At 45.9% G+C, this 60948-nt stretch overlaps 2 protein-coding genes across 2 annotated transcripts; both read left to right on the top strand.

Moving 5' to 3' along the window:
- The first annotated feature begins 1174 nt into the window (after nt 1–1174).
- On the top strand, nt 1175–8695 carry LOC131290682 (sushi, von Willebrand factor type A, EGF and pentraxin domain-containing protein 1-like). Its single transcript, XM_058319845.1, has 7 exons — nt 1175–2582; nt 2711–2974; nt 3104–4386; nt 4496–4640; nt 4722–6764; nt 6997–8457; nt 8538–8695. Exons 1-7 carry the CDS (start codon nt 1175–1177, stop codon nt 8693–8695), a joined length of 6762 nt encoding a protein of 2253 aa, XP_058175828.1.
- Nucleotides 8696–9818: 1123 nt separating this feature from the next.
- On the top strand, nt 9819–16080 carry LOC131290871 (intraflagellar transport protein 140 homolog). Its single transcript, XM_058320056.1, has 7 exons — nt 9819–9965; nt 10032–10405; nt 10471–10692; nt 10760–11757; nt 12699–12991; nt 13070–14455; nt 15019–16080. Exons 1-7 carry the CDS (start codon nt 9819–9821, stop codon nt 16078–16080), a joined length of 4482 nt encoding a protein of 1493 aa, XP_058176039.1.
- Nucleotides 16081–60948: the final 44868 nt, after the last annotated feature.

Below are 60948 nucleotides of genomic sequence, written 5' to 3'. Positions count from 1 at the left end.
ATCAGGTTTAAACAGAATCTGCTACCTTTCGTTAAATGCAGTGAACAGTAACAAAAAATAATTACAAACGTGATTTAAATGTGTATATATAAAAAAACGAAACACTCACACTAAGCTTAAAATGAAATGAACGGACGGTCATGAGAGAAATATAGAATACAACAAATTATAGACTTGTAATTATTACCCTGCACGTTTCGGTTGTTTCATTTCCCTTTTCATTAAAAGGAAGTGTCGAAAGAAAGATTTTATCAACTGTCAAGAAAAGCGACGCTGTTTCTATTATTTTGAGGATACTCTCCTCCTTCGAGAAAACACCTTTGAAAACGCACTGAATCATCTTTGTTATATGAAGAATAATAAAATAGAAGACTTTGGCCGATGTAAGCAGTGTTTTGAAGGTACCAATCCTTTGGGGAGTACGGAGTAGGGGAATGGTTTTATCACTGAACGTTGGTAGAATCGTCGTCCGGAGTGGGTTACGATGAGGTCGAAGATTGTGCGGTTTAGATTTATTTTGAAGCTGAACTAGGGCATGCAGTTGCGTCAGTGTAGACGCTTCCACAGTAGAGCGAGGACCGCCGAAGAAGTTACCTCGCTTCACCAAGTGTCTGAGCGTAAGTCTAAGGTTATGACATAAACTTTTTCACAGTTTCGGCTTATGATGAAAGATCGTCAGATTATGGTCGGAAACGAAAGATAGCACTTTGCTATGAAAGCGTTAAGGAAGATTTTTCTGGATTTCATATTCCAGAAAGGCTCTAAGTATGGCGGTATCTCATAGCAACTTTGATTGACCGTAGGTAACCTGACCACATATATCATGAGCTTGCTGCGGAAGTGGAGTTTGCAGTGCTACGAAGATTTGGGCATCGTGCACGGGTTTAAACGTCTCAATTTCTTTTGTTTTGTCTGTGTAGTGTTCGGGAACATATCTTTCATATTGTGATAAGAGCCGGCTTAGTTAGCTACGGCGTTGCTACGGGTTTAAGCGGGAATCTTCGACGCAGAGTGGCAAGGCGGTCGCGATTAGAATACAGGAAGTGCGAGTAGGGCGGGTTCTCTGGGCTGTGCGTCTGCCTTTGTGCCTCTGTACGAGAATTGAGTGCAGGAGAAAGACCTTCTACAATAAACTTCCACATTCAGTCGTTCCTCAAGCAGTAAGCAGATCGTAATGGTGGTGTTCCTTGCTAGATGGTGCTCGCTGTACGCGTTTCAGGTGTTGGCGTTGCATTTGCTAACGGTGTCGAACGTAGGAAGCTTGCGGCAGGAGGACACGTCAGCTACGCCGCCAACTTCCGATGCTAGTAGTTTGAGTTGGCCTGACGATGAGCTGGAGCTCAGCACGACGACGGTTGGTGGTGATAGCGTCGAACCGGACGAGTGGGTCACGGGCTCGACGGTCGATTTCTGGAGTCCCAAGAGCGTTGAGCTGAATGAGTCCTCGTCACCGCGGGTGGAGTTCGTGAATGGACGCTTCCGGAAGCACATTAACGAGCTGAAGATGGCTGGCGATCGGCTGGATATTGTGTTCCTGATCGACGCCAGCTCCAGTGTCGGTCCGAGCAACTTCCTCAGCGAGCTGCGGTTTGTTAAGAAGCTGCTGGCCGACCTGGACGTCAGTATGAACCGGACGCGCGTCGCTGTGGTGACGTTCAGCTCGCGAACGAAGGTGATGCGCCACGTGGACCAGATTTCGAACCCTCAGCCAGCGAACGACAAGTGTCTATTGCTCAACTATCAGCTGCCGGTGATTGAATACAGTGGAGGAGGAACCTACACCTACGGAGCCCTACGTGAGGCGGAGGCGATCTTCGAAAAGTCAACCGTATCAGGCGGTCCTGCCAACCCCCGTACTATCTTTCTCATCACCGATGGATACTCGAATGGGCCGAGTCCGATTCCGGTGGCGCAACGCCTGCAGTCGACCGGTGTGACGATGTTCGCCATCGGTATCGAGTCGGGTAACGACGCGGAGCTGGCCAGTCTGGTGACGTCTCCCGAGCATCGCTACCTGCTCACCAGCTTCGAGCAGTTTGAGACGCTCGTCCGACAGGCACTACACCACGACTACCGACCAGGTCCGTCGCTGCCAGTGGCTAACGCCACGCTCTGTGATACATTGTGTGAATCGGGGAGCTGTTGTGACGTCCGGGCAGTGTGCAGCTGTAGTTCCACTTCGGGACACTACCGGTGCGCCTGCGAACCTGGATATGGTGGGTCGGGGCTGCGAGGTCAATGCCAACCATGCCCAGTTGGGACGTTCTGGGTGGCGGGAGGACAGTGTGAACCGTGCCGCAGCTCACGCCATATAACTCTGCGACCAGGGGCTACCTCGGAGCGGGATTGCGTGTGTCCGCATGGCTACCAGGAGAACGAGGACGGACGGTGCGTTGCCATCACCTGCCCGAAGCTGCGTGCACCAGAACACGGCTACTTCGTGATGGACCCGAAGCCTTGTGGACAGGTGTTAAATGCGGCTTGCGGCACTCGATGCCGACCGGGCTATGAGCTGACCGGTAGCAGTATCAGACTGTGCCAGGAGAACGGCGAATGGTCCGGCACCGAGGTGAAGTGCACGAGTATGTATCTCTGAACTCAGTCATCATATAACCAACGACGATGGTTTTCCACTCAACCATATCTCCAAAGTGTCCTAAGTTTCGGTGCTCCATTGACCCTTTTTCTGTACATAATCTCCTTCTGATAGTGAAGAAATGTCCTCCGCTCAGCATTCCCTACTATGGCATGGCGGTATGCAGCAATCCCGATCTGGACCTCTTCTATGACTACACGCCACGCAACAAGTCCTTCCTGCAGAACTACAGTGTCACGGCCGAGCGGCTCACGGTGGCGATGCCTATCGACACGGAGTGTGCGTTCAAGTGCGGCCAGGGCTTCTACCTGAAGGGTTCCCACAATCGCTACTGTCTTCCGCTATCCAAGTGGGACGGTCTGCAGACGACTTGCACGCGTAAGTATGCGCGGATCAAAACAGACCACGCTGGAGAGCTTGTATGAAGTCTGAGGAAGATGTTTCCATTGCTAGGTTCATGTACCTAAGCTTATCGATTCTTCAATAATTCGTTTGTTTCACTATCAGAGATTCTGTGTCCTGCCCTGCCGAAGGTGGCATTCGGCACGTACGATCCAACCGACTGTGCTGAGGCAAAGTCGGCGTTCGGTGCCAACTGCACACTCGTGTGCGATTTTGGATTCGAGATGAAAGGTGGACCATCGACAAAGCAGTGCGGGGGTCGTCGAACCGGCGTGTGGAGCAAAACAAAGACACCACGCTGCATCGACATCGTACCGCCGTACATCGAGTGTCCGGGCAACTATACGGTGCTGCTGGACGACGACTACCCGTATGCGGTGGTCCGTCGACTCCAGCAGCCGTACGTGTTTGACAACAGTGGCGACAACTACACCTACTGGTCGAAGCCGGCACTCAAGGATGGTGGCAGTAGGCTGCCGCTGGGCGACCACCAGTTCACCTACGTCGCGGTGGACGCATTCAAGAACAAGGCCCGCTGTAGCTTCACCGTCTCGGTGATCGACCAGACACCGCCGGTGCTGGAGCAGTGTGTGGATCCCCCGGTGCAGTACATTAGCGACGCCAGTAACCCCCAGGAGCTGCTGGTACAGTGGGACGAACCGGTGGTGTACGACAACGCCGGCTCGGACAACGTGACGCTGACGGTGAGCCACAGTCCCGGGTATCTAGCGGTAGGTGTGCATCACGTCCTCTACCGGGCGGTGGACACCTCCGGCAATGAAGCCGAGTGCACGGTGAAGGTGGAGGTGCGTCAGTATAACTGCGAGGGACCGATCCCGGCGCCAGCTCATGGCGTGTCGGTGTGCGCGCAGAACACCACGCACGTGTGGTGCGAACTCAGCTGCATCGGTGAGTACGCGTTCCACGATCGCCAGGACGGTGGCGCGGTACGTATGGTGTGCGAGCGGGCCCGGCCGACCTGGGGCCAGCCACTGGCTATTCCGGAGTGCAGCGAAACGGTGCACCCAGTCGGTGTGGAGAAGGTACTGACGATCCGCCTGGACGGTGCCCCCGATCCGAGCCTCTGCGGCGACAAAGATGCCCAAGGTGAGGTTTCGGAAGCGTTCACCGAGGGGCTACGAGATGCGATGTGTGAGGGGCAGGAGGAATGCACCCTGCTAGCGACGGTACCATTCTGCTCCGGAACCATCGACACACCCACCACCGATGACTCGATGCGGTACCGGATCGTACGGCGAAGCGTTGTACCCACCGAGGATGACGCAGATACATCGAGCGGGGCCACGGTGAAAGTGGTTGTGTACAAGCGCATCTCCCAACAGCTCGGCATGTGGCGCCCCGATGGGAAGCAGTCGGAGAACATACGGGTAACTACGCTAGTTCACGAGTTTCTAATTTACATAGCTTCTCGCGGGTACGCGCTACTAGAGGACTGAAACGCGTTTGATCTTTCTTCCTCCACATCGGGTATTGCAGCGAATAAAAGAGGAGCTAGACAAAATCAACGCCAACAAAAAGTTGCGTCGTCGGCTGGGCACGCTCAACCTGGACCTCAGCGTGCTTAAGCTGGACGAGAAGATACGGTGCGCCAATGGGAGCATCGCCAGGAAGCTCGTTTGTGGTAGGTTCCATTGATACCGCGTCGATTGTCCCTTCATCGGCCGGGGGTGTACTAACTGTTTTTGTCCTCCTGCACCAACAGTTCACTGTCCACGGGGTACGTATCACAACCACACGACCAACAGTTGCAGCAGTTGCCCGCTGGGAACGTACAACGAGCAGACGGGTCAGTCGAGCTGTCTACCCTGCCCGAAGAATCACTCGACCCGGCGGCTCGGCTCGAAGCACTCGGTGGAGTGCAAACCGCAGTGTCCGCCCGGTACGGTCGCCAAGCTGAAGCCGGCGAAATCGGTCAAAGCGGGCAACCGGACGGGTGGAGCGGGCACGACGAGATACCACAAGACGCTGATGCCGTTCTGTCGCCAGTGTGAGCCGGGCTACTTCCAGGGTCAGTACAATCGGGCTCAGTGCCAGCCGTGCCCGGTGGGCCATAGCTCGGCCCGAGGATCGACGCGCGTTGCCGACTGCTTCCAGCTGCCGGAGCCGGGCAGTGGAAGGCCGTGCGAGAACGGGACGTCGCTGTGCGGACCAAACGGGCGGTGCGTTGTGGATCCGGCGGTTGCCGGCGGGTATGAGTGCGCCTGTGAGGGGCACGCCGTTGGAGCGCACTGCGAGAGGACGCTGGATGCGTGTGCGTCGGCACCGTGCTTCAATGGGGGACAGTGTCGGGTGCGCGGCACTGGCGGGTTCGAGTGTGTGTGCGTGCCTCCGCACACCGGTGGACCACTGTGCGAGCAGTATGTCGATCCGTGCAGGGTGGGATGGTGCGAGAACGGAGGAAGCTGCGTGGAGACGGAGGGTCGGGCCGTGTGCGAGTGTGCGGTGGGGTTCGAGGGAGCGCGCTGTGAACACCGCAAGGACTTCTGCGAGACGCGTCCGTGTGAGTCGGAGGGGATGTGCGTTAACGTCGGCGAGGGGTACAAGTGCGTGTGCCCACGGGGTAAGACGGGCCGCAGGTGTCAGCTGGAGCCGTGTGACTATATGCCTTGTCCGAGTGGCGCCCTCTGTCGGCATGGGGACGACGATGATCAGTTGCTAATCGTGCTGCAGGGTACGAGCGGTGTCAACCACTCGTCGCCCGTCTTCTCGGCCAGCTACCGGTGCGTCTGTCCCGCTGGTCTGCGGGATGTCAACTGTACTGTCGTGGACAACCCGTGCGAGACGACGCGGCGTGACTACTGCCGCAATGGCGGAACCTGTCAGCCGGTCAAGCTGCGCAAGGTTCGTGCGCCCTCGGGAGAAGACTACGACAGTGCGGAGGAGGACGATGAGGAGGCGTACCGGGCGGTACGATGTCACTGTCCACCCGGTTACTACGGGGATCGCTGTGAGCGTCACCCGTCGGTTGACTTGGTGCTCCACTTCCCGCCGGGGATGGGCGTGCACACGTACGCCAAGGTAGTGCCGACAGCTCAGGATGTTACCGCCTACCGTGCGATGGCGGTCTGCGGTTGGTATCAGACGGACGACGACTTCAACTACGGTGCCCTTGTCTCGTACGCTACGGCTCGCGAGGATAACGCACTGACACTCACCGACTACAGCGGGCTGGTGGTGTACGTGAACGGGGCACACGTCGTCACGAACGTATCGCTCAACGATGGCGAGTGGCACTTCTTGTGCCTATGCTGGACCAGCGACGCCGGTGGCCGGTACGAGCTGTTCCTCGACGGGGAGCTGCGTGCAGCTGGGACGAACCTGAGCGCCGGAGTTCCCGTACCAGCTGGAGGACTACTGGTGCTGGGCCAGGAACAGGATAGGCTGGGTGGCGGCTTCAGCGAGACGGAGTCGTACCGCGGCCGGATGGCGTATGTGGACGTTTGGACGCGTGCGCTTCCGGCATCGGAGGTACGTCACCTGTACCACACCTGCGAGCCGTACCATGGCGATCTGGTTCGCTGGACGGATGCGAAACTGCACACCGTAGGCGCGGTGCGCATGGAACCTTCCGGCTTTTGCAGATCCTGCCCGCGTAACCACTCGCTGCCGAACGGGTCGGTTCGGTACGATATGGCCCGACAGCAGGCACACTTCCAGTGCGACGAGGGATACGAGTTGATCGGACCGCCAAGCGCTAACTGCTTGCGCACGTCACGCTGGACTGTCGGTTCGCGTTTCTGCAAACGTAAGTACAAACTCTGTTGGCGATCCATCCGAGGTACTAATTAAGGTACTACATTTTGTGGAGTTATTTAGGAGATTTCATGTGGTCCCTCAGTGGGATTTGGAATTCTGACATTCCAGAATTAGATTTGATTGATGTGCGTTAGCCGTAACAAGTCATACACAAAATTTGTCGATTTCTTACACATAAAAGGATCATTTGTCATGTCTATTTGAATTATTCTTGGACCTAGTTATACGATGTGGAACCGTCGGGGCTCCTACAAACGGCCAGGTGGTGCTCTCCAAGACCAGCTACGGTGGTGAGGCGCGGTTCAGCTGTGACGAAGGGTTTGTACTAGCCGGTCTGAAGATACTCCACTGCACAACCAACGCTACCTGGTCTGGTCCAGTGCCGGAGTGCATCAGCATTCTCAAGTGTATCCCGCTAGCGCTGGATGAGTGTTCCGGGGTCGGTGCGATAATCTACGCCACAGAACGTGGCCCCATCGGTCGCACCCAGCCGGCGTACGATGTTGGCGTGCTAGCGGAGGTTCGGTGCGCCCCCGGATTCACGCTGGAGGGGGACAATCTGTTGACCTGCGACGAGGGTGGCCAGTGGGATCTACCACTCCCGGCTTGCTTGCCGCCCACGGTCCCGACGCAGACAACGCCAGCGAGCCTGATCATCCGCGTCAGCCGTCGACCGGACGTGCACTTCTGGAAGGGTCTGAAGGACTATCTGCTGCACGGTTGCTTCGCCGTGCGGCCTGTGTCGCCATTTTGCCACTTACCTGAGGCCGGCGGCAACTGGAGCGATTTGCAGGGGTTTTCCGTGCAGCGAGAGTCCGACCAGGGTTCGAGCATCGACGTGAAGCTGCTCTCGTTCCTGATGCGCTCCGTCCGGACGCACGGCAATACCTCTTCGGAGCGGTTGACACCGAACAGCTTGCTCCCGTACATTCTGTACGGTTCGCTCGACACGATCGCGTACGAGTCGCGCTTTCCGCCGCCGGTGGAGGATGTGTACCGGTTCGTAATCTGTCAGTTCATCGACGTCATCTTGATGGACCGGGAGCTCAACTACGACGGCGAGCTTGAGGTGGACATTGCGCTGGAGGAGAATACGAACGTGAAGATCAAGTACCTTCTGAAGCACGTCGTTCAGCCCCTCCACCGGCAGTACCAGCAGTGGGAGGAAGAGCGGAGCGCGAGGGAGGCGGCCGCCCTTCGGAAGATCATCGGACTTGCGCCGGAACTGCCCACACCGGCACCTCCGAAGCGCTGTCCCGTGCGCCTACTGCCGACTCCACCGATCGATGGTCGGGTGGTTGCGGTGGACCTGCAGAAGGTGCGCGTACCTCCAACGACCGGGACCGGACTCGAAGGGCTTCACCACAGCGAACTCCTGGCGGATGTTGGCGATCGCGTGCGCTACGGCTGCGTTGAGGGGTTCAGCATGCGTGGTTCCGGTGTCAGCGAGTGCGGCACAGATGGCCGCTGGACCTTGCCCGACGGCTTCTGCGAAGGGGCGTTGTGCGAGGACCCTCCGGTCCGGGCGAACATGCACATCGCACCCGAGTCGCTCGATACACACTACTACGTGGACGACGAGATCGAGTTCCGGTGTGCGGCCGGCTACGCCATCAAAGGACATCCGATCATCAAATGTCAGCACGACGGCCGTTGGACCCCTATCCTTTCTCGCTGTACACGTAAGTTCAGCCTTCAACCCCCTTTCAACCTACGATGCTTTTCTACCATAATATGTATACTTCCCACCCCGTTTTTTAAGGCATTTCCTGTGGACGCCCGAAGATTCCTCAAGGTGCTAAAATTCTCTCTGGGAACTCCTTCTTTTTCGGCGACGCACTAACGGTACGCTGCCATCAGCGTACGGTGGACATTGTATGTCAGGCCACTGGCCAGTGGACTCCTTTGGATGAGTGCTGAAGTGCTGATAAACAGGCCAACATGAAATAAATCTTTCATTAACCTCATTTTTGGAAATAATCTAAACCTTATATCGTTCGGAATCATGTTTTGTTAAACCGTTTAATAAAATTTACCGTAAATCTACTGTCAAAACGTTTCTTTAACAACCGTCACCAAAGCGTCTTAAATATTTAAATGTCTAAATTTGTTGCCTTTGAATCCATTCATAAATTCAATTGTGTTTCCACGACGTATCCCGTTATATGCCAGGGTACAAACCGACAGATGGTTGGCATACAATGGATTGTTTACGTTTGCGGTGCATGCTTCAAGGGCAAGGCATGTGACCGCTACGTACGGGAACACAAAAGATTCGTCAAACTTGACCGTGAAATGTACGCACCAACACAAGCGAAGAATAACATCGTGCAGCCTTGAGGAGTTGGTAGAGATGGGGTTCGGACATTTTTTTTGGAACCAGTCGGAACGGAAATACCGAACATACCACAGTGTGCCAATGTTGTGCATGAGACGTGTGTTTAGTCTTTCTTTCGATCAAAGGCTTACTAAACTTACCCCTTTGTGTACATAGAAACTTAGTCCACCCGTACAAGGTAGGGTCAGGTCTCAGTTAGGGTTCGAACCCACACCGCCGTAAAAAGCTTTATTTTAATGCTCGAATAACTAAACAAGCAATGTATTTAACGCATGGAAAACAAACGATAGAAATAGTTTCTAATTAATCACTACAAAGAAAAAATTAATAAAGAATTACAGAGCAATGACCAAAGCTGGTACGTCGGGGTGTCCAGAAAAGTAACCATTACGACCAATACAGCGGCAAAATGGACTACATAGAATGTTCATGTTATAATCATAGCTTCAAAGGAATGTTTGCAAAGCAATACGCCTACGCAGAGCGAATTTAAGAAATACTTCTGGTAGGAATAAACTAGGTTCATCTGCAATCGCAACTGGAACGGAGCGGGAAACCTAGGTTCGGCAGGGTGCTCGCATCGCTAGTTGCCATGGTAACGGTTGTTATGGTTTTGTCGTAAACAAACGCAACCTGATGGAGGATCAGCGTTTGCGTAGCTTTTAAAATAAAAAGTGATTTAGATGATATAGTTCCGAGTGCAGTATGACGCTTTATTTCGACACCAAAGTACAGTTTTTGGACAGCGAGGCAATCAGCACGGTCAGCTCATGGCACGCCGTGGAACCGATCTTTGCGGTGGCATCGTACAGCAATGAGCGTGGCGGTTCGGTGACTATCTTCGACGACACGGTACGGTGCAGCTGTGGCCGTTGAGGGTGCAGGTATTAATCGACCGGTTTTCCATGCACATCGTAGGGCATTCCGCTGCGCGATGTAACGTTTCCGGTGCACCCGACCTCGCAAGCCACCGTGCTCACCTGGCACCCGGAGCGAAAGATTCTGCTGACCGGCTGGGAGAACGGGGAAATCCACGCGTGGTTCGAGGGCAAGCGGGACTTTGCGACGGTGAACGGGCCGCACAAGTCGCCGATCATGCTGCTGGAGTTCAGCGAGAAGGGCGGCCGTGTCATAACGGCGGACGCGATGGGTGTGCTGACCGGTTGGCGGTTCGACGGACAGTCGCAGTTCCTCACCATGTTCAACCACGATCTGCGCGATCCCCTGCTGCACATTACCTTCCGCCGGTCGATCCAGAGCGCCAGCAGCAAGGAGCTTACCAACTTGGCGAGGTAGGTGGCGTTCCGTTCTGGGCGGCCTTCCATTTGACACGCTCGTGTCTGTTGTCTGTTTGCAGGGCCGCCGTTGCAGGCGATGAAGCTGCGCTCGATCAGCTGACAAGTTGGCGACCGCGGACGGCCGTACGCAACCTGGCGCATGCCAGCCTGCAGGACAACTATTGCTTCTACGCGTGCACGCAGGCGGGCATACTGTACTACATCAGCCAAACCGGCACCTGCACGGAGATTGTGCGAGGCGATAGCATTCCCATCACGCAGATACTGTGGCATCCGAAGCAGTAAGCTGTGGAGTAGCTGTTTGTTTGTTCTGTAGTGCTATTTTTAATTATTATCTACCTTTGCTAGAGACTCGATAGTGATTCTGATGGAGGACATCACGATCGGACACTACGAGGTGGACGCGAGTGGCCAGATTACCGAGCTCGACCGGGTGAAGCTGGCGGGCAAGGTGTCGGGCTCGAAGAGCGCCATCACGTGGGTGGCAGGCTGCGCGCTGGCCATTCTCACCGGCGACCTCTCCGTGCGCATCTGGGACATCGAGACGAACGACAACTACGTGCTGGCGATGGAGCTGCCTACGGCGAGCGGCGAGGACGGCAGCGGCCGACTGCCCGCGTCCGCCATGGAGGTGTTCACCTGCGTGGCCTACTGCCGGGATACGCACACGCTCAGTGCCGGCACCAGCCAGGGCAATCTGTACACCTGGCGGAGGATGAGCGGCGCTTACGGGCGCGTGTTCGCCAGCGCTCACGAGGCCGGTTGGCAGCTGACGAACGTGACGCCCGTCCGCGGCACAATCAAGAGTCTCACCTGGGGTACGACCGACACGAACCGACCGTGCATGATGGTCAACTGCCTGTCCAACGTGTTCATCCTCAAGGAGCAGGCGCTGCTGGCACGCCACACCCGCACCGTCTGGGCGACGCAGCGCAAATCCAACGAGCTGCTGCTCCGGCACGCCAGCGGCCGCGAGACGGTACTGCGCACGGACAGTTCCATCATCCACCTGGCGCTCAACGAGCTGCACATCGTGGTCACGAACGGTCGCTCGGTCGGCGTGTACCGTATCCAGCAGCCGTTACTGCACGGAAACACGGTCGGTGACACGCTCAGCAGCAGTGTCTCAACTGCACGCTCCGTGGCGATGTCCGAAGCAGGCGATGGAGGTGCCGACGAGCACGACCCGAACGCACTGCTAGCCACATTCGTGTGCAGCTTCGCGGTCGACTGCGTGTCCATCTACCTGTACGAGCAGAACATTGTCGCACTGGGAGTGGAGCAGGTCAAGATCTTCTCACTCAGCGGCGTGATCCTGCACGAAATCATTTTCAACGACAACGAAGGTAAGCTTTGGCACACGGTTCTGTTGTTTCATCTGCACTTTAACACTCTTTTAGGGCTGCTGGACGCAACTAGGCTTTCTTAATTGGTTTCGAACTGTGCGGATACTATCTGCTGGAGAGGTTTCTCTTGAAAGCGATAAGTAAACGCATCATTAACCTAAAAAGGTTTACAAGGAAAGCAGTTCCTACTTGCGCCTTATAGGTTGACGAATGGGAACCATTAGGTTCAATGCCCCCAAAAACAGTGTATGCCCTGCTTATCCCTTGATATTAATCCTTTGCAAGAATTCCAAGTCTTTCTAACTGGATTTCTTGAACTGAGACTTTTGCATTTGGCTTCAACAATGAAAATTGGGCAACATGTTTCGTTTCCTTCTCCTATTGTTCCTGCACTTTGCTCGAAACCTCTTTGATTGCTCCCATTTTATATAGATTTTCTTCTTTTGTTGCTTTCTATGAGTTCTTTTTGATTACCACTAGATTACCTTTTAGTTTTGTTTTTAAAACTGCTGTGTTTGCTACATTTATTGACTTGAAATGTTACCGCATTGATTGTTTCATAGTCGAACGCGGTCATGATTCATTTGTTCAGTTTTTAGGGCATACTAACAGTTTGAAGCTATTGTTTTATACGATGTGAGTTTCGTTGATTGTAGCTTCTAATATAATAGGGAATTAGGAAACAAAAAGCTAAGTTTTTCCACTTTCGCTTTCAAATTCCTCTTGCACATGTTCATGTTTGATTGAAGCAAACAGTTTTGGAATATTTGTTCTTGAGACCTTTCAAGATGTTGAGCTCTTCTGTCAAGTGTTATAAGTTTCACTAGACAAACGGCTTTCGTACAAACAGATTTTTTTTAATTGTTCATTTCAATTCGTTTTTTCAAAAACCATTATGCTTTCGTTCGTTTACTTAATTTAATTGAAATTTATACCTTCAGGCAAACCGATCGGCGTTGATCTGCTCGGGCCGTTTCTGACGATCTTCACGCTGAACGGCTTCATCAAGCTGTACGACGTGTCGCGGCACGAGATCAAGCTGCTGCTGCCGCCCAAGTGCGCGTACGACATGTTCGAGAGCTTCGGCGAGATCATCCACGCCAAGACGAACGCGACCGGCACGCACGTGGCGCTGACGATCGCCAACGAGCAGCTGGTGCCGGACGGGCGGCTTCACCTGTGGAACCTCGAGACGCACGTGCTCAGCCCGTGCGAGTTTCGCTCGCCCTCACCCGTTGCTGAGCGGCAGCAGCTGAATGGACGTGTGCGATGGGCCGCCAAGGAGGATGTTGCCACGACGACGACGAGTGAGGAGACGGGTGCGGGGCAGTGTCTGCCGGTTGGCTTCTACTGGGACACGGACGATGCGCGGCTGCTGGCGTGCGAAACGAAACCCTTGCCTAAGCAGCAGCAGCAGCAACAGCAGACGCTTTCAGGTGTACGTGCTTCACAGCCCGTGTCGCAGATACATGTGATGTTCGTGGACGCGCAGCGTTCGGAGTTGAAACAGCTGGAGGTGGTAGAGGCGAGTGGCGGAGGGATCGGTGGAGAAAGCCCTTCGGGAGAGCAGCAGCTGATTGGTCTGTGCGTACCGCACCTGGTGGTGCTGAAGAGGAACGAGATCGTGCGCCTGCCGTTGCGCGACTTCAAAGGGCTGGAAGCGTGCGACCTGGCCACCCGGGGTATGGTGCTGAACTTTAGCCTGAACGTGGCGCAGGAGAACATGGACCAGGCGTTCAGCTGCATACGCTCGCTGCGCTCGGACACGGTGTGGATGAACCTGGCCCGGCTGTGCGTGCAAACGGGGCGGCTGGATGTGGCGCGGGTTTGTTTGGGGCATCTGCGGCGGGCGCGGTCGGTGCGTGCGCTGCGCCGGGCGATGGAGGACGACACGCTCGAGCAGGAGGCCCGGGTGGCCGTGCTGGCGATCGAGCTGGACATGGTGAGCGAGGCGGAGGCGCTGTACAAGCGGTGCGGCCGGTACGATCTGCTGAACAAGCTGTACCAGGCGTCGGGCCGCTTCGACGAGGCGCTCGAGGTGGCGGAACACTTCGACCGGGTGCACCTGCGCAACACCTACCACCGGTACGCCGAATGGCTGAAGGAGAACGGCAAGACGCAGAAGGCGATCCAGTACTACGAGCGCACGAGCAGCCTGATGCACAACATCAGCCAGCTGCTGATCGACGATCCGGTCGCGCTGAAGAAGTACATGCAGCAGACGACCGACCCGGAGCTGCTGCGCTGGTGGGCGCAGTACGTCGAGAGCAGCGGCGACATGGAGGGCGCGTTCAAGATCTACCAGCGCTCGGAGGACTGGTTCGCGCAGGTGCGCATCCTCTGCTTCATCGGGCAGGTGGGGCGGGCGGACGAGATCGCGCGCACCAGCGGCGACCGGGCGGCCTGCTACCATCTCGGCCGCTACTACGAGAACAGCGGCAAGTTCGCGGAGGCGATCGGCTTCTACACGCGCGCCCAAACCTACGGCAACGCGGTACGCATCTGCAAGGAGAACGACCTGCAGGACGACCTCTGGACGGTGGCGTGTACGGCGCGCGCCCGCGACAAGGCGTCGGCGGCGGCGTACTTCGAGGAGGCCGGCGACTATCGGCGCGCCGTGGAGCTGTACCACCGCGCCGGCATGCTGCATAAGGCGGTCGAGATGGCGTTCAAGTCGCAGCAGCCCGAATCGCTGCAGGTTAGTGACCGTTTCGTGAGCTGGAAAACATATTCCAAATCATTCCAAGTGCTTCTCACTAGTGTTGAGTCAAGTAGCTCTCTTTAATGAACAGAGCGAACCACTCTCGCTCACCTTGTTGAACGGAGCGTAAGGGGTGACTCTTTCCCGAGGGAAACACCATTCTGAGCGCTATCGTAATCGCTCCAAAGAGCTCTACAGATCGTTAGCGATATTCGCTCCGGAAGAGTACTGTCGATCGTTATGGAGCGCTGTAGATCGTTTGGGTTTGTAAAGGTGTAAACGGTGACCAGTACTGTAGAAATTATTGAGAATAATATCTCTTAAATATCTTCTATATCGAAACGAAATCTTCTATATCAATCTCTTTCTCCAACTTAGAGCGTAAGAGCGCGCTCAGTTAAGTGAGCACTGGAGGTACCTCTTTCGCTCCCTACACAGCACTACTTTTAACATTGAGCCAAATCATTCCAAGTGAATTGTACTCTATTCCAACTCACTCACTCTGGATTATAACTCACGTTACTGCATATCAACTGACGTTGTTCTCATCATTACTGCAGGTGATCGCGTCCGAGCTGGATGCCGCCTCCGATCCGGAGCTGGTGGCACGCTGTGCCGACTTCTTCGTCGGCATCGAGCAGCCGTACAAGGCGGTGCAGCTGCTCGCCAACACCCGTCAGCTGCAGGCGGCCCTGGCGGTGTGTGCCGAGCACCGCGTCCCGCTCACGGAGTCGCTGGCCGAGGCACTAACGCCGGCCAAGGAGGCGGACGGGCTGGCGGAGGGTGAGCGGGTCGCAATCCTGCTCCGGCTCGGCGAGATCCTGCAGGAGCAGGGCGACTACCACTCGGCGACGAAGAAGTTCACCCAGGCCGGCGACAAGGTGCGCGCGATGAAGAGCCTGCTGAAGTCGGGCGACACCGACAAGATCATCTTTTTCGCCGGCATGTCGCGCCACAAGGAGGTGTACGTGATGGCGGCCAACTACCTGCAGGCGCTCAACTGGCAGAACGACGCCAAGATCCTCAAGCACATCGTCACGTTCTACACCAAGGGGCAGGCGTACAGCCAGCTGGCGAACTTCTACGCCAACTGCGCCCAGGCCGAGATCGACGAGTTCCGCGACTACGACAAGGCGCTGAACGCGCTGCAGGAGGCGGCCAAGTGTCTCGCCCGCTCGGTCCCTCCCTCCGCGCCGGCCGTCCTCGACACGCTGCACCAGGCGATGGCGGAGGTGCGCCGCGTCATCGAGCTGCAGGACGCCACCGAGCGGCGCGAGTACGCCAACGTCATCAAGCTGATCAAGGTGCGGCTGGAGGATCCGCAGCAGCCCGCCGAACCGCAGCCGCCGGTGCGCATCTGGGACCTGCTGACGCTGCTCGTCGAGTGTCTGGTCGCGACCGGGCAGCACCCGGAGGCGCTCCACTACGTGCGGGAGCTCGCCCAGCGCAAACCGGACTGGTACCATCAGGAGCTGCTCGACAAGGCGGTGCTCGATCGGCTCGTCGCCGAAACCGGCGTCAACCTCGAGCCGTACGTCAACGTGGCGAAGGCGAAGCGACCGGCAACGGCCACCATCTCCAGCATGAGCGATGACGAGGAAATTCAGGAGGAGTTCGAGTAGCTCACTCCAAACTGCGCCTTCGTGATATTTATTGATCATCAGTATTTATTTGTTAATTGCCGCTCGTTCTGTTCCCCCGGAGTACGTCTCAGTAGAAAGTAGCGTTTGTTTACGATCTAGATCTGATATTTTTATCTCACTTTATTTATTTCAAACAAACATCTTGTAATGCATTCCATTTTCATTCCTTCGCCGTGCGTGCAATTCTTGAAAAACAACTTGACAGGCAGGTTTCACAAGAACTCCAGCTTAATGTGGACAAGTATTCCTACAAACGAGCTTACTTAAGCTTAGTTCAACATGAACTGTTACTCAGGAGGTTGATGAAGAACATTTTTTAGAACATTTTCAAACCTTGTTTTGTAACTCGCCGAGCAGGAAAACATTGTTTGACGTCATTTGATCGACTATGGTTGCGACGAATGTCTTAAACATTTGTCTCGGTTTAGCACATTACAGAGCATGTTTTATTTAACTTCTCAATCCCGAGTGCATCTGTAACTTTGAGGACGACTGTATTAGAATACAAAGAACGTAGAAATAGAGGAACGAAACCAGTTCGAAACGTGTTAGGAGAATATTGTAATGTTAAAAGTGACCCGTCCATCGTGCTAATATGATTATTGCACAGACTCCTAAATAAAAAAGTAGTTTTTCAGTAAGTAGTGGGTTTAATATTAAAGTAATTTGAGTAATTCCAACAGGTTTTCGATGGACCTTATTATAGTTCGGACTGTTTGCAGAAAGTAAACAGGATAGATCTGGAATGACAGAATGATAAAAGGATTAACCGCATGCAGTCTGCTAATGAAATCAAGACGGTCCAAGCGAACCGTTCGTACTGACGTGATTTTAATAATATGAACAGTGTTAAAGGAAGCATCAATGTAACATCCCAGACTAAGCGCACATTGTGAGGTTATTTAAAGCGCAAGCCCTGCATTCGCAAAACTCGCACGACTATACTGGCGATGTGTCGGTGCTCCATTCGCTCCCGCCTTAAAATCTCGGACGTTCTACGGGTTCTTCCTAAAAGCATCCCCTTCCCTTTGTTCTCCCTCTCCACTTCCAAACTCAAACAGACATCAGGATCCCCTGTGCAGTTGAGGTGTATCTCGTAGTGTACGGTGTACGGTTTCTGGACAGATGAGAGGCCTGTCACTGGCGTCGGCATCACGGGCGGGCCGTGCCGTTTGATGTTGGTTAATTAAATTTAAACAGTTGTTACTTGTGGCGAGTTAACATTATAACACCCAGAGCGCCACTCCACTGCTCCGGACAGCGTGTCGGATTTTCAGTTCGAGAGCTTTTGTTGACGTTCGAACGGCGGGGCCCTGGGAGGCTGCAAGACGTTCCCTCCGTGCCAAGGGTGGCGAGGGACACTTGTCGCACCTCGGATGGGTGGTTGGGGATTGTTTTTCGGTTGTTTACCGAAGGGAGGGGAGCAACAAATCCTGCCCTCCCTCGTGGGCTGGAGGAAAGATTGTCGAATATAACCTTCTCAGCCTCCGGCGTGCAGGTTGAGTTTCCGGGGCATGTCCACTCTTGAGGACGGGGGTTCTTCCTGTCAGATCCAGTGCCAAACGAATACCCAGACCAGGTGAACAGTACCAGGAATCTTCATCTCGCACACACACACACCCGACTCTGCACCGCCGAGGGGTTCTGTACGTGCGTGCGAATGAAAGGAGAACCTGTTTTTATTTGACTAACAGCTTGAAGTTTGACTGTTGTTCCTCTTGCTGCTGTTTGTTGTTGCGAATGCTCACATACCCGTGTGTTCGGGTCGGTGTCAGTTGTGCGTCTTCCCAGTATGTTGTAGTTCCGGCCGTACGAGAGCGTGCGGGATCGCCCCCCGGGGATCTTCAAGACCGAGCGAGGAGTTCGCTTTGTGGGAATTGGGAGCCTGCACCCTTTGCGGGTTTTGTGTGCTGCGTTGGTGTTTGCGGTTTGTAGGCAACTTTTTGAGCACTTTCATCGACCTGAATCGGGTGGAGCGGATGTCCTTTTTCGGTTTCGATCGGCGTCAGTCGAAAAGGGGTTTCCCTCGTCGATGTGTGTGAATATGACAAAAACAAAATAAACACACAAGGGCTAGTAACGATGAGGAGCTCGAAATAATAGCAGCAGTACGGGGGAGGGAAAACCAAATGATCTAGCAGCCCGAGCCGTTTTACTCACATCGGAACGCTCGGTGCAATTACGCCGAAGGTAGTGATTAGTGTGCTAGCGCTCCCGCCTCTCGTCTCTCCCGGCTCTGCTCCAGTTTACAACACAGGCTCATCTCAAACCACCTTCCTACCTCATAATCGCTACCAAGTCCCGGCAGAAAGCAAATAATGGCTCGCCGCTCGGTTTTCGCCCAACGGTCGAGAAATAAGACGCGCTGGCACAAAAAAAAAAGTGTAATCACTGAGGATGTCTTATGCTTGGCCGGGTGCTCGAAATAGGTCTCCGGGTGCAGATCGAACGCAAGTACCCTTGGCGCTATGGAGGAAGAGGAGGAGGAGGAGGAGGGGGAGGGAGGCTTGGGGAAAAGGCTCCTCGGTACATTGCAACGGCAAAAGGTGATGGAGACTGAGAGTGTGCACTTTAACCAGCGCACAGTGTACCGTTGCACGGAGTCTTTTGAGGACGTTCAATATTATTTTTTCAAATGTGAATAAAAAAACGACAAAAGTTATAATGTTTTTGTTTGTTTAAAAGTCAAAAGTTTTTATTTTTATAATTCAAAGAATCCTCCTAGAATGTATTATTATTATGTTTCAAACGAAAGCCATTAGTAACACTTTTCTGCATATCGTTGGTATTTATTTACCTTTAAACCAACTTGTTTTAAACGACTGACTACGTGTTCTATGTCGCGTTTCTGAACAAGTTTGCTCTTTTTAAATAAGAGGACAGCATACATTTCCTAAAAAACGCCAGAAAGGAAACCGAAACGCGATTTGATGTTTTCAATATAGAACCCTTTTGAATGGATTATCAACTCTTTAAATAGTAAAATTACATGAAATAGTCACCACTAAAATATTTGTGATTTTATCGTAAAATTTTTTTCACTGTTTTCATACTTATTTTAGTTGAATTTTGATTTGTTTTCAGCAACACTTCGTTCACCAATTTAAATCTTCATTTTTAGAAACAAAACAAACCAGTTATCGTGAACAAAATCAATAAAAATAGAGAAGGGTTTTCTTTGTATGAAGCACTAAAGTTTTCTTATCGTCCGGACTTTGCCGACCCCTGTTTTAGATTATTTGTTCCGCATGTCTCATCACTTTATTTTTATATAAGCACGGTGCTGTATAAAAATGAGCGTTTTGATTGGTTTTTTTTTCTCCTTCAACAGCCTACAGTAGCAGACCATCGGACAACTGAATATCGGACAGTTTTTATGTTTTGTTATCTTCTTTTCTAAAGCAGATAACGACATGACGTACTTTACAGGGAGCTTTTCCTAGCTTTCCTCTCCTGCTAGAACGATGGTAAAGTGGAAGTTTTATCTGTGGAAAAAATGAGGAAAAAGTGGAGGACGGCAACATATTTTTTTGTTTTGTTTCAAAATTTAAAACTAGAAACATACTATAGTATTACGAATAATAAAACAATAATTTATTTGTGATTTGCAAGGTGTCTGACTTTTAAAATAAAGAGTTATTTCACGCAATTCTAAATTGATTGTCAAATGAAGCATTTTTACTGCATCTTTTATACATATTCGTAACGCGTCGGACAACATACAAATATCTTTAATTGTTATCTTTAATTATTACCACTGTGCAGCGGGTTTCAGAGCGCTATGAAGTGTTTACAGGAGAACGCAGTAATAGCCCATCCCTCGAACCAATGTTTAGCTTACTCACCTTGCCCGCCCGTCCTATCACTCAAACCACAGTGCACCCCACTCCTCCTCCTCGCCACACCTTTAGCTACACCGATGTTATGCTTCCAATGTACCTCCCAACCAACCAACCGAACCATCCCGCACCGCTCTTGTGGCGTGTGTTTTCTTTCGCAACTTAATGAACTAATCCGAATTTGCTCCATCTTGTTTCCTCGAGGCTTAGGGCTTTCTTCCCTCGGCATCTCCGTACCGTGCTGCGGAGGAAGCATTTTGATTTAATCTTTCCAGGCAAATCCGGCCGGGCGAGTGCGGCGAGATATGATGAGCAATTTAACAATCACCAATCGCATGGTGGGCTTTTTGTGCGGCTTTATTGAATAGTTTAGCGTGCATTAACGGCTTCGGGCGGAAGGCTCGTTTATTATTTAATGGAATGCAAGAGTTTTGTAGATAATTTAGTCGTAACGGTGGAGGTTCTGCAAAGGGGGAAAAGGTAATTTTCAACCCGCACTCTTAATGCCTTTAGGACTCTTAATGCCTCTCGGTGATGTTAATTAGTTTTAACTCCGCAGTTTTGTTAGCTAATGTTTTTCCTTACAAACGGGATTGTTCGAAATTACCTATGATTGTTTTGCTTACAACTGAACAACATAACTCTTTTACAAATGGTTTTCAATAGTTGTTGAACTGATAAAGCCAAACTTGTTGAAAATTCATTATTTTTATCTCCGCAGTTTTGTTTGCTAAGGTTTTTCCTATCAAACGAGATTGTTCGAAATCACCTATGATTGTTTTCTTTACGACTTACCAACTTAATTCTTTTACAAATGATTATCAATAGTTGTTGAACTGGTTGTGCCAAAGTTATCGAAAATTGATTATTTTGAACTCAGCAGTTTTGTTAGCTAAGGTTTTTCCTAACAAACGAGATTGTAAGAAATTACCTATGATTGTTTTGTTTACCACTCAACAACTTAACTCTTTTACAAAGGATTATCAATAGTTGTTGAGCTGATGGTGCCAAAGCTGTCGAAAATTAATTATTTTTAACTCCGCAGTTTGGTTAGCTAAGGTTTTGCTAACAAATGAGATTGTTCGAAATTGCCTTTGTTTGTTTTGTTTCCGACTTACAAACTTAACTCTTCTATAAATGATTATCAATAGTTGTTGAACTGATTGTGCCAAAGTTGTGGAATATTAATTATTTTTAACTCCGCAATTTTATTAGCTAAGGTTTTTCCTAACAAACGAAATTGTTCGAAATCACCTATGATTGTTTTGTTTACGACTTAACAACTTAACTCTTTTACAAATGATTATCGTTAGTTGTTGAACTGATTGTGTCAAAGTTGTTTGGTTTGCTAAGGTTTTGCTAACAAACGAGATTGTTGAGAATCAGCTATGATTGTTTTGTTTACGACTCAACAACTTAACTCTTTTACAAATGATTATCATTAGTTGTCGAACTGATTGTGCAAAGTTGTCGAAAATTAATTATTTTTATCTCCGCAGTTTGGTTTGCTAAGGTTTTGCTAACAAACGAGATTGTTGGGAATCAGCTATGATTGTTTTGTTTACGACTTAACAACTTAACTCTTTTACAAATGATTATCAATAGTTATCGAAAAGCCACTTGTTTGTGTAATCAATACAAAATGCCTTTTGTTGGAGCTAGCGATGAAAACATGCGGGAAGAAAAAGCCCGGCCGCGCAACTTTTCCCTGAGCACAAAGATGCAGGAAAACTCCCGCCCGGTTTAGCATGCAGATTCTGGAGGTCCTTTTTTCTGGGTGCTTTTCGCTCCTGCTTCCCTATGGTTGCTTAATTAAAGGATTTAATTGGCGGAAGTAATAGAATTAAGCCCGAAAGTTCGTTCCGCCTAACTTTCCGCCTTGGACCGGCCAACATCAAACCGACCTCAAATAAACGAACCTCGGCAAAGGGGCAACCAGGGGGTTCTGGTTCTCATTCCCGGTCGAGGAGTGCCGGCCAAAGATAGAATAAATAAAACTAGGCGAAAAGAAAAATTTTCTATACACATACCCACTCGAGCGCTTGCAAGCGGGGGGGAAAGCGTGGGAGGACGAACGCACGGAAGTCCGAGGTCCGAGGTTCGAGTGCAACCGCTCGAGTCATCGAGTGGGGTTTCCGGTGCGAGGGAAAGTTGAGGTTGCTCGGAGTGGAACCGTCCGATGGAACGCTGCCCTTTCGATGAAGATTGACTTCATTCAAATCGGTAGCGCGATTGCGATTTTTCCTCCCTTCGGGTCGCATTGTTCTGCCCATTCCCGATTTGGGTGGCTGTGTGATCTTAGGGAGCTCCCTCATCATCATCATCATCATCAACATCATCATCCTGTAGCTCCGGTGATGTGTTTGTGAGTGAGTTTGAAAAGTTTTTTTTTCCGAATCCGAATCGATCGACCCGGCGCGCATTATTTGCAATCAGAGGCTCTCGGCCTCGGAAAACCTCTTTTCGGCTGTCGGAAAAAGCGGCGGCGTTGCATACGTCGAAGAAGGAGCGACGCATTACGCAAGCGGGAACAAAAAAAAAAAAAAACAAGTACCAGCGTGAAATTCAAAAAGGAAAACTTTGGCCAAAGCGAGTTTGTTGTTATGCCAACCCGAATCCCCCCCCGGATTCCAGTATTAATGCGCAAATTGTACAAACTTTCCCCCAAGCGGAAAACGGGGAAAATTGCACACGGACGGCGGTGCACCGACCTCACGGTTGGTCCTGGTCAAACTTGGCCGCTTCGACGGCGTGCAGCCCTGGGATGAATGATTTTATTGAAATTGGCTTTGAATATGTGTGTGTGTGTGTGGGGGGAAACACCCCTGCTTCGCAAGCAGAGCAAAGTTTTGCAAGTTGATAGAAGCATGAAACATGGCCTTGGTGAATATGGAGAGGGAGCTAAGAATTGCCGGTCAATAGTTTTCAATGTAAAAGGCATTTGCAAACAAGAAAGTCAAAATGCTTTATCAAGTATGAAACGATGTAGATGGAAAACTGTAACGATTTTTAACAAACTCCTGAAAGGACTCCAAAGGCCATATCAAACATTAAACTCGGTGAGAGGAACAACGAAAACATGCGTTACTGTAAACTACGAATTACTTCAGGTTTTCCTTCTTCAAGTTTCTTAACTTAAGTTTCTCCTTAAATTTCATTGCACTTTTCCCACACTTATCGATTTATTTTTACCACTACAACCTGCTTCATCTACAAAGTGAGTTTTTTCGTTGCAACTTGGATTCAATTTTATATTTTCCCATCTCCTAAAACATTTGCAGATTCCATCGACTACTTTGTTGACAACTGTTCAAACGTTCTATCCTTGTTTTAGAAAACATTAGAAATAATTAACGCTGCAAAGATGTTTTTGTGTTTTAATCCATACCACCCTGTGATGTGTTTGAATTTATTATCTTAAGGATAATGATAAACCTTTCATTATAAAGGATATTAATTTCACTGGATTAATTCTCAATATTTGTAGATTTATAAAGTTATGTGAAAAATCCTTACAATTATTTATATTTCTTGCGTCCACGTAGTTCAATTATTGAAATCTGACGATTTTTTACTTTTGGTTTCTTGTTGGTTGTTTTCTTTGAGACATGTTTTCTTGCGTAAGCTTTCAAAAACTTTTTGTTACTTCTATTTGAGGGATTTGATATGTTGGAATGTCATATGTTTTCAGTGTTAAACTTATTGTTATACATGTTTGTCATGTCTGTCTTTCAAAAGTCTTTGTTAGTGCTGTAAAAACGGTTCTGCAAAACTATGCTCTAACACGTAAAGGTGGTCTACTCTGCGAAGTGTGGTTTTTCTTCTTTTCCTATATCGATTCACACACTGAACCTCCGACACATACATCCGATTGGCGGAGGTGGCGTCCCCATGCAAAGTTAAACCTAAGTGAATTGAGATGTGTCATCAACTGGCACATGCCATTGGCATCACCATCATCAGCGGGCGATGGTGGAGTTTTTGCCGAAGATGATTAGAGCGCCCGCTAGGTCCCAGCCGGGCGGCGGACGGACATAAAACGACCGAGGTACGGTAAGGTAACGCCATGAGCGCCGGCTACCACCACCCTGAGAGTAGGACCTGGGCTCGTTGGTACACGGGAGCTAATGTTTTCACTTTACCCGGCTACCGAAATCTAAACAAAAGATATTTTAAGTCCATTATGTAAATTACCTTTTCGCACACGCTTGCCGCCGGCGCTCTCGTCCTCTGGCTGCCATTAAATGCGGGAAAACTCCCAAATGTCTGCACCGGCGCACAGTGGGCACTGTGTGGTGAGTGGCGGGATACAACTACCTTTAGGCTGTTTCACATTGTGTTTTATTGTGATATTTTTTTTTAAAAATTCCAATCCATACAATCGTATGACGAGATGGTGGAGGTGTACTTAAAAATAAACCTCTACCAACCTCTAGTGAGATTTTGTAAAGTATTTCATATAATTTCATCTTAAATAACGTAAAAAAATATTATTTTATCAAGTTGGTGGAGCGCAACAAATAAATGCAGTGGCGTGTAATAGATTATAAAAAGTAACACTGATAACACTGTTAAAGTAAAAAGTAACACTGAAATGGTAAGTGATGGTTCAATTGCTAGCTTTATTAAAAATACTTAAAACACATCCTCTTCTTTAGTTTCTAATTGGTAATATTTAGATTTTTTTTTCTTTCGAATCCTTATGTACGACTTCCCGTCCACTTTTTGGGCAAATTTTCTTGTTATTCTTCGAAAAAGTCTTATGTACCTTAGCAAATGTCAACAGTGAGAAACAAACATTACGGTTGGTTTTCCAGCGTTTCTCGTTTTTCTTTTGAAACTTTTAATTGTATCATTCTTTTTAAAATGTTTCTTTTCTTCGGATGAGAACTGCATTTTACTGGTTCACCGAATGACAACTGTGGGAACTAAATTAAAGTTGTAAAAATGAGCCCTTTTGAGATAAATTTTACATAAACATTAGATAAATGAATTCAGATTTGCTACACGTAGTTAAAACTGTAGGAAAAAAGTGTGAATTCTAAAGTAAAACACATCAATGCCGTTGACTCCAACTGTCACTCTTCACGATGGAGGCGCCTAGTACTTTCATTTGTTAGTTTTGTTTTTGTTTAATGTCAAAATTCAATTGGTTGTCTCTTTGTGGGATGTTTTGTTGTATTTTGTTTGATAGTTGAGAGAAGTTTATTTGAGAAGAGTTTGATTCCAACTGCCACTCTTCACGATGGAGGCGCCTAGTACTTTCATTTGTTAGTTTTGTTTTTGTTTAATGTCAAAATTCAATTGGTTGTCTCTTTGTGGGATGTTTTGTTGTATTTTGTTTGATAGTTGAGAGAAGTTTATTTGAGAAGAGTTTGATTCCAACTGCCACTCTTCACGATGGAGGCGCCTAGTACTTTCATTTGTTAGTTTTGTTTTTGTTTAATGTCAAAATTCAATTGGTTGTCTCTTTGTGGGATGTTTTGTTGTATTTTGTTTAAGATAGTTTGTTTGATAGTTGAGAGAAGTTTAAGAAGAGTTTAATTCCAACTGCCACGCATCACGATGGAGGCGCCTAGTACTGTCATTTGTTAGTTTTGCTTTCGTTTAATGTCAAAATTCAATTTGTTACCGCTTCGAGTCATGTTTTGTTGTATTTTGTTTAAGAGTTTAGTTGTATGAATTGTGCTTTTAAAGCTTGGTAGTGCGATTCTTTGCTTTTTGTTTAAAGTGCAATTAAACATCCTTTAGAAAACATTAATCTTCTTCCTTTCTTTCTTATTATTGTTTGCCTTCAACTTGTATTTTGAAAAATAATTGTTGGTACACGTTATACGAGCGTTTGTTTTGTGACATTTATTTCTGGTAAGTGTCCCGTTGTGCAATGGTCGCGATATGGTGTGCGTACAGTCGTGTGGATGTGTGAGCCGACGGGTCGACGTTTCCCCCAGCTGGAGCGGGATGCCATTCCAGCCGAAAGGTGTCAAGCTGACAGGGAGAGCGTAAATGCGGACGGCTCGGATAGGCGTGTAATTGAATGGTTTCGAAATGCACGTCACCTTCGGACGCGTCCCGCACGAGGATCAAGGGGATTCGCCCAACCCGGGGGTCCAGGGAGAACAGAACCCCCGCTTGCCTAACCCCCGGCTGCCACACCAATATCGCGTTGGGCGGCGATGACATGCACATCTTGGGATGCTGATTTTTCGTTCCAGTTCCGTTCGCAGTTTTTTTTCCCCCGGGAGAAAAACTCCCGCGACCTCGCGACGTCTCGCGGGTTGGTTGGGTGGGGAGGGGGGGAGGGTTGGGTGGTTTATCTTATCTCGTGAACTTAGTCCCGCTCGCGGAAGCAGGCGAAAAGCGCTCCTACGAAGGCGATGAATAATTAAGTTACTTTTTTTTCCTCTTCTGTGCGCCGCTTTCCAGCAGCTTTGGGAAAATTTGCTTTAAAACGGTCCACCGCCACCACATGGTGCACGAAACGTGGTGAGTTAATCATAACATCAAAGCGTGTATGTGTGTGTGTGTGTGTGTTTGTGTTAGGATGACGTGCTTTTCCACCGACCGTAAGTATGTGTGCGACGCTGACGCTGTTGGTTGTACACACAGCTTTTCCTATCCACGTTCGTTAGCAACCTCCCCCCCCCCCCCCCCCCCCCGGCCCCTGCCCACCCTACCCCTGAGGGGGTTTTGTAATTATCTACACTGAAAACATGGTTGATGTTTGATGATGTCAACACGGTCCTCTTGAATGGCCAAATGTGTTTTCCAGAGTTGGTTGCGCTTGAAAAAGAAAATCCTTCTGCTGTTTTTCCTTTTTTCCCAAAACTTCTTGCCCCCCCACTAACAAGAACATCCTGCACCATTATCGTCGAACATGGACCGATCGAGTTCGGTTCCGCAAAAGGTTCGGAAAAAAACCCCTTCCAGCAAAGACCGGATGGCCAAACTGAAGGTATTATTTTCAATTATTTCGGCATCAGATGTACACTCCGATCATTCAATTATTGTTCAACCTTCGCGAGCACCCCACCCCCCCCCCCCCCCCCCCCCCCCGGAAGGATGCATGCTCCACAATCGAACTCGTATGTGGGTGTGTGGGTGTCCGTGTCCGAAGGGTAACGATTCGTGTTTCTGCCATCTGCCCACTTTCGTATCGCATCAAAGATAGCGCGAAAGTTCCGCGCGGCAGCCGGGACGGTATTTTTATTCTTTCCCTGCTAGGGAAGCGTCGGAAAAGTTTCGCCGCTGGTGCTGGAAATGGCGTGACGGAACTTTTCTGTACATAGTGGATCTGCTTGCTCTTTTTTTAATATTACAGTAAAGGGGATTTTTTAAAGTGTAAGATCCTGATGGATGTAATATTCTGATTTAAATTTTAGTGTTGTTGAGTTTGCGACGAAATTAGCGAACTTGTATTCGCACAACTCTTTTTCAAGCAGATTTATTTACATCTCTTGTTTTTCTTCGATTTAATAACTAAGTTCGTTCGCCATGAAGCAACGCGATTGTTTTCAGGTAACACTACTACAAATATTAACAAACGGATGCAAAAAAGGCACTCGAATAAAGACTTGAAGGATATGATAGGATAAAAGACGGTGAACTATGAGAAATAGATAAATTATTTAGTTTTGGTGAAAATTAAAACAAAAATGTACAAGAAAAGTTTGTACACAATTTTTATAAAAATTTCAAGCTCAAACACTTTCAACGGTATCAACAAAACTAAACTTTAGTAATTTGACTCTTTAGTCCTTTAATGACTCACATATTTGTTTGAATTTATGGAATTACCCTGTTATTTCAGTAAACACATTCCGTTACAAGTGAATACAAGTTTCAGTTTTCGCATTTATTTTCTACTTTGACGATTTAGGTATCCGCTAACAAACGCTATCTCGGTTTTTTCATCTTTTATCATGGAATGTTCCTAAGTTCTGTTTATTGCTTATCAGTTTTTGATTGAAAGCAGTTAATTTTGCTTCATGAAATTTTCACAACTGTACTTTTTATATCAATTTAGCTCAAACACAGCTGTTTTTAACTGAACATGAATCACTTTTAAAATTTGATTACAGTTTCATTATTTACCAACTCTCATCGTGTTGTACAGTTGATGAACCATTTACAAATTAACGTTTTACATTTTAATATGCTTTCTGGTGTAAACTAATGTATTATGATTTCCCTTCTTTCCCTTAAATGACGTACGAACAATCAAACCAGCTGTAATGTAAAGTTAATTTCTATCGATTTATCGTTAGACTAGGCGAGTAGGTTATCTTTTTAAAGTAAGGTGGTTGAACCTTCGAACGTTACCGCTAGGGAAGAAGATGGGAAAAGGCGTGGAAAAGTTCGTAGAATATCTTTGCGGAAGTAAAGAAAGCAGTCCGAGCTCACCGTTCGTTCGTTCGTTTCTTGCCGCTTGCTTTGTGAAACCAGTGCTATGATGTTGTCAAGAAGGGATGATTGCTGGGGAAGGTTCGTCCAACTGAGCGATTATGGGGTGGAGGAAAAGGGGGTCAGTTTCTGAACCTTCGTACCCTACCCTCCCCCCCCTTTCCAACATTCGCCAAACAGTGCACTGTGATCGCACTTTGCGACGCGTTAATCGCACGACCGAAAAGCGAGCAATTAGCTAATTACTCAACCGTATGCAGCGTTCAAACGAGCCCCGGTTCATGCTGCTGGCGATGGCCTCCTGTCACTCCTGGGGTTGTGGGAGGGTATGGGCGGATGGGGCAAGTGGGCATTCCAGCATGGCAGCAGACGTACGCTGCACAAACCCCGACCGTGGAAGCTGCCACGCTGTGAAATCCAGTGGTGTAGAATTTAGTGACGGTCACGAAAAAAAAAACGAAACGAAACGAAACAAACAAACTTTTCCCACCGAGGTCAGAGGTCTGTGCAGGGGTAGGGTTTTTTTTTCCCCCACTGTACAGGACGCTTTCCTCCACCTCCACAAGCTGCACCGGGAGAAAAAACCGAAACAGAAATCAAGAATAGAAAAACGAAATACGAGGACACCGTCGAAGGATGTCCCGCTGTTTACGGATTTTCATTTCTATAAATACAACTTTCAGCGCCCCCCGCACCCAAACAGCTTAACCTCCCGTCACTTCCATTCCCTAGCCTGCCCTGCAGCTTACTGTTTTATTTTTTGTGAATTTCCCCAAACCAACCGGATGCTCGAGAGCGGGAGCTCGCTTTCCGGCTCATCCGTGCCAGCGAGTCTCCAGCTATCGTTAACTATCCTCCCGGGCAGTGCTCGTCAACCTTTAAAAACTACTTTCAATTCTCTATGAAATTGTTTATTACGAAATTCAATTCCCCCATTGAAAAACGGGTAAAATGAATGCAAACCAATTAAGAATTGTAAAGAAATTTCTGTTAAAATAGAACCAACACAAGAAAGTAAAGAAGAAAATGTCCATGTGCAAAGATGCAAAAGCACAATAATTTCGAAATCCTTAACTATTTTTATTTATTTTACACTACTATTTTTTTATGATGTTACGCATTTGATCCTCAAAGTTGTCTTGGTTTACTTTAACAGGTTGACTGCCATGGCTATAATTGTTGATAGCCCGCAGTCATTAGTTCTAACAAGTTTTTGTCCCATAAATGGATGAAAATGCAACATAAAAATTATACTAATATTTTATATCAACTCTTTGGGAAGCTAAGATTTGGTTTAGTCTTCAAAAAATGTTGGTTTAACACGTTGCGTACCAAGCGTTTTAGCACAATTTTTAGTACAATTTTTCAAATTACAATTTGTTTATAATATTAGTTAAACCGATTATTTTCGAAGGCCAAGCGAAAACTTAGCTTTCCAAAAAATTCATATAAAATATTACAATAAATTTTATGTTGCATTTTCATTTATTTATGAGTCAAAAACTTTTTAGAACTAGAACTGCTGTCACCCATATTCGGGTGACGCGGTACGGAACGTGTTAATAAATGTTATAAACATATTTTAACGAAAAGGATTGTTCTAAAAAGTGTTCTAAAAACGCTTCTATCCATGGCCATGGCTATAATTTTTGATAGCCAGCTGTCATTAGTTCTAAAAAGTTTTTATCCCATAAATAAATGGAAATGTAACTTAAAAACTATAGGTATATTTAATATCAATTCTTTGGGAAGCTAAGTTTATGATTAGCCTTAGAAAACCGTCGGCGTTATACATTATAGGAACAAATTTAATAAAAAAACGAGTGTACTAAAAATGCTTGTCACTCAACGTGTTAAAAGACGTTTTAGACAGTGCTAGAATCTCCGTTCGCCAACAGTTTTAGCAGCCTATGCGTCATCTGTGAAAACGCAGTTGGCAACCCCAGCGCTAGGTTATTTAATCAGGTTCGCATTTCGTACACGCTTGCTTTCGCGTGCATTTTTGTGGGTGTACATAACCGTGCCGTAATGGTGGAGCCGCAGCCACACTGGGCCTATTTCCACACGGCCCGGTTTCGGTGTGGACTACTTTCTCTTTAATTAGTAAGATTTCTGCTGTGGCGCCCTTTCTCTTCCCTCGGTGGTAACGATTTTCCCACTCGAGGCCGCTTGGTTTCGGTTTGGTGCGGGAAGACAAGTGAGTTGAGAAACGCATTACGTTTTCAAGGGTGGTTAGCGTTGCCTTCCAATACTGATATTCAGTTGTTTTACGTCTATAAATGTTGCTACCGGTTATTAAAATATGCTTGTGATGTGTCAGGAGTACTCTTATTGGGTGTTTAAAATACCTTTGAACTACAAAATAAGATGTTATTTCAATACGTGAATGATTCCATTTCTATTCCTTTCTGACAGTTGTGTACATTAATGGTTTACTTCAATTCAATGGTACTCCGTCGTAGTTATCCCAATCCTGGATCCTGCGCGGGAGACGGTAATTAGTTTTCTTTTGAAATCTATTCCATGCTAAATGTTTCTCCACTCTCCGAGCGACGGGACGAGAAATGAAACAAGTTAAATCCGGGTAAGTAATGAAGTAGTGAAAACTTAGCGGAAACCGGAAAAGTATCCGTAATATCGAAGTGCTCTACAAAGTTGGCGGACGGGACCGAGGGACTGAGAAAATCTGCCCGAAAAAGTACTGAACAGCAGAAGGAAAAACGAAGTCGCTGCCGGAAGCTCGGATCAGGAAATTTAACTTTGATAGAGTTAAAAAAGAGTTGCCGAGTAAATAAGCCACAAAATGTTGTTTTTTTCGTTTTTCAACTTTTTGTTTTTTTTACTCTCGTTTTTCAAATGCAAAAGCACGTTCACGGGCACACCGCACAGTGGGCCGAATAAAACATGATGTACGAGTTTTCATTATCATTCTGCTACAAAAAATGTTCAGCTTTTCACGTTGCTTACTTGGTTTTAAATTGACCTTACACTGTTTAATGTTACTATCCGTTTTATTGTTGAACTGTGGTGGTGCACATTCAGATACGATCGGGAGAGAAAACTTTTATATCTTTCTACATTTAGAGTTTATTAATATCTCGTACAAATATTTACATGGTAATTAAAAAGAGCACAATTTACAGCATAAGCACATACTGCTTTCCAATGTTTTGAACGATGGAGGCGCCCAGTAGGTGGTAAGCTAAAGCCAATATATTCATGCATTCATTTTCTATTCTGTGTTGAATAAAAGAAAATAACATCATTTTCAAAATTAATACAACCCATCAAATATGCTGATAGTTTTTCGCTATATGTGGATGTTTTTATTGTTTATATAATTATTCTCAAACGTTGGGTCATGAAGACGAATAAGGCGAGATAACTTTTATATCGTTTTACATTTATGGTTCAATAATCGTATTTATAGTAGTAAAATAGTAAAAGGAGCATATTTTAAACCACAAGCACACACTGCTTTCCAATGTTTCGTTCACTACCTTCGATACAAATGCATGTGTCATGATGGAGGCGCCTAGTAGGTGGTAAGCTGAAGCACCATATGGTACCATTTCATGCATTTTTAAATCTGTGTTCAAAAATGAAACTAGTACCATTTTCAAAAATGTTAAAAGTGATCGAAGATGCTGATATATTTTAACTATATGTCATCAAACATTTTAATAAATCTAATAGAAGAAGATGTCATAGACATAGGCACTCTCGACAACCGGTCAGAAAAGAAGATAATACAAAAAAGAAAAAGACAATTTCTTATAAGTATGGAGAAGAGGTATTATACAGAAACCATTTTAAGGAGTTATTAAGATGGATACCCGCTAGAGTTTTGAAGAAGGTTAGTCCAACAACTTAATTAATTAATCTCCATGGTACAGTTCGTTTGGTTCATGTTAACCAAATAAGAAAATGTCATTCGGGAAAGAAGTATGTTAATTTCAAAGAACATGAATTGGAACAAAAAAGAAGAAAGCGGATAAGTAGTGAGATAGAATCACCTCGTGTTAGACGATCAGAGAGATCAGCCACGAAAAATATATTGTATATAGTTATTCTAGTTTGCCGGGGAGGGTTTAGTGTATGCGTTATTAGTATAAGTGATAGATGTAAGCAACTAGAATAAATATTTGAAAATAAATGATCAGTCTAGTCAAGTCGGTCAAAAGGATAGCATGTTACAGCTTGACTGACTTTTAATTCAGTTCAAATGCGACATGAACTCTTTGAAATTTTCCCTGGCTTAGTTCCATTGTGACACGTGCATTCCCGCTCGCAGACAGTTTTCCCCAACCTCACTTCCACCCTAACTCACACACACTGGTTGAAAGTTAGCACACGGGTTAATTTAAGAACGCAACAGAGAACTTACCCGCCGGGGGACGGCTTTAGCCTTTCGCCTCGGCTGAAGGTTACCCTTAGGGGGAAAACTTTACCATTTTTGTCACCGTTTCAGTGCGCCGCTTGCCACTTGGCTGATTTACTTCCGCCTCCATCTTGGTTGGGTTTCTTTTCGTGCCGTTTTATGGCCGCTAAGTAAAACGTACATTTAATCATTTCGCGCTTTTACGGGCTGGGCTGTCGAAATTTTGGATCGGGGTTTGTTTTCCACTTGAACGACTTGCAATGGACGAATGAAAAGCCCCGAAGAGTATCTCCTAAGGTCCGTTGAAGTTCATTAAACGTAGCAATGGGTTTTAGTTTTCGGGGTAATGTTTGTTTCACTGTCAAGAGTGTTTGACAGGCCTGTTTTCGTGCGCTTCCGTTTAGTTTTGTTTCTTCTCTCTCTCTCTCTCTTTATCTCTCTTATCGTTTGTTCTTTTTGGCTCAAAGTATTTATCTTTCTCGTCTCTTTCTTGCCCCCTCCATCCCGCATTCGGTCGCCCTACTGTTTGGCAAGGAAATGTGTGTTTCAGTACCGATTCGTTTTAATTAAATGCACTTGACGCATCGCCTCCGACTTCTCCGTACTCCGGCCCTCTCTTCTCACCAAACCCGTGCAGAAGATCTTTTAAAGGAAACCGAGCACCGAGCACTCCTTCTTGTGTGCAAACGGTGAAGCAATAAATTAAAGACGGTTCGATTTATCTCCCGACGACTTATTGCTGCTGCAATTCGAAACCGAGCACTTGCATTTCGTGCTGATCCTATTTCGTTTCGAATATATGTGTGTGTGTGTGTGCCTCTATCGGTTGTTGCTTCAGTTGTTCGGTCCCCGTAGGGACGCACAAATACACACACACGCTGGCTATTTGTAGCAAAGGGTTGCCGTTTTCAGGGTTCAGAGGCCCAAGTGGTGAGTAAATATTTGTACTCCCGCACCGTTTGAAGTCGATCGGTCACCATTTTCCCCTCATCAACCCTCATTCCAGCAGTTCCACGGCTCTGTGGTGTAAAGCGAAGCTGGGTGAATTTTATTCGAAACTCTATTCTTGCCCCGGTGCAGGTCGGAAATCGGATACACCGAAGTATTGTGAGATCTAATTGAGGCGAAGCGATCGGATTTGGTACTCCACCGGTGCACCGCTCCAATGTGTGAGGAAAAGGGGCCCAACATCGACGTTTATGATGTTTGCCAACCACATATTGCATCTGCACGGCTTAAATACTGGGAACTAGGCCTCGGCGGCTTCGCGAAACGTTCCTGCAAAGCCTCTGGAAGCCATCTCCGATCGGTTAATGGCATTTAGGTAATTCGTTTTGCAAAAACAGATTGAACAAAGCGTGAGACTTCGTCTCCCGACGCCAGACATCAAATAAAAGCAGCAAACGGGTAGGAAAACGAGATAGATGTCTTGACTTCTTCACCGAGTGTTTCCACGACCCACACACGAAACGTCAGCCAGAATCCGTGCGTAATTTGTCATCAAATACATCCAATTTGTCATCGGGTGCGGAGCTCGAGGGTGGAATCGCACACGAGTGGAGAGTACCGTGGGGCTGAACCGTTTGGTAGGAGAGAGGGGAGGGGGTAGGACATACACTGAGTGTATGAAAAATAAAGCTGCCGCTGTTTTAAAGCAAACAACTGTTGTTGGTTAACTCTATAACAATCAAAACAAACCTCCTGTCAGTTTGACAGTGCGTAAATAGTTCCAAATAAATTTCGAACTGCTTTTCGTAACACAGTTTGAATATCAACGATCAAATTAATCAGTGGTTAGAAGCATTAAGCTGCTAGAAGACGGATGCAATCTTTCAATGTAATAAAATGTGACACTTCAGCCGAAATTGACTGTCATTGCAATGGTAAAATGGTAAACAAACTATGCAAAGTTGTAAATGACCTATACAATTTCGTCTCTAAAACTAATAATAATACTTATTTAGAGCTGTGAATAATGCAAGTGAGCTTAAATTGCATAAAATGGCTTTGTTTATTTCGTTTAACGATCGATAAATGGTTTAATACTGTTAACTGCTTCTAAAGCTGTCAATTGAACAAGTGTCAAGCAAGTTTTGCAATGAAAAAAAATTTCTAGCCTTGCTACGTTAAGTGCAATTCTAGTAACGCAACTTACATTGTTAGTTTATTTCGTGTTTAGAAAAGTTAAGTTAGGTTTTAACACGTTCCGTACCGCGTCACCAAAATATGGGTGACAACAGTTCTAGTTTTAAAAAGTTTTTGTCCCATAAATAAATGAAAATGCAACATAAAAATTATTGTAATATTTTATATGAATATTTTGGGAAGCTAAGTTTTCGCTTGGCCTTCGAAAGCAATCGGTTCAACAAATCTTGTAAACAAGTTGTAATTAAAAAATTGTACTAAAAATTGTGCTAAAACGCTTGGTACGCGACATGGCTATCATTGTTGATAGCCAGCTGTTATTAGTTCTAAAAAAGTTTTTGTCGCATAAATAAGTGAAAATGTAACTTAAAAATTATAGGAATATTTTATATTAAATATTCCTATAATTTTGGGAAGTTAAGTATATGTTTAGCCATCAAAAATTTTCAGTTTATTGAATGTTATAAACAAATTTTATTAAAAAACAATGTACTAAAACAGTGTGCTAAAAACGGTTGGCGGTCAACGTGTTGTTGCAATCGTTCAGAACCCGTTGACATTTTCTTCCCACCTCACCGAATTTAAACTCTTTCTATAAGCTGTTGAATATGTTGCTCCTAAGCAGGTGTTGCACGAATCCACCCCATCATACTCTACATTCAAATCTGTTCGCCGAAGTGCTGTGTTACTTTCAGCTACGTCGCGCTCGGGGCAGGAGGATGATGTTATTTAAAGTCGCGTAAGCCACTTTTCTTCTTTTGTTGACTTCGCTCGCGTTTTGTTGGGTTCACTCCTTCACTACGAATTCATTCCTTTTGCCGTCAGTGCGAATGTCATGGGAACGTGGAGAACCGATGGTACCGACGCCGGGGTAGTTCGGCTTTCCTTCGTTCCATTAGACACATTTGATACACAATCCGAAAAAAGAAATCATCCAATGGAACGACCTGCTTCTTCCTTCCCGCCTTCCTGCCTTTACCACATCCGACTCCCGGGCATCTGGAAGAAGATGCTCACTCAGTCGGGTGACGACAATGATTGTGATGTAATGTTGTTTCCTTCCCTTCGACACGCATATTTGTTCCTGTTTGGCGAGCAGCCGCAACACCTGTGCCAAAACATGCGCCCAGCACCGGCTGGGGTTGGTTCCGGAAATGGTGGATGCTATGGTAGTCTATTTATCATACACCTCATTGAGAAGATCATACACAAGCTTCCTCCCCACACGCCGGAAACCGTGGATGGTGATAGTACAACATCCCACAAAAGATGTGCCATCTGAAGTGAAAGCAACGTGTCCTGGACCTGATCGTTATCCTCTTCCAACGTTCGGATGGATTGGATTGAGGTTAAAATAATCTGTTTAAAACAACATCTTCGGTCGGTTCTCCGGAAGCCCAGTTGAACTTTGATGTTGTTTTGTTACGGAGGCCGGTTTTTCCGGCCGAAAGAAAATCGCTCAATCAATCAGCCGATGCGGTGGGAAGATGGGAAATCGAAGGATCAGGATCCGATAAGGCTAATCCGCGACCTTTCCTGACAATCTCTCCCCGATATGAGCTCTCAATAGCTTCATGTGCAAGAATGGCTTCCTTCCGTCGCTTCACGCATCTCCGGCCTCCCTCCCGGAAACTCCCGGAAACGCGTTCAGAGATTGCTGCGATTGCTTGCCTGCCTTCGGGGACCTTTTTCCAAGCTTCAGGATATTCGAGGACGAAGGAGAAGGACACTTCCCTGTTGGGTAAGCTCTTACCCAAACATTTCCCACCAGATATCGCGACACGGCGAGGGAAAGAATCAATCAGATTGAAGAAATTGTACGTGTGACTGCTTTGTTGCGGAGCGCGACCTGTAAGTCTGGGAAGTGTGAGGGAAGGCTTCCCGAACGGCAGTAAGGCAATAACGAAAATAACAAGGGCAGAAAGGAATGGTGAAAATAGAAAAAAAAAACACACACACACACACATACCGGAAGCCACAATCATCCGCTCGAGTGCGAAGGGTGGGGCGTGGAAAAAAAATGGCTCGACACGCTTCGACACGCTTCTTTATCCTCTTCATTTCATTTTCGTCGTTAGTACCTGCGGTCCCTTGACATCCTCCCGTGAACCTGCCGGCATTCTGCGTCCCTTAGTTATTTTTCCCCCCCCCCCTTCTCTTCTCTCCTCAGCCACACGAAGGGTCGAAACGCCGGTGTAATCAAATTAAGAAGATTAAAGGAATTGATAAGGATATGGAGGGAAAAGTGTTTTTCCCCATTTCTTTCCGATTGTGATCCGAAACGTAGCTCGGGATAGGGAGTCTCGGGTCTCCGGGTTTATCGCCGTTGTAGTTGCTTCGGTTGGCGTGAAGGTGCGTCGTTTTCCCCGGTTCGGGGAACCATTTTCCCGCACGTTCAGGTACATTTTCCATTTCCCCTCACCGGAGTAGGCCGAAGTGGGGTGCTTGCTTTTTGCTGCCGGTTCAGCAACGTAACAACGTCACATTTCCCTCCAACGCGCACAATGTCCTGGTACCTGGTAGTTCTTTCCGGTAACGCTGTTACGTGGACTCGTTACGGAGTCAAATTGGTAAACCGAACCGGTAGAGGAGCATCAGCAGCCACCGACCATTATCTGGCTTGAGGGAATGTGTGTGTCTGTGTGTGTGTGTTTGAGGCTACACTTCCGGAACTGGTTTCCGGCCCAGACAACCTCGACACCTCGCCGATCCGCCGTGTAAGGTGTAGGTGTAAATAAGAAGCGAAAAGAAGCAGCAGCAGAACGACAAGAAGAACTAGATAAAGAGTAATGAAAAACGAAATAGGAGTGGAAGCATCAAACGTCGAAAGCCCCAACTACCGAAGCGTTACAGAGCATTATACACCTATAGGGTTAGGTGAGGCAAAATATACTCCTTAGGATAAAATAATAAATTACTTACAGTCCATTTCAGAAAAGGTTCTTTATTTGAAACAGATTGATACTCAAAACTGAATAATAATCCAAATACTTGGGCAGAATGCACTGCAATTGAGGTTTGATCCTTTTTGAGTATCTGCAATATCAAAAATAAGTAGAAACTCTCGAGAAAGATTCAAACTCTTAATCGATTTGTGTTTTGTTGCAACAAATTTTGCATCACATTTAAAAAGTTAGTCATTTGTGAGTTGCGTGAGGATGTTTCAATGTTTGCCTCCACAACCAGACTATAAGGACTGTCAATCTAATTATTTTTTAGCTCCATTTGGTACCATGTAAAAGTATTTCATGAAATGCTAACTATCATTTCAACTTTGGTTTTATTCTGATACGCAGCTGTCATTAGTTCTAAAAAGTTTTGACCTCATAAATAATCGAAAAAGCTATATTAACAAGCTGACTGCCAAGCGGTTTTAGCACCCTTTTTAGTACAATTCATTTTAACACGTTGACTGCCAAGCGTTTTAGCATAATTTTTAGTACATTTTTTTAAATTACAACTTGTTTATAATATTTGTTAAACCGATTGGTTTCGAAGGCCAATCAAGGACTTAGCTTTCCGAAGAATTTGTTTTTATTATACCTATAGGTTTTATGTTGCATTTTCATCTATTTATGGGGAAAACAAATTTTAGAACTAATGACAGCTGGGTATCAAAAATGATAGCCATGGCACTCAACGTGTTGAACCAATAGTAATATTGAAAACAAACTCTTTGGGAAGGTAATTTTTATCCTGGCCTTCAATAATCGTCGGTTTAATAAATGTTGTAAACAAATTTTATCAAAAAGTATGCAAAAAACGAATGGCAACGCGTTAAATTAGGGTAGGGATATTATGGATGATTGCAGCTATTTTATGTTTTATTTTGGTTTAGCTGTTCAGGTTTCACGTAGAATCGAGGAACTCACATAAAACTCTAATATACTTTTAATTGGGTTGAAAACCTTCCGGTGAATTTCACCCCGCCGGCGCACTCTTGCCCCATGCTCCCCTACATGCGTTCCGCTCATTCGCTTTCCTTTCGTTTCTTTCATTCGTTCATTCCTTCGTTCCCTCCGTACGGCGTTGTCCTCCGGACACGTGTTTCCTTGTGTTTTTTGTTGTTGTTGCTTTCTCCCAAGGTAAAATGATGGTAATGAGGATAACAAGGCGAACGAACCGGCACCCGGGTTTGTAGAACTTCGTAGAAGAGATCCTTTAACCTCTTGCCGTGCCTGGGATGTAGCTTTTTGGGGCTTTCCTGGGGTTCGATTTGGGTCGCTTACTTTCGAGTCTCAGTCCTTCTCTGCGTGTGTGTGTGTGTGTGTTGTTGTGTTTCATTTCTTTCACCTTGAACTGTTTATCTTTGCTCCTCTTCGGTGGTGTGTGTGTGTGTGTGTGTGTGTGTGTGTAAGTTTTGATACGAAGTGAATTAGGTTGATTGACTAAAGGAATGTTGTTTTCCCTGGTTTATGTTTTATTCTATCAACCTGCTTGATAGGATATCGTGAAGGGCCATCAGCGTGCTTATCGTTTGATGGTACGGTGATGAAGTTTCCTCTCGCCGTCCTCTGCAGAGTGGTCGGGTTGGCGTAAAATTGGACAAAATCATTCCCCGTTTTCCGTTCTTCCGCTTCCATCCGGCGATTCGTGTCGTGTCGTCCCGATGTCCGGTCGCGGTGTTGTCGCGAGTGGCCGGCTTCTTTTGCGGCTAACTATAGCTCCTCAACACCGTCGTCCGATCTTCTGCCCCGGGGGGGGGGGGGGGGGGGGGGGGGGGGGGGAGTCGCGGGAACGGGGCGTGATGGGTTCGTTCAGTAGTTGGGTTGTTCCTCAAATTGGTCCATTGTGGCGGACCGTAATGGCTCGCTGGCACGCTTGGTGGGAACGAGCTACCGAACGGTGGCAGAACTCCTCGACTGCGATGGTGACGATGATGATGGTTTTGGCCTCTACCGTAATGGCTTGTAGCCTTAAGACTACGAGCGGGCTCCCTCTCGGCACGGACCGAACCTTTTAAAGTCGCCGGACGCGCGGAGAATTACTCTGCTGCTGATTCCGCCAGACACGGGCAGCTTACGACACGGTACAAATTCAATTCAATCTCGCTGGTTGTGGCGGGAAAGGTATGTGTGTGTGTGCGCACCACTCCTCCGCAAACTCCTGGCGTGGGGCCACTCGTGGAGCTTCGGCGCGTTACCCCGTAATCGGGCTCGTTATCATAAATGATGCACACCGGAACGTGTTAGCCCTGGAGTGTGTATGCACGCGGGCGCGCGCGCGTGTGTGTAAGTGTGCCCGCTGCAGCGTGGGTGAACTTTTTGTGCACGACCAAGGGAACCGAGTACCGGCCGGATTATTTACTGCCGACTCGTTTGCAGGTAATTCGAGTGGAAAGTTTACCGACCGACTAGTGTTTCCAGGGAGACGAGGGGACTGGTGCGACGCGCGTTTGCCTACACCGGTGGCAGTATGCGGGGCGATGTAGCACCGGTAGCTACTCTTGGTGCCAGAATAGGTCCTGGTGCCGAAAAATCTCGCACAACCCGTACCGAAACGTAGCCTGGGCGCAACTCCTGGGCGAGCTCCCAGCAGCGGCACGTACTCGTAGAGTACCCACGAGGTTTTGCGCTGCACTTTCGCCCACCCGCTCCGTCTCGAATTCGGTGTGCGGACCTGTTGGTGCAAACCAGACCAGCGTTGGAGGAGTATTTTTGTCGATTGCAATGGCAAATCAGCCAATAAAACGCCAACCCATGCCGCCGGCACTTTTCCAACTCTTGCTCGCCTACACGCGGCGTGCAACTGCCTGCCTGCCGTCGGTGTGGAGTCGGTTTGCTGTGCTACCGAATGCGTTACGGAGATATAAATTTGCATACGGAAGGTACACATTTTAACCCTGAAACATTAATTATCGCGTGCACTGCAAAGGGAATGGAGGTTGGGAGAGGTGTTTGAACCTGAAAGCGGCAGACCTCGCTCCGTACCAGCATACGTAGGATACGTGCGCACAAAGGTCACCCATTCCGGCCTGGTTAGCCATCTTTGATTGCGAGGTACCACCTCTCGCTCGGTCGAGGTTTAGAGGTTTCCCAAACTGGGCTGGAACAGGGTTGTGAGGGGTTGAAATTGTTCCATTTCCTAGTTCTGGGATCGTTCTTTTGGTCCCTTCCTCCGCCCTCGGATTGTACAGCTAGAAAACCACGTAATGTTTCATGTTTTAGCAGGATGATGTTAACTGTACGCTTGCCCCTTTCCCCCGATGTGGACGGTTCCCTTTTCAAAGGTCATGCGAAACATGGACCATGGATACATGCTAGCTGTTTTCCGCTTACGGTGTTTACTAGCCAACGGACTGTGAACCGACACTGAACTTTGAACTTATGATGCGTCCACGAAAAACAACGGGGAGCTAGAAGAAATAAAAACGCCATGTTGCATTACACGCTGTGTCTTGAAGTATTCGACATTAATCTAACAAGGGTAATATCAATCTACTAAGAGATCTATTAAGATTGTCACCATTTTTCCATTTTTCGAATCGATGAATCTTTCAAAAGCAGATTTCGAGCGACATTCGAAGATAAATACATGAAACTTTGATCAAACATTCACTTTCAATCAACTAGTTGGTCTGGTCTAAAAGTAACTGAACAGTGTTTCTTAATACTAATCAAAATAAAAACAATTGAAATCTATTAAATAGTTCTGAAAACTTTCCATAAGTAAAGCAAAAGAATTAGTTTTAAGGAGAACTAAACATAAATAACATCGCAAGGATAGAAGTAACGAAACCAAAAGTTGCCGAAGAACACATTATCGAGTGCTGCTTTGACGACAGTGTTTGCCCATTAACGATTACTGAAAGTTTCATTTGTTAAGATCGACATTTATTTGTAGTTCCATCACAGTTTTTGGTTGTTTAAGTGTGGTTAATTTCGCGTTTCAATCAACTCACCTTCATGACAAACGTTGGCCTGCTTCAGAATACAATCAGAAAATTTGCCTATTTTCCGGTATAGGTTTGGACCTTATAGTTCTTATCACAGACTTATATCTTATTATTTTGTTTTAATCGCCATTAGTTGTCTCTCAGTTTCTGTTTCTCTTTGTCTCTCCCTAGAGTTGACTAATCTTACAATTAGTTTCATGACATTTGCTCGAATGGGTCGTGTACAGGCACACGCATAACTCGCGTTATACCGCACGTAAGTAGCCATCACACAAACCGTGTCAAAAAAATGTCTACTTCGACTGTTATCGTCGCTAGTACGGTCGGAAGTGCTGAGGTAGGCAGTTGCCGGCCTGCAATCACCTTCCATTATCTTCTTGAGATCGCTTCGATCACGTCTACGTGCGCCAATAATGGCACAACTCGGCAGCAAACTCGGTAAGCTAGCCCGATATTGCAAAAGGAGACAAGTGCAGTTGAAGTTGAAGCGCTGCCACCGACCCTCCGTAGGTTTTGGGCGGAAACCCAGCAGCACGTTCGCTTCTTACGTTGCGACGAGGGTGCTGCGTTTTACGGGTGCTTAATCACGATTGTAAACGTGGTTTATCGATGGCACAGATTTATTTCGCTGCTTTGCCAAGGGTTTGGGAGGGGGGGGGGGGGGGGGGGGGGGAGGGGGGATCTCAAGCGGTTCCATCGGGACAGTCTCCCGCTTTTCCATATCGAAGCGATTGTAGTGTGATTATCTGCCTTGTGATCGTTTCGTTTACGCGGTAAGCAAATGCTTCTTCTGCTTTCCACGAGTTCGGTTTTTATTTTGTTTTTTATTTGCTCTGATGTTCGCACTTTAATAATGTGATTCCTTTTTAGAGCCCTGACCTGATTTGTTTCATATTTAGAATCTTTTCAACCATATTAAGCCTTACCTAAAACCCTTTAACTTCTTCACTTGACTGCGATTAATTTAACCTTTCGATCAAACTCCAAGTCTCGGTCTCTCAACCCTTAACATTCGCTCAAGCTCTAAGTCTCGGTTTTCGTGATGTTTGCACAACATTACTTTCGATTTTCTTCTGTCATTTCGCAACGGAAAAGGCTTGGTTCGAGGTCGTTCTGCATGTGACCACAGCATTTCTCCCTGCACGTAGAGAAGATTTTTTCTCCCCAACGACTTGAAACCACTGACAAGGATAGTGTAAACAGATAGTGGAACATACACACACACACACACACACACGGCGTGGGGAACAATCTAGGGTCGGTGGGATAAGGAATGGGACCCACGTCCGTAAAACCAAAAGAACACATCTTCATTTACTTCCATCCATCCCAAACCACCAAGCTAGGGTTGGGAAGGGGGAGAGGGGGTAGGGTGGTTTTCCAGCGGGCGGCGTCGTGGTGGCAACGGGAAGAAGGAAAAACCATCAGATTCCGGTGTCCGTTGCCGATATGCAGCCGTCATTTCTTTGCCATTGTAGGACTCCTCTATCCATTCCTTTTCTCACTCTCTCTCTCTCTCCTGTTTTCCCTCGTTTTTCCCTCGCCTTACTAGTTTTCTATCCCCTCCCTCCCGGTCGGTGTTTTTCTTTTTCGCTCACTTCATTCCTCTCGTCCAATTTCCCGTCCATTTCCGAAACGGACCCGGAATGGCGAGCGGCGATGGCTCGGATGGCAATATAAAACTTTATGAAGATTACATGATAACAAGTGTTTTTTTCTTCCCACTCCCCCCATCTCCTCCCTGTCTAGCGACACCGTTTCGTCAGGTTGCTCTATGTAGCTCTTTTTGCCGGGAAGCTTGCTGTGGAAAGGCAATGATTTTCCCATCTTTTTTTCCTCCATAGATTATTTTTTCCTCCTCCTCCCCCCCCCCATTCGTTGTCCTTTACTGCCGTTGGTTTGGTGTTTGTCAATCTTTTTTTCCGACCTCTTCTTCTCGTTTTCTTGCTTAGCCGTTTCAACGGGCATTCGGAGAGAAAAAAGAAAGTGATGGAGAGGGGAGAAAAAAAAATGGGACAGAAAAAAGCATACGATGGCGAGAACGGAAACCCGGTCAGATTCCGGTGGCAGATATTTGACGGAGTGGTTTTGCAACTCCGCGGGAGGTGGACCAGGTGGAAGTGGCGCGGGCAAACTATCGGGCGATGATGAGGGGGAAGCCAGCCAGCGCTGGTTATAGCTGTATTTTTATATCCGTACATCTAACTTTTTGCCGCTTCCGCCGCGGCGCTTGGGCACTTTCGCGCGACATGATGCTTTCTGCCTAATTTCCGGTCTTCCGCACATAAAAACCGACCGCATCACCGCTTGGTGGTGGGTCACGGGAGAGGGGGGATTTTTTTATGCATCTCTGACCGGTACTCCGACGGCTCGGAACGTGCCTCAGTAGTTTGATACTAACATTAGCGAACAGTTCGGGGAAGTTTGCTGCTTTAGGAAATAGTTTGTTCGGACGCAGCTAAAGTTGTTTTATTACGATGCGTAGTGTTGTTAAACAGCGCAATTTGTTATATTTCGAACAGGTTTTTGAATGGTTCGCTTTTCGTTACAAACATTTCGAAACCAATTTCATTGATTTGATTTTTAAGTTAAAAGGAAACGATTAGACACTGTGTAACGTTTTTTTTATGAGCTTTAGTAAGTTTTACGAAGGTTAATTTGGTTTACAGCCGTTGCTACTTAACTTGTCTTTAAGGCATCAAGTTTTGAAATAGTTTACCAGCTTCTGTCACTAACGCATTTGAGTTGTCTCTTGCCAAAAACATGAAACTAAACCCATGGTCATAAAGTTTCTATGTTTTTCCGAGTACCTTTTTTGTATGCAACAGTGAACTCGGGGATAAAAACTAAACTTTCACCCCCACTAAACGTCACTTGTTTTATTTGTTTACAATCGCTGTAGTATATTTTTCCAAATTTTTGTTCAAGGGGCAAACATGTAGAAAACTTACAATACGTTAAACCAGAAATAAACTAAAGGAAAACATGTAATTTGTTAATAGTTTTATCTCATTTCCTTATTGTAGGCAACATTAGAAAATAAGTTTCATAACAAACAATAAACTGCACATTTACATTTATTCTAAATAGCCAAATGTTTAGATACGAACAATATTGAAGTTAGGAGACAAAACTAGATGAACACGAGACAAAAGCTGGCGAGTAAGAGTTAAACTCAAGTGCCTCCGGAAACAGAAGTTGATGCACTGTTTCCATCATGGGTGGGTTAGAGCTGGCGATGATTTTGTATTGTGTTTTTAATTAGGAAGGTGTAAGAGTTTTTTTAAGTAGGTAAAAGCTTAATTCTTCGTTGATTGATTTGTTACCTCTTGTTTGGTAACATTCCGTTGTGGTTTAGCAACAGTTGCAGACATTGTGGTGCAAAGGCCAACATGTAACGTAAGCGCGCACGCATTATACGCGCCCGTTTCCCAATTTTTCATCTGTTACAAATTGGTACAAGTGTTTCACCGAACAGCGCCGGAAACCGAATAATGAGCATAAAATAGTTATAAATTGCATTGCTCACCTCGCAAACTGTGACGCGGCAATTAATTAATTTACGTACAACACCCAAGCGGCCGCACCTTTCCTACCCTCCCCTATTTTTCCGACCCCTTTGCACAATCGTTCCTCGTCATAAAGGGGGGAAAAAGTTTTTTATTCCAATCCTTGTGCGTTTTCATTTTTGTCTTCTTTCAGTTCAGTGGCGAAGGAGAGAAAGAGAGAGAGAGACACCCAGAGTGAGGAAAAGGAATGGGAGCCAAGAGATACTCAATGGTGCAATTCAGGACGGCAACAATGTGCGGTGACAGCCGAGGGCGCGCATAAATACGATAAACAAATAATTTATTACATTTCGACAAATAAATTTTGATCAATTTTCTGTACGCCTTTTCCCGCACGAAAGAAATGGACGGTGAGCGGGGGCGAGGGGGTTTTTTTGGGGGGGGGGGGGGGGGGGGGGGGGGGGGGGGGGGCGTATGGGAGTATGCATTTGGCCGGCCGACCTGTGTTCGTCATCGCTCGGGGACCGCTTTGGGGCGAGCACCGTTGTTGTGTCTGGTCGAATCCTTTTGTTGCCGTTGACAACATAATTCCCTTTCCTTCCCCAAAATGCGTTGATGTTGTCCAGTGTTCTGCTCTCGGTGGCAATGTATTGAACAGCATAAAATACAAACAAAATACGCGCCCGCATATCGGATGGGTACAGCCTAAAATGATACCCTGTTGCCTCATTCAAACGTACTACAAGTTATTTGCAGTTTCAAATGAAAATATCGTTTGTACGTTGTGCATTTCATTCGGTTTGGAGGCTTTTTCTTAAAACTCAGTTATGAACAATGTTGTCTTTATTGTTTTTCATACCTTGATTAATTAGCCGTAGGTTGTATAAGACGATCACTATTTAGTAATCATATAAATTGTTGGTTTTTCTTTTATTGATTTCGTGTATTCAAAATTTGTTGATAATGTTAATTGCTTTATTTTCATTTTTGTAATGGATTAAGTTGTTTATAATTATTTTGCATCTTTAGTTTTAATCGGGATGGATTCAAGGATTCTTTATTTCTAAGTGAAACAAAACAATCTTTTGTTCTAAACATTTTAAAATTGAGAATGACACCTTTTGCACTCTTTTGATTTGATTTACTTTTGATTTGATTTGGTTAACTATTAATAATATTTCTATCATGGCCTTGCCTCTATTTATCTGCTGGTATGAGACATCGTAATGTAGCAAACACATTCTTTTGTTGTATTTTTCTTAGTTTTTGTTGTTTTTTTGTCTCTTACCGATTTCTTGTTCAAATTTTATATGTGTTCTTTATCAAAATCCCTTTTTTGATCTATTTTCTTGATTTTGAGTTTTGTTGTAGAGTAAGCTGACTGCAATTATTTTCCCTTAGTTTAAGCTATAGTGTTCATCAGGCAAGACACTAGTTAGAGTAGTTTTTAAATTTTGAAATTCGGCGATTTTATACAATAACAAACCCAAGTAACAAAACCTTTATTCTATACTTTTTAAGTGATACATAAAATGACTTACATAAAGAAAAACAGTTACAAACATAACACACATAAAGTTACATACAGTACATAACTTACATAAAGTTACACAAGTTATAGTTTCAGTACCGATTTGTTTTCCGTTGCGTTTGCGCTTATTTACGGGCGTGATTTGACAATTCGTTGCGAGAAAGCTTCTTTTAAGTTTGTTTTGCTGAACGGTTGAAGAAAATAATCGTTCCACGGGTCGCTTGTAACCAATGGGAATGTGGTGGACATACTTCTTCTATCGCTTATGGCGTTTGGTAAACTGTTAAGGACATCGGCCGACCCGAGCGTTTCGTTCTTTTCCGGTCCGTTTGGCGCCCGAAGTGTTAAACGATAATTGTGAGTGGTAAAACACTTTTTTGAGCCCATGGTCCACCGTCCGGAAAATGTTAACAAAGCAAGCTGGGTGGTGGAGAGAAAAAAAAACACACACACCCCAGTACGGTAGGAATATAGATAAAATAAAGGGCCTACTCATCCCTCGCATGAGCTACACCGCATAGGCACACATACACACACACACACAAACAGCACCCAATCCGTCGCCCGTCGTCTTAATCCTGCCTAAAACTTAATTAAATTGCTTCCACACTCCCCCGTTCCGGAAAAAGGCTTTGCCCACCCCGCTCCCCTCCTCATTGTTGTCCCTTGATCCCTTTCCCGCGTTGGGCGCGACACAGCAGAATGCGACTGGAGACGATTCGCCGAGTTTTGTACGATTTCCCTTTTTTTTTTTTGCGTGCCCGGGATCTCATTTTGCAGTCTAGAAGATTTAATTAAAAATGGTTCACACACAATTTCGTCCCCGGATTGGGACGAGAATGTTGCTCCATCCGTCACACCACCAAACGGGTCACACACACACACATACACACAACAGGCGTACTGACACGTACAGATGGAAGGGGGGGGAGGGTCGCAGCATCGTCCTTTGTGTGTTGCTTCGTTGGAGCGTTTATCGCATATCACATGCGAAATGAGCTGGGAATGACGGGTCGTCGGGCCTCCTATACATCCTCCCACCCTTACCATCCCCTGAGGGACAATGAGACAATGAGGCAGAACATGTTAGTATACACGCCATCACCTTTTCTTTTGCTTTCCCTCCCCCCCGAGGCGGCACCGTTTTGTTGCTTCACTGTCTATGTCTTCCATTCCGAACGGCTTTGGAACGGAACTGCCCCCGGGCTGCTTCCGGTTTGTAACGCAGGCGTTTCTTCATCAACGTTGCACCGCACGCGGCGTGTAAGAAAAGAGTGCACATACGGATGCAGCCGAGATGTTGTCCGCTTTCTTGGCTGTTTTCGATTCGAAAAGGAAAAAGGTTTGACGGTGGACAGGGAGTGGGAATCTTTTCTTCTGCGGCGTATTGTCTGCCACGTTGCGAGCAGCCGTCCGACGCAGACATATAGCCGCTCACGTGGCCTGGACGTGTGCCTGTCGGTGTGTGGACCGCATCCACTCACGGGAGGCAAGATGTGCAATATTTTAATGTGCAATAAAATGCCATCCCCCGTCCAACGCCCGGAAGCGAATGGTGTTACGTGCACGAGGATCCACACACGTATAACTTATGCACAATGGTTGACGCTTGTGTGTGTGTGTGTGTGTGCGTCTTCGCCCACAAGGCGGGAAGAAATTGCAACTAGAATTCGAGAAAAGGAGAAGGCAAGGAGAAAAACAAGAAACGAATGATATGTAATCGAGTGCTGCACTCACAATCGTGACAATGCACAATGGCCACTTTAGAGTAAATACCGGGATAAAATTATTTTTCAATTGTTTCATACTGCAAACTGTATTTTATAACTGTTTTATATGAAATTTATTCTCAAAAGAGTTATTCCACCCAATCCCACAAGGGGGCGCTATATGCTATGGTGACAAGCTATTAAGCACATTTTACTGAAGCTATTGTTATGTAAAAATGTCCTTATTGTCCGATTGAGTCATTTATTATGATTTATCAATTGATTTACTTTATTTTTTTCTACTTTACAAAAATATGAAAACAGTAAAATACGTTTTTTAATCCAAAATTATAATATGTTCCTCATGGTATTAAAAACTTGAATAACTTTCGATTCTGCGCCTATACGCAGGTAAACTCTTCATGGCTTAAAAGAATACATATCAGGCTATAATATCACGCCTTTGAACTTACGCAACTCCGCGCACTTTTTGTTTGGCAAGATGTCGAACTTCAAGTTGTTTCATATTTTATCTGTAATTTGATACGTTTTGTATAATATTTAGAAAAATGCAAGCTGTGCGTCCAATTCTATATTTTTTCTTTAAAGACAAATAAAATGCCTTTCCAAAACAGTATTACTTTTAAAAATAGAACCAAAAATGCAAGAGTTATAAATATGCAAAGTTGGATAATTTTTTTCAAATTTTCGGTCGGTTTTTTCGCAACTTTGGACTTTGACCTTTTGAATCTCAGAATTGGCTGGACGCATAGGCTCAAGTTTTTGGGTAGTTCTTAGTTTGATCTTGTAGTTTGAAGCAAAAATGGTTTGTAAACGTTATACCTAAGTTGGATTTCTGACTTCCATCCCGGCAAATGGCCATTGTGCAATGGCGCACTAGAATAAGGCGTACGCCTTTAGACAACCTGAGAGATATTGCAGGTGAAACCCAGGGAATGGAAAAGAAGGGAGTCGGCAGGGACATTGACGAGATACAACACCTCGTGCGAGCAGCGGACTATGTTACCACCGGCCGGCCACTTGTGCTGAGGACTTTTTGCCTTTCCGAAGGGAGTTGTATGACGTGACGCCAAGCTTCCACCGGCGAGTGTGGAGTTGAGTAATGCACGGGATGATGTAAACGGGGGCAAACGTGTTTCGGTTTTGCATATCATTCCCGGGGTTTGGCCAAGAGTTGGCGTGCCACTCCGGTTTCGGCAGCAGGTGATGCGAGTGTCGGAAATTGAGGACCAAGGTCACCTGGTACGGTATCGTGCCAGAAGTCGTTGTCAGTTTCTTTCTCAGAATTGGCGGAACGTATCAGATCTTTTCTTTGGAGTTCCTTCCACATGACGCTAGCATCTAACGAAGTACTTCGTTTCCCTCGACAAAAGAACTTCTCCAAAGTCTAGAGGACGACTAGGTGGAAGAGAAAGAAAGAGTGAAGAACTCTGCCCAAAACTCATCAAGTTCCAAAAAGCAGGGCAGGAACAGAACGTCATCCGGACGTACATGGAACAATTCCACTGGCTGATTGATGATTTGAGGCGGTCCATAGCTTCCTTCCGAATAGGGAAGCAGCAGACTGTAGCAGTGGGCTCTGCAGCAGTTTGTCTATAGTCCTAAATATTTGAGGACTTACTTACGTATATGTTTTAGACACAGGAACTTAGTCTATGTCAATTCTAAATCGGTTCATATACAAACGGTTGTACGGAACCTGTTTAACTCCTCCGTAAGCTACCTCACCAAAAATGAAACCCCATATTAGTTCCTTTTTCCGTACTCATCAGTTCCAGTGGCTGGAACTAGGCCCGCTTCAAGCGTAAGCCCGTGATTCACCAGGCACTGATTGATGGGGCGATGAAGTTATTCCCAAGAAATAATTGAATTGTCAGACATTATCGTACCCTGTGGCCACCGGTTGGTGGCGGTGGCTGTACTCTTCAAAGTTTTCCGAAGTTCCGAAGGCGCAGAATAGCCGCCCGGGGAGTTGAGCGGGCTCGGTCCCCTCGGTACCGAGGGGAAGGATCGGGTGTATGCGGATGTTTGTTTGACTTTTGTTTCAAGGATTTTTTTATCCTTCCCTGTCTAGTCTTTTTTTCCTTTCCTCCCCCAATGTGTGGTATCTTAGTCGAAAAATACATCTATAGGCAGAGGACTACGATTCGGGTTGGTTATTTGGCAAAAGTGATAACCCGGATCGCAAACGAAGCGAGTGATCAGTGTATCAAATCATCAAACGTTTTCCAGGAAGTAGTACAAAGTGTGTGTGTGTGTGTGTATGGCTGGAGTTTGTATGTAGCCTGCAAGACCACCGTGACGTCCCGGTGAGAACCCTGGCTGCAACTTCTCGTTAGTAAACCGAGACGAAATCAATCTCTCCTGGTGCAAGTGGAGAGTTTTTCGCAAGAAAATTAGCTGACCAGATGGCCTGTCGTAAGGGAAGGGGGAAGAGGTTAGGGCAGTGGCAACACTTCCGCTTGCTTGATTCCATCCACTTTGCCGCTCCGCTAGGCTCATCTTACGCTCGTTGCGGACTGAGACGATGCAGTCCTCGGCGGTTACGGGGTTCGTATTCTGCTGCTACGGTTTTATTTTCCTCCTCCATTCCGAGTTGGCCCTCTCCTCTGGCCACCTTTTCAGTGTAGTGTCCCCCACTCCTCTCCCCCCCGGCTGCTGCCTTCCGCTTGATAGACTCTGGAACTCATACACGGCAGCCTTTCGGAAACCTATCGGACGCAAGGTCCACTGGTCGGTTTCGCCCGAATGGAATGGTTTGCACAACCTATTGTGGCACTTGTATCAACTCTCCCCGCTTCCCTGTCGTCCACCACCTTTCCCCGCGACAACTTTTCCCACCCACAACATCCTATTGTGTGTGTGGGATTTTTCTTTTTTCCCACCTCAACCGGCTCAGGTGCTTGCCGTAACTGGTTTCAGATGATCATGCGCCGTACAAGTATGTGTGTGTGTGGGGGGAGGGTGAGGAGAATATTTTATCATTAGTATCCTTTATCTTCGGCGCGAGGTCAAGGGGGGGGGGGGGGGGGGGGGAGGGGGAGGGCGATTCGAAGTGGGAAAAGCAGAGTTTGCTCACTGAATTCCTTTATCCCCCAGCCGTCCTGCTCGCACCGGGTTCTGCTTCCCCTTCGGATACTCGATCTCGGCAAACTCGAATTCCATCGCCAGTTGAAATCAGCATCGAGTGGATGGTGTGCATATATGTGTGTGTGGATGTCGGCTAGTAGGGTGGGTGAATTTCCTCCGCTTTGCTGGTGGAAAATCGTTTGTCGGAGGCCAATCCACCTTTTAGCCTGCCAGTGCGGTATGCACTGGCCGGTTAAATGTGGGTTTTGTCCTAACCATCGCTGCTCACCACTCCTTCCACCTTCCTTCCTTCCCTTACCTTCGCATCCAATCACCAAATTGTCGGTTCCGCTCGGCAGCAGTGGATCCCCGGTTAGTTCTTCCGGGCCATTCGAAGGTGGAAGAATGCAATGGCGTACACATTCACCTACACACACACACACACCTGCACGGGCACAACATTGCAATACGCATACCTTCACGCGAGTGAAAAGGAAAATCCCCGTCGCAACGACGCAAATATTACAAACGCTGAAATTTCACTTCTTTAAATGATTTCTAGTATCAAAAACATATCAAAGTCAAAACATACAATGCGCTTTGCTTAGGGTAACGCTCCAACATTGCGTTGTTGATCATTAAAGGGAGTTTTTAACAAACATTTAATTACAAAACTTCTTTTTACTTTTTTAATTCCATAAAAGACAACTTAATGAACAGTGTAAAATTGCGATGCTCATTTAACAAACCTGTTTAAGACCCTAGCCGGATAAATAATATTACAAAACTAGTTTGCGAAGCATTACTTAGCAGTAATAGTAATAGAAAATAAAAAACAATGTGAGAATAACAAATATTGTAATGAACAAAGAAAATAATATAATTCGACAACAGCAAAACAACACGCAGGTAGCAATATTTGCAAAGAGAGAAATGTTGTTTTAGCTAAAGGCTTGTTTTGCTTTTGTTGAAATAGCATGATAAGTAGTACAAAAGTATTTTTATTTCACTCGTCCGTTTCATTAAAGCCCGTTGTGGATGATAACATTTAATGCTTACTAACAAATTTACTCCAAGACACAAATGAACATAAACCAGCTCTTCTGCAAGGTTTGTATTTGTGCTAGAAACGTAAGAAGCAAAACGGTAAGGCGCCAACGAGCATTGTGAGCATAGTTATCAGTCAATTAGATAACGACTGTGCACGAATCGGTGCTAAGTGAAGCGCCATCTAATTGATTCTAGTTGCAGAAAAGCGGTAATTCCTGAGGATCGAACCGAAGTGCGAGAAAACAACTTCCAAAAGGCACCCGCTTGCGTGATCAAATAAAGCCACCCAGTTTGTAACCTGCCGTGGCAGGTGTCCGTGAAAGATGTTGCACTGGAGGTTAAAGAATGTCAAAAAGGAGAAGAGGAAAAAAAAAAGTAAAAGCGCTCCCAAACGCTTGACAGGTTCATTTTCAGCGCTGTCCTTCCACGGTGCGCGATTTCAATCTCTGCCACGGTGGAAAAACTCTCCCGTGGGGTGGAGGGAAATAAATTCACAACAACGATAGGAAGAGAAACTCCGAACGAAGCAAGCGAAGGAAACACCGAACGCGACGCAATACACACACACACACGCTCGGTAGTCGTTTGACTTTTCAATTTATTGTCTCAAGTGAAGCAACAAACCACGGAGCAAGCCGAACCGGGCGCGGGCTCGACCGAATCAAACGAGGTACATTCGAGGGTGGGAGCCTTGTGCACAGCATAATGGATGCTTTGCATCCTGCTCCTCCACACAGCATCCTCGGCGGGTCCCCATGGGGGAAGTCGTGAGCAGTCAAGAATGAAATCAATCCATGCTATTTGAACGAACGGAGAAACGGAAATGACTATTATTCTATTCGATTGCAAAACCACTCCTTGTCACCGACGCGGCAAAGACACGTCGCAAATAGGTCCTATGGATGGAGGAGGGAACAACACGAGCGATAAAAGAAACGTTGCGGAATATAGGCAAATCAACCGGAGTCTCGCAGCTTGCGAAGAGGGGCAGGATTTGTAAACCACATTTCAATTCTCCTGTTCCTAACTCGAGTGGTACTTTGCTGCTTCGTTCTGGTAGTGTAAGAACATGGAAAGTGAGCAAAGGGGCAGTTGTTCTTCCCAGACAGGTGATACAAGTAGTATTTTATAAAACTTTTGCTAAAGTAAACGATTATCTGTAGAAATACCTTCATTTTGTATGTTTGAACAATACAAGCAACGTAACAAAAAAAGAGAGAACCACAAATTAGTAACTATGCTGCAAAACATTACACAAATAAAGTGAAACACAAATCAGTAACTATACAACAAAACATTACAAAAATAAAGTGAAACACAAATCAGTAACTATACAACAAAACATTACAAAAATAAAGTGAAACACAAATCAGTAACTATACAACAAAACATTACAAAAATAAAGTGAAACACAAATCAGTAACCATGCAATCAACTATACAACAAAGTAACTATACAACAAAACTAAAGTGAAACATAAATCAGTAACCATGCAATCAAGAGCAACCTATGGAAAATGACGAAGTAATTGATTTCTCTCGGCTAGCATACGAAATGGGAGAAAAAATAAATTTCGTTGTCACCTCAGCCAGCATCAAATGAAACACGTACAAAATGGAGCAGGGAAGTGGAAAAGTGTTCAAATTGTTGAACGAAATAAATACACGCTGAAAGCCGGGGTAATACAAATAGCGGAAAACATGAACACAAACCAAACACAGAAACGAATAAAAACATCCAAGATGGGGCACACGGTGATGGGGCGAGTGATTTTCTTTTTTTTTTTTTTGGTTGTTGGTGTTTCCGCTGACTACAACAACGCAACAATGGCGGATTTGCAGTCCCCATGCGGAGTTGTTTTTTTACGCATCACCACCTGCCCGGTGTCGGCTTAAGCGCGGAGTGGAACACGCACCGGACGTTTCTTACGCCTGACGGGTGTCGCGGGGGTTTCGGAGTTTCGCTGAATTAATTGGCGTAAAATTAAACCGATCACATTAGCACACACGCACGCACACACGGATTGGAAGGGCGCCCGCATACATCGGAAACAGCAGCACGGGGATTGACGGTTCGTGCTCCATTAGGGTGGATTGATTCAACACTTCCCGCCTGAGGCCGGAGCATGAGTAATGATTACCGTGATTGCTGATGCGCGCCGGATAAATCAAGCAGCATCGCCCGTCTGCAACAAAGGCAACGCAAACAGAGTCCGATAAATAATCGAAATCGTTGCCTCTTGTACACATCATCTGCTCGAAACGAAAGAGGTCGCAGGTCCGTCGTCAATTTTATCAGAAAAGATTGTACCAAGAAAGTGTACTAAAAGTGTGTTAACACATTTTATTTTCACTGATTTATGGGACACAACCTTTTTAGAACTATTTACAGCTGGTTATTGAACATGATAACCATGACAGTCAACACGTTAAATATAATTGTTTACTTTTTACTCTTGCATTACACGATAAGAGTTCAATTCTTACTCGCTCCTTCTCCTACTGGAACATGCAAGTGCAAGACTGAAGGTTGAAGTTTGTATAATAACTCTTGACAAAACCCTAAAAATTAATGTTGAAATCACAAACAGTACTTTTATTGTTAATTTGATATAAAAGACATTAAGGCTCAAATAAAACTTCCAACCCGTTTTTTTTTCACAAACGAATGCACGAAAGTAATGAGCAGACCATATCGAACGATAAGTTTTTCATCTAATTAACCAAAGCTGTCTGGAATGCTCCATCCATCCTACCTCCTTTTACGCTCGGTTGCGCCAAACTTTTGGCAAGTAACTTTTCCTTGCATTTTTCCGTCGGTTTCGTTTCTCCCTTTTTTCGTGCAGAACTTTAATTGCTTGGAATGCGATGGGGAAGATTTTATCCTTTTTATTTGCCGCTTTACAGCTGATTTGGCGATTTTTCGCATTTCGTTATCGATTGAAATCTGTTTGTTTTGCTTCTTAAGAGTATTACGTGGATGTTTCATCTTTTTCTCACGGGTAAGGAATTTAGATACGGGGTTTTCCATGTGCTTTCTGATGAAATGAATATCATAAGTCCGTTTCGCTGTGCCGATGCGGTGCTAAGTTGATTAAAACTCACTTTAGCAAACCTGCTGCTCCCGGAAACCCACTTTAAAAAAAAAAAACCCTTACGCCGGGAAAACAATTGCCCGTTACGATTGCAACTAATTTGCTTCACGGAACTCACGGCAAGCAGGTGTGGTTAAGGCGAGCGCATCAAATGGAAAAACTTTCTTACATCCCGTCTGCTTTTCCGATCCAAAGACGAACACCCGTTGCCGCCCCCATTTCGAACCGTGTGTTTTGTTGGCGAGTTGGAAAACTGAAAGAAAAAACAACTACAAAAACCACTCGAACTTACTCCGAAGTGCAACTTGTTGGTGCAGCTCGGGTTGTGCGGTCAGTCGGAAAAACACGAATGGAAAACAAAAAAAAAAAAACGACCAAACCCGGCACCATATGGGTCCGCCTCGCCTGCTTACGGTGTCAAGCGGCTAAGCGTTGATTGATATCGTTTGCAGCTGAAAATTAACCGGCCAAAGTAGCCCGGGGAGGGAAGTTTGGTTCGCTTCACCGGCGACACACTATTGGCAATGTGTACGTGTGTGTGTGCCTGTGCTCCGGAAAAGTTCCCATCCAGCTCGGTGTCCGTATGTCGGTTTGTTTTACGGTTTGTTTGCTTTGAGACACGTGTCAGTGTATGTCGATTTTGTTCGGTATATTGGCTTTGGGATGATAAATTAATAGCATTAGTTTCGTTTGATACTATTTACACACACTTACGGAGTATGTTTTAATGTAGGATACATTTTTAAATACAATTTTGAACATTTTTCTTATGTTAGAAATAGATAAAAGTTCAACTTCCAGTAAATGTTCAATTATTTCTTTCGCGTGTAATTAAGTAATATTGTTTCACTCAACACTGTCCAAATACAACATAAAGAATAAAAAGGTAATAAGTGGACTTTCTATCAAATAAATTGATTAAGCAAAGTAGTTGAGTTTGTTTCAAGAGGAAAACTAAACGTTTAACAGCGGTCAATACGGTGTGAAGTCGTTTGAAACGATTTTCCCGATTGGAAAAGTGCATTTAAATTTCACAAAATCTAATCTTATTGCATTTTACTCCCAACACACACAGCCCACTCAAAAGAAATAAGGAGGGCGCGTTTACTTTTCCAATGTTAGTGTTTGCCTGTGTGTAAACACTCGGCATACGAGTTTTTCCATTTACGCCGTCTGCCGTTAAAAAACTCCTTCCATTATCTCTCTCTCTCTCTCTCTACCCTTCCTCTCAACTCATTCTCCTTGATAGCCTTTCTCCGCATGCGAGCGCTGCGTGCCCAAAACTTCCATATAGATTTTCGATCCGATTTTATTGCGGTTTGTAAGTTTTTATTTGCTTTCGCCTGCCGGCGCCGTGGGAAACCCGGCCGGCCGAGGCCTTATTTTGCAATCTTCTCGTGTGCGTTTACTTTGATGGGGCCCTTTTTTTTCGGGGGGAAAACTTTCACTCGCCCGAGTTAACGGGAGGGGAGGACAAACTACGAGTGCAGTGGGGTGGGGAAGGGCGGAAAAGCGAAGTAAAGTTGAACGGAATATAAAACTCGCCCAGAACGAACGACGAAGGCACTTAACCACTCCGGTGCGGTGGGTTTTTCGAGTTAATTGTTTACATTGGATCCTTTCTGCTCAAGATGGAAGTGACCAGTACGTGCTGGGTGTGTGTGTATGAGTGCGTGAGTTGGTTGCGTGGGGAAGTTTCTACTCCGCTCCTTTCCAGGTGTCGTGAAGATTTCTCTGGAAAACCACTCCTTTCAACACCTGTATGTTAGGTTTTGGTAATTTTAAGATATCTTAATCATTTTTTTCCAAAACTCATAAACATTTTACACTGTTTAGCGTTTTTTTGTCGCTGTAATGTTTGTGTGCATTAAAAATTGATAAATATTCGTTACGATCTTTAAATTTTTCATATTTTATAATAGAATTGTAAAGCATTCATTAAAAAAACAAAACCTTGTTCAGAAACGTAAAATAATTCGTCATTTTCATAAAATAACAAAAATCGTCGAACAAAATAGAAAAAAGAGCAAAGGACTTAAAGTAGTTTTACCAGCTTGACTCAAACGGTACATCGGAATAACTAGTGTTCAACAAATAGAAAGAAAGAAAGTTCAATTTTATGATTTGGAGACTTTTTCGATGGATCAAGTCATTCAATCTTTCCAGAGATTTAGTTTAAAGACTGTAAAAATGGTTGAAGGTACATTTAGAGTCTTATTTGTAGGAGAAACATGCCAATGTTATACTGTAAAATGAACATATGTAATGTCTTGAAACCGATATAAAACGAAGAAGAAAATAACGTTGAACTAAATACTAATTGCATGTTGGTTTTGTGTAAAATTTAGCAGTCCTGCGTTACTAATCTTTATGTTAACAACCGGTAACCATCACTCTTTAGTATGTGTGCCTTTTATGTCGGTTCAACGGCGATTGAAAGGTCGGTCGGACCGGCAAATATTGACGAATGCTGTCCACTGCAGTAATTGCTTGAGCTGATTATTTATCCCGGGCCCGGTTCGTCGGAAAAGGAAGTCCGCTAAAGCGCACGTAGAACGAAGTCGGCAAACTTCTTCTTCACCAGCTCCTCAAAGGGAAACTTAAAATAGAAAACGCGAGCGGAGTTAAAAATGATATAAGCAAACCCGTTGGTCCCGTCCCTGCATTGGGCTGGCTTGGGTCGACTCTCTGCTGTTCCGAAGCCACCGAATCGTGTTGACACGACATCATGATTATCAAACATAATTTCAAAAATACACATTTACTTTTGCTTTTGGTCCGTTACTTTTGCCGCCCTAGGACGAGTGATGATGCTCGCTGCCGAAGCGGTGTGTTTTTATTTCGTTCGCCCTCCGCCGTCTTCCCGGTTGGCTTTTGGCTTTCCCTTTCCACGGCGTTCTCCCGAGGAAAGTAAAAACAGCAAAAAAGAAAAAAAGAAAAAAGGATACAGCACGGAAGCCGTACCAACTGACCCGGTATCCGGGTCCGCTAGAAGTGTGGAGGACGATACGCGCGGAATTAAAATGAAGTGCACCACGGAGACGACTTGATTACATCCCGCGTTTGGATTTAGGGAGGGAGGGGGTGGGTTTGGGGTCGGCAAAAAAACCCCGGAAATTTTTACCCCGACACACTTAGCGCACTCACTTTGGTGGGGCGCTTTTTTCTTCGCTCTGCTGATGCTCAAACATTCCCACCATCCTGCTCGCTCGCTTCACGCTCTGTTTGATGCTGCGATGCTGCCCTTCACCTCTATCGGAATGCGCGTGCCAATGTTGATTGCGAGTTGCGTTTTGTGCTTGTTTTTTCCCCCCAAACTCCCGGTGTGTTTTCTCCCTGCCGGAAGCGAAGACCTTGTGACCGAATGTTTATTTTCCGAAGACTTATTTAGCGCAAACCGTTACCGGAAGATGACGGTCCTGGGGGAGGAGGGGGGGGGGGGCGATTGGGATGAGCCGTGACAACCGACGTGAGGTTGGTTGGGAAGGGAATAAAGCATCACATAAATCGTAGGCCCTCTTCCTCCTCCACTCCGCCACTCACAAACACGAGAAGAAGCTTGGTTTTAAACAGCTCGTAGATAGTTTTAGACACATTTGGATTTCGTGAAAAATATCTCAGACATATTTTGAACGCAATCCTTATATTGTTGATTATTTTTTTAGAAATTTCAAACACACAAGCATAATAATAAATTAAACGCTTTTTTAGTTATTCAATCAACCACTTTAAGTATTTAAAAGCTTCAGGATTATCATTCAAAATGTTATTCAAAGCCGATGCAATGATAATTTAATAATTACTCATTCTCAGAATTAATGTTAGACAAATCGAATCCCTGCCTCGAATTCCTAAAATTGGTTTACTTATTGAAAAATTATTTATTGCAATATTATTCAATATCGGTTAAGGCCTTATTTCTGGTCGAATGGATACATTTTTATACACACAGTATATTAAACTTTGTTGTTTTAAGTATTCGTATATTTCTTAAGTAATTTCTGCTACTATTTAATTGTTTAAGATTTCTAAATTGCCTTCAATGCTTAGAGTGTTTAAATTCCCATGTTTTAGGGTGTTTAGTTATATGAAATTACAAACTTTCGTTCGATACATAAATGGAATCTCGTTTGGTTTCAACCGGTTTGTCTTAAATAAAGTTTTTTGATAGTTGTTCCATCTGGCAATACTATTATTTGAATGTTAAGCCTTCTTTTCCTCCTTCCTGTCATTAACGTTGTTTATGAACGTTGTTGTGAATATAACGTTGTTTTTGTGACTCCAATGAATACTCTATCGGGTTTTAATGTTTTGCAACTCTTTCCTGCGATACAGACATTCTTTGTTTTGATGTTCTTTCGTTAAGTTGCTGCATTATTTAGAATCTACTATCAAGATTCAGGGTTTATCTTGTTTTTCCTCAACCAGTTGTTTTCTTTTACCAGTCTATCGTTCTTAAGTCTTCTCATCGTGTTTCTAGTTATTAGTATTGTTTCTTTGCAAATCTATCTGTTTTGTTTGTTTATATAGTTATCAACAGCTTGCGGATAGTAAAAGTGAATAGTGTGAGTGTGATATTGTTCGATGCACACAATTTTATCATGATAAAGATATTTCAAGTAAAACAATATCTCACTCAACATCGTGTTTAAAATTTAGAAAATTAGAATACAATCTCCATACGCCAATCCAGCGTTCGGTAATCGCTTTTGAAGCCCATTTTGTTTGTGTTCGCAGCACCAAATCGCCGATCGCAGCTGGTGCCGTGCAGTGGTATCCGGCATGGATACGGCTTTTTTCTTGCATCAAACCTGGGTTTCGGGGAGAGGTAAGTGGGAAAAAAATCAATCAACTTTCTGCTCGAACATCCACCACCGGCAGCAGGTGCGCTCGGGGACATTATGCGGCATCGCCGGGATGAACGCTGTCCGTGGCTTGAATTTTTCGCCCTCGCCGTCATTGTCGAACCTGCGTGCCGCCGTGTTTTCCGGTACCGGTTCGAAACGACCGCGTTTTGCCGGGTTTGTGCCGCATGTTCTCCACCGTTTTGCGTGATTTGGTGTGTCCTGTGAGTTCTTTTTTTTTTCTCCACGTTTCGAGTTCGACCGGGTGTTTTCTGCCGCTGAAAGTATGTGAGTGAATGCTTTTTTTAAACTTTCCTCGTCAAAATGGGTACTATCGTGAGTATGTGGTGGACAAAG

This window comes from Anopheles ziemanni, chromosome X (genome assembly GCF_943734765.1).
Source record: "Anopheles ziemanni chromosome X, idAnoZiCoDA_A2_x.2, whole genome shotgun sequence".
Taxonomy (NCBI): domain Eukaryota; kingdom Metazoa; phylum Arthropoda; class Insecta; order Diptera; family Culicidae; genus Anopheles; species Anopheles ziemanni.
This window is presented reverse-complemented; position numbering and strand designations above follow the sequence as displayed.

Excerpts from the sequence above, each read along its gene's own strand:
- LOC131290871 (XM_058320056.1), top strand. The coding sequence starts at position 9,819 with ATGACGCTTTATTTCGACACCAAAGTACAGTTTTTGGACAGCGAGGCA. Across the intron at positions 10,406-10,470 it reads GAGCTTACCAACTTGGCGAG|GGCCGCCGTTGCAGGCGATG; the intron begins GTAGGTGGCGTT and ends GTCTGTTTGCAG. Across the intron at positions 12,992-13,069 it reads AGTTTCGCTCGCCCTCACCC|GAGACGGGTGCGGGGCAGTG; the intron begins GTTGCTGAGCGG and ends ACGACGAGTGAG.
- LOC131290682 (XM_058319845.1), top strand. The coding sequence starts at position 1,175 with ATGGTGGTGTTCCTTGCTAGATGGTGCTCGCTGTACGCGTTTCAGGTG. Across the intron at positions 2,583-2,710 it reads CACCGAGGTGAAGTGCACGA|TGAAGAAATGTCCTCCGCTC; the intron begins GTATGTATCTCT and ends TCCTTCTGATAG. Across the intron at positions 4,641-4,721 it reads CGCCAGGAAGCTCGTTTGTG|TTCACTGTCCACGGGGTACG; the intron begins GTAGGTTCCATT and ends CTGCACCAACAG.